Below are 72,089 nucleotides of genomic sequence, written 5' to 3'. Positions count from 1 at the left end.
CTTTTTCTTTTTTTCTTCTTTTTCTTTTGTTCTTTTTGGTGGGCTTCTTTGGCCTCTTTTATTTTTATAAAGTCCGAAGTCTCATCCCAACTTGTGGGAGAATCATAGTCTTCATCATCATTTCCTCACTATGACAATGCTCTAATGATGAAGATCATCACACTTTTATGGATTTACAACTCAAGAAATTACAACTCAAAGCTAGAACAAGATATGACTCTACGTGAATGCCTCCGGCGGTGTACCAGGATATGCAATAAATCAAGAGCGACATGTATGAAAATTATGAAGGTGGCTTTGCCACAAATACGATGTCAACTACATGATCGTGCAAAGAGCAATATGACAATGATGAAACTTGTCATAATAAACTGAACAATGGAAAGTTGCATGGCAATAATATCTCGGAATGGCTATGGAAATGCCATAGTAGGTAGGTGTCACGCCCAATATGCGACCCTATCCAAAAGGAACTCGAAGGTCCCACCAATGATAGACCCGCATATTGAAACGCTTTTGCAAGGTGGATATCATTACATCAACATTACATAATAGATGGGGATACATACATAAGTCATTCAATGCCACACGAATACAACATCATCTTACATAAGAACACCATCCGACTACGGATGAGACACAAACAGAAACTCAAACAACATCCACCCTGCTAGCCCAGGCTGCCGACCTGGAACCTATCCCCTGATCGAAGAAGAAGCAGAAGAAGAACTCAACGCAGTGCAAGCATCGCTCTCACGTCATTATCATCGCATAACCTGTACCTGCAACTATTGTTGTAGTAATCTGTGAGCCACGAGGACTCAGCAATCCCATTACCATGGGTATCAACACTAGCAAAGCTTAATGGGAAAGGAAGGGGTAAAGTGGTGAGGTTGCAGCAGCGACTAAGCATGATATGGTGGCTAACATACGCAAATAAGAGCGAGAAGAGAGCAAGCGGAACGGTCGTGAAGCTAGCAATGATCAAGAAGTGATCCTGAACTCGTACTTACGTCAAACATAACCCAAAAATCGTGTTCACTTCCCGGACTCCGCCGAAAAGAGACTATCACGGCTACACACGCGGTTGATGCGTTTTAATTCGGATCTGGTGTCAAGTTATCTACAACCGGACATTAACAAATTCCCATCTGCCTATAACCGCAGGCATGGATTTCGAAAGTTTATACCCTGTAGGGGAGTTCCAACTTAGCCCATGATAAGCTCTCGTGATTAACGAAGGATATACCTTCTCCTAGGAAGACCCGATCAGACTCGGAATCCCGATTTACAAGAAATTTTGACAATGGTAAAACAAGACCTGCAAAGCCGCCCGATGCGCCGACAATCCTGATAGGAGCTACACATATCTTGTTCTCAGGGCAACACCGGATAGGTCAGCCTACGAGTAAAACCAGCCCTCGAGTTGCCCCGAGGTGGCCCCGCAGTCTGCCCGGTTCAGACCAACACTTAGACAAGCACTGGCTGGGGGGGCTAAAATAAAGATGACCCTTGGGTTAATTACTCCCAAGGGAAATATAGGTGGTGGTGAGGCAAATGGTAAAACCAAGGTTGGGCCTTGCTGGAGGAGTTTTATTCAAAGCGAACTCTCAAGGGGGTCCCATAAATCACCCAACCGCGTAAGGAACGCAAAATCCGGGAACATAACACCGGTATGACGAAAACTAGGGCGGCAAGAGTGGAACAAAACACCAGGCATAAGGCCGAGCCTTCCACCCTTTACCAAATATATAGATGCATTAATTAAATAAGAGATATTGTGATATCCCAACAAAATCCTGTCCACCATGGGGCAATCTTCAACTTCACCTGCAACTAGCAACGCTATAAGAGGGCTGAGCAAAGCGGTAACATAGGCAAGCAACGGTTTGCTAGAAAGGGTGTCAAAGGTTAGAGGTTCATGGCAATTTGGGAGGCTTGAGGAGCAAAAGATAGGTAACGCAGCATAGCGATAGAACAAAACAACTAGCATAGCAATGATAGTAGTGAGATCCAGGGTAGCGGTCATCTTGCCTGAAATCCCGCTAGGAATAAGAACGAGTCCATGAAGAAGACGAACGGATGAAGCCGAACCAAGCGTAGACGAACGCGTCCTCACGATCGCAACGAAACAGGAACTATCGAGAAAAAGCACACAACATGGTAAACACAACACACATGAACAAGGCATGATGCACAACCAAGCATGATGCATGACAAGGCTACATGAAGCTACCCATGGCAAGAGATGATGCAAACAAGAACAACATATCAAAGCAAGTTTAAATGAGGCCGGGAACAACATATAAATATTTCGGTAAGTCCTCATATGCAAGTTTCGAAATTGGTCCAGATCTGAATAAACCTTATGATCAAGTTGTTAAACAGCAAGTTAAGATGCACCAGGAGGATCTACACGAGATTCTAGTCAAGTTACATATAAAGTTCATTTAACTCGGAGCTACGGCCTAGAAGATATGAGCAAAACAAATCAAACATGGCATTGATGCAAAATGCACCCAAACATCAAGCAAACACCTCAAAACAAGGATGCAACATGATAATATGAAACTACATGCAATTCTAAGCAAGTTTCATATAGAGCACACTCAAAACGGAGCAACGGTTCAACACACACACTATACAAGTCTAAAGGGCAAGCTGTCCAAAACAGCAACTAGGTATTGCAAGCATGAAAACAACATGCTACAGGACCTCAACAAGAAACAAAAGGCATGGGCATGATGTACAGGTAAAGCATAACGATACATGAACATTGGGCTATCTCCAGAAATCACTAGAACATGCTCAAACACACATGGCAAGATTGCATATAGTAACAGTTTCAGACTTTGCAGAAATAACATCAGGTTGCTATGTTTAGAGCTATCAAACAACATGTTACAGGATCTTATCATGGAAAACAAAGGCATGGCATGAATCTACTAATTGCATAGAACAAAAGTCCCTTACTGACCATGAGCCAAAAGGGATCAGAAGGTATGATGGCACCCATGTAAGCATGGCAAGTTATATGACAGATTCATACATGGGAGGAACAACGATAAGTAGGCATGTTGGTGAGCTTGTACCACTCACCAAAGAGCAATAAATGGCATGGCAAGGCAACCAACAGTAAGAAGGCATGTTTATAAAGCTAAGCATGGAAATAGCAAGTTCATAGGGTGCATGGATCACTAACAACAATCCTGGCAACAACTGAACTTAATGTTAACAGACTGACAGCAACATTATTTAGCAACTTTGGAGCAATATTACAACAAGCTACAGCAGGCTATAATTGCAACCAGGGGCATGGATGGATAGAGCATAACATGTAGAACAGAACACCCTTAGTGAACATCTCCAGATTATGCATAGAATGATTTGTAGCAGCAGGTTTACATAGCATCACGAAATAACAGATTCAGCCTAGCAAAACAGTAACAACAAGTACACTACTTAACAATCTCGATTCACTCACCACAAGTCATTGCATGACAAGATAAGCATAGCATCAGCAAGAAGACATGTTTATGAAACAAACCAAGGCAAGAACAAGTTCATAGCATGCAAGGATCAACTACAACAACAGTTGCAGGTGCAGGTTATGCGATGATCTTGACGCGAGAGCGATGTTTGCTTGTCTTGGAGTTCTTCTTCTGCTACTTCTATGATCAGGGGATAGGTTCCAGGTTGGCAGCCTGGGCTAGCAGGGTGGATGTCATTTGAGTTTTTTTTGTGTTTCATCCGTAATCGGATGGTGATCTTATGTATTGTGATGTTGTATTCGTGTGGCATTCTATGCCTCTTATATGTATCCCCATCTATTATGTAATGTTGATGTAATGATATCCACCTTGCAAAAGCGTTTCAATATGCGGGTCTATCCTTGGTGGGACCTTCGAGTTCCTTTTGGATAGGGTCACTTATTGGGCGTGGCAGTAGGTATGGTGGCTGTTTTGAGGAAGGTAAATAATGGGTTCAATACCGGCGAGAGTTGCACGGTAATAAGAAAAGCTGGCAAACTGGAAGGATGAGTGTGCGTATATCCATGGACTCACATTAGTCATAAAGAACTCATATACTTATTGCAAAAATCTACTTCGCCCTCGAACCAAAGTACTACTACGCATGCCCCAAGAGGGATAGATTGGTAGGAGAAAATTCCATCGCTCGTCCCCGACTGCCACTCATAAGGAAGACAATCAAAAGAGCACCTCGTACAACAAATTTGTCACACAACTTTTACCATACGTGCATGCTACGGGACTTGCCAACTTCAACAAAATTATTTCTCAATTTCATAATTATCAACTAGCATGACCCTAACATTACTACCTTTATATCTCAAAACAATTATCAAGCAACAAATTGATCATAGCATCCAATTCAATTTCTATGATAGTTTTTATTATACCCAACTTGGATGCTCATCATTCTAGGACCAAATTTGTAACCCAAGCAAATACCATGCTGTTCTAAAAGACTCACAAAATAATATAAGTGAAGCATGAGAGACTAGAAATTTCTCCAAAATTAAGACACCACCGTGCTCTAAAAGATATAAGTGAAGCACTAGAGCAAAAACTATAAAGCTCAAAAGATATAAGTGAAGCACATAGAGTATTCTAAAAATTCTAATCAAATAGGCTTCTCCTACAATGTGTGTACAGCAAGGATGATTGTGGTAAACTAAAAAGAAAAGACCAATATAATACACGACGCTCCAAGCAAAACAAATATCATGTGGCGAATAAAAATATAGCTCCAATTAAAGTAACCAATGAACAAAGACGAAAGAGGCGATGCCTTCCCGGGGCATCCCCAAGATTAGGCTTTTGTCTATCCTTGAATATCTTGGGGTGCCTTAGGAATCCCCAAGCTTAGGCTCTTGCCACTCCTTATTCCATAGACCATAAAAACTTTACCCAAAACTTGAAAACTTCACAACACAAAACTCAACAGGAAATCTTATAAGCCCCGTTAGTGAAAGAAAACAAAATCACTACATAAGATACTGTAATGAACTCATTCTTTATTTATTTTGGTGTTAAACCTACTGTATTACAACTTCTCTATGGTTTATAAACTATTTTACTAGCCATAGATGCATCAAAATAAGCAAACAACACACGAAAAACAGAATCTATCAAAAACAAAACAGTTTGTAGCAATCTGTAACTAACGCAAAGTTCTGGAACACTAAAAATTCTACCAAAATAGGACGTACTGGAAACATTTATCTTTTGATCATAAGCAAAAAGAATCAATGCAAAAGCACGTTTCTGTGATTTATTGAATTTTTTCTCATGAGCGCAAAGTTTCTGTTTTTCAGCAGAATCAAATCAACTATCATCATAGTTTATCCTATAGGTTCTACTTGGCACAAACACTAATTAAAAGCTAAAAACACATCTAAACAGAATGTAGAAACAAAATTTAACACTAAACAGGAACAAAAACAAAAAACACAAAGAAAATTGGGTTGCCTCCCAACTAGCGCTATCGTTTAACGCCCCTAGCTAGGCATAAAAGCGAAGATAGATCTAAGTAGTGCCATCTTTGGCACTTGATTCATAAGTAGCCCGCATGATGGATTCATAAGGTAATTTGACTTTCTTTCTTGGAAAGTGCTCCATACCTTTCTTTAATGGAAATTGGAATCTAATATTCCCTTCCTTCATATCAATAATCACGCCAATCGTTCTAAGGAATGGTCTACCAAGAATAATAGGGCAAGAAAGATTGCAATCTATATCAAGAACGATAAACTCAACGGGCAACAAATTTCTATTTGCAACAATAAGAACATCATTGATCCTTCCCATTGGCTTTTTAATGGTGGAATCTGCAAGGTTCAAATTTAACAAGCAATCATCAAGATCATGGAAACCTAGAATATCACATAAAGTTTTCGGAATCGTGGAAACACTAGCACTCAAATCACACAAAGCAAAACACTAATAATCTTTAATCTTAATTTTTATAGTAGGTTCCCACTCATCATTAAGTTTTCTAGGTATAGAAACTTCCAAATTAAGTTTTTCATCATAAGATTGCATCAAGGCATCAACAATATGTTTGGTAAAAGCTTTGTTTTGACTATAAGCATGTGGAGAATTAACAACGGATTGCAACAAGGAAATACAACCTTATAAAGAAAAATTATCATAATCAAATTCCTTGAAATCCAAGATACTGGGTTCAATGCTTTTTAAAGTTGTGACTTCTCCAATCTTACTTTTACCAAAATTAGCATCAAGATCTAAAAACTCCGAATTCTTGGGACGCCCTCTAGGCAAAGTTGATTCATCATCAGTCCCATCAAAATTCATATTGCAAAACATATATCTAATAGGAGACGCATCAATAACTTTAAGATCCTCATCATTATTTTCATAGAAACTAGAAGAACACGCTTTTATAAAGATATCTTTTTTAGCACGCAATCCAGCAGTTCTTTCCTTACACTCATCAATGGAAATTCTCATTGCTTTGAGAGACTCATTGATATCATGCTTAGGAGGAGAAGATCTAATTTTAAGAGAATCAACATCAAGCAAAATCTATCAACGTTCCTATCCAAATCATCAACTTTGAGCAATTTTTCTTCAAGCAAAGCATTAAAATTCTTTTGAGAAATCATAAATTCTTGCACACTATTCTCAAAATCAGAGGGCAACTTATTGAAATTACCATAAGAATTATTGTAGGAATTTCCATAATTATTAGAGGAATTACTAGGGAACAGTCTAGCATTAAAGTTTCCTCTATAAGCATTGTTTCCAAAATTATTCCTACCAACAAAATTTACATCCTTAGATTCATTATTATTCTCAATCAAGGAAGACAAAGGCATATCATTGGGATCAAAAGGAGTGTTTTTAGTATCAAACAATTTCATAAGTTCATCCATCTTTCCACTCAAAACATTGATTTCTTCTATAGCATGCACTTTTTTACTAGAAGATCTTTCGGTGTGCCATTGAGAATAATTAGCCATAATATTATCAAGAAGTTTTGTAGCATCTCCCAACGTGATTTCCATAACTGTGCCTCCCGCGGCCGAATCTAAGAGATTTCTAGAAGCAAACTTCAAACCGGCATAAAAATTTTGTATAATCATCCATAAATTCAAACCATGAGTAGGGAAATTGTGAAGCATCAATTTCATTCTTTCCCAAGATTGGGCAACATGCTCATGATCAAGTTGCTTAAAATTCATAATATCGTTCCTAAGAGTGATGATGATCTTAGCGTGAGGAAAATACTTAGAGATAAAAGCATCTTTGCACTTGTTCCAAGAATCAATACTATTTTTAGGCAAATATGAAAACCAAAATTTAGCATGATCTCTAAGTGAAAATGGAAATAACTTCAATTTGAGAATATTGTTATCCGTATCTTTCTTCTTTTGCATATCACACAAATCAAGAAAGTTGTTTAGATGAGTGGCGGCATCTTCACTAGGAAGGCCGGCGAATTGTTCTTTCATAACAAGATTCAGCAAAGCAGCATTGATTTCACAAGACTCAACATCATTAAGAGGAGCAGTTGGAGTACTAAGGAAATCATTATTATTGGTGTTCGAGAAATCACACAATTTGGTATTATCTTGTGCCATGGCAACAAGTAATCCAACACACAAGCAAACAGAAAACGGGCGAGCGAAAAAGAGAGGAGATTGGGAAAGAGAGGGCGAATAATACTGCAAGGGTGAAGTGGGGGAGAGGAAAACGAGAGGCAAATGGCAAATAATGTAAATGCGAGGGAGATTAGTTTGTGATTGGTACTTGGTATGTCTTGACTTGAGCGAAGACCTCCCCGGCAACGGCACCAGAAATCCTTCTTGCTACGTCTTGAGCTTGCGTTGGTTTTCCTCGAAGAGGAGAGGGTGATGCACCAATAGTAGCATAAGTATTTCCCTTAGTTTTTGAGAACCAAGGTATCAATCCAGTAGGAGGCTCCTCAACAAGTCCCACGCGCCTACACAAGCAAACTAAGAACTCGCAACCAACGCGATAAAGAGGTTGTCAAGCCCTTCACGGCCACTTGCAAAAGTGAGATCTGATAGAGATAGTATGATAAGATAAATATATTTTTGGTATTTTGTAATACAGATGAAGAAAATAAAGATGCAAATAAAAGTAGATTGAAAGCAAATATGATAAGAGATAGACCCGTGGGCCATAGGTTTCACTAGAGGCTTCTCTCAAGAGCATAAGTATTACGGTGGGTGAACAAATTACTGTCGAGCAATTGATAGAAAAGCGAATAATTATGATGTTATCTAGGCATGATCATGTATATAGGCATCACATCCATAACAAGTAGACCGACTCCTGCCTGCATCTACTACTATTACTCCACACATCGACCGCTATCCAGCATGCATCTAGAGTATTAAGTTCATAAGAATAGAGTAACGCATTAAGCAATATGACATGATGTAGAGGGATAAACTCAAGCAATATGATATAAACCCCATCTTGTTATCCTCGATGGAAACAATACAATACGTGTCTTGCAACCCTTTCTGTCACTGGGTAAGAACACCGCAAGATGGAACCCAAAGCTAAGCACTTCTCCCATGGCAAGAAAGATCAATCTAGTAGGCCAAACCAAACTGATAATTCGAAGAGACTTGCAAAGATAACTCAATCATACATAAAAGAATTCAGAGAAGATTCAATTATTATTCATAGATAAATCTGATCATAAACCCACAATTCATCAGATGTCGACAAACACACCACAAAAAGAGATTACATCGAATAGATCTCCACAAGAGAGGGGGAGAACATTGTATTGAGATCCAAAAAGAGAGAAGAAGCCATCTAGCTAATAACTATGGACCCATAGGTCTATGGTAAACTACTCACAACTCATCGGAGAGGCAAGGATGTTGATGTAGAAGCCCTCCGTGGTCGATTCTCCCTCCGGCAGAGTGCCGGCGAAGGCTCCAAGATGGGATCTCGTGGATACAGAAGGTTACGGTGGTGGAAATTGTGTTTCGTCCTGCCCCTGGATGTTTTCTGGGTACGTAGGCTTATATAGGAGGAAGAAGTATGTCGGTGGACGCCCGAGGGGCCCACAAGACAGGGGGCACACCCTACAGGGGGCCCTCCTATCTCGTGGGAGCCTCGGCTGCTTCTTGACTTGCACTCCAAGTCCTCTGGATCATGTTCGTTCCAAAAATCACGCTCACGAAGGTTTCATTCCATTTGGCCTCCGTTTGATAATCCTTTTCTTCGAAATACTGAAATAGGTAAAAAAACAGCAATACGGGTTGGGCCTCCGATTAGTAGGTTAGTCCCAAAAATGATATAAATGTGTAAAATAAAGCCCATAAACATCCAAAAGGGGTAATATAATAGCATGGAACAATCAAAAGTTATAGATACATTGGAGACGTATCAGAGACTCATGGTTACAACAGTCCATGTGTTGCCATGATTATTTTGTCCTAGTTACCAAAAATAGGCTATTGTGACCACTAGAAAAACACAGAAAAAGAACTGAAGTGACTACAAGCAAACAACTAAACAAGGCAATAAGGAAATAAATAAGCAAGCAATTAACGCTAGCCTATTACTGCTATTACACATATTACATCCACTGGGCATCAAAGTCCACCACCAGTGCAAATATAGGGAACAAAGCAGTATATTACTTACACTAGCCGTCAAAATTGGCCACCAATGCAAATAAATGTGGCAGCAAAACAAGAGCATAACTGAAACAACTTCAGAAGAGCTCAAGAAACGTTATCCTGGGTATCCACCATGCTGGCAATAAGCTTAGCAAGCTTATTAGCTTTGTCTTGTTTGGCGCTAAAATCCTACAACGCTTGCTGTTGCACCAGAAAGTATGCATCTGAATGCTCCACGGACTTCCGCAGTCCTTCCACTTCTTGTCGCAGCATAGCTGATCGATGTCTTTCAGCTTGTAGTTGAGACTCAAGAAACCGAACTGATTCAGATAGTGAGTTTGAATAGCTTGTGCAAGCGGTACTAGCCAGTAACTCAAACACTAAACCAAGACAGGACTTTGGGGTTGTCTCAATGTCTTCAAGACAGGCTCTAGGCGTTCGCAAATCGCATTGCGCATAACTATGCTTAATCTGTGCATAACTACGCATAAGCATGCGCTTTGGTCAGTAAAGTGCAAGGCGGTGGCAAAATGCACAATTAATGAGTAGCGCTTTTTTGAACTATGATAGCAATGGAATGTTAAATTAGAACAGTTGTTCTTCAGGTTTAGGCACTTGTTCTACATGAACAGAGTACAGTAAGACGCAAGAATATAGTACTTAAAAATAGAAAATGAGCTCATAGACCTTACCACATCTTGGTTCGGGACCAGTACAGAACAAGGCGTTCCCAGTCATCGTCCAGTAAATGTGTCTCAGGAGAACGTAAGTTAATTTGATGAGTTTCTTTGTCGGTGAAGTACGTTTTCTTCAGGTAATTACGATACTACCACCAAGCATTCTTGAAGATAGCAGAGGTATTAGCACAGGTTACCTCATCCTGAGTTTCCAAATCGGTCCTTCTCTATAGAGAAGAATGAGAAAAATTGTTGTATTATAACCATCATGGAGGTAGGATGTATGGGACAAAGCAAAGTAATTGCCATGAATAACATTACTTACACATAACTCCTGGACAAACACCTGCAACTGGCATTTTCCTTCATCTTCAGTATAATATTTCCAAGATGGGAAGATATGCACATACGATTTACCAACATCAAATGCGATAGATGCTAAACTACGACTAGTTGGTTGTGCTTCCTCCATAGGAATAGGCGTACTAACTGGTGGAGTTGGGGTTCGCCGTGGTAGTACTGGCCCTTTGGGCACTGGAGCTGCCTTACTAACTGCTCTTGTTTGGGAGCTCTGTGGTGGAGATGGTGTTGTGTCAACAGGAACTGGGTTACTATCTACTGGGGTTGTGGTTAGATTGGGTGAAGCTGGTTCGCTGTCCATCACAGTAGGGGTACAACCCGCGAGGGTTTGGGGTATGTGTGGTAGGGCTGGTTCTTGTGCATGTACAACTGGGGTGCTATCTCCACCAAGAGGTAGCACTGTTTTATTTGAAGACCGTGTTTTTAGTCCTCTAGATACTGGCATCACCTGCTCCAATTCAAATGGCTGATAAACAGGAAACATAGTTGCATGTACATACATTGTATGAGAGACAGATGCAATAGATAGTGTGGAAAAAAGAGGGCATGAAATAGTTGACATGTATATTGTTTAAATAAAACGGATAGCATGACATAATTTCACATATATGATGTCTATCTAAACTGGATAGCATATTATAACATAATTCAAAGATATGATGAATAACTAAACAGGATCGCATCACATAATTCGCCTATATGTTATCTAAGTAATCAAGATCACATCATTTAATTCACATATGTGATTTATATGCTAAATAGAGGGTATTTGATATGATGTCTGAAATAAGAATATGGTGTTGAAAATTGTGTATATGATGTCTAAACTATGCAATGCAAGACACCATATGCATGATATGAGCAGTATAACCATGCCAAGTTTGAGCATACACCTCGGTGGGGGAATAGGACTGGTTATCTGTCTCTGAATCCATCTCTGAGGAGCTATCGGGACCCAACAAGAGATCTGCTTCGACAGGTAGCACTGTCTGCTCTGTTGGCCTTGTTTTCACTCCAGATTTTTCCATCTCCCACCCAAATGGTTGATTCACAGGAAGAGTAGTTTAATGTACAAACATTGTCAACAAATGGAAATGTAATGAAGAGATGGGCAAGATGTCATTCAAATATATGATGCCTGGTTAAACAGGATGGCATTGCACATTTCACATATATTATGGCTGGCTAAAAGACATGAGACTGCATAACTCCCAAATATGATATAGAAACTAAACAGGTGGCATTACAGAACATGTCTAAACTAAGCAGATGACATATATGATGTCAAAAGTAGGCACTGGAAGGCAACATATGCATGATATGACTAACATCATCATGCCAAGGTAGAGCAAACACCTTGGGGGGTAAATAGGAGTGGTCAGCGGCGTCTGAATCCGCCTCAGAACAGATATCTTCCTCTGGATTACAATTTGGAGAGGGGTGGTGAGGGTTTGCCATTGAACCCACCATGGAGCAATGTCTGCATGACATTGTACTGCCCCACAAAACTCTTCTCTTTTTCTCTACATGTTCAGCATGACTGTGTACAATATCTGACATGCATACGAAAAAAATATGGTGAGATTATGTAAGGAGAACATGCAGAAATTTAGAGTGATGGTAATAACCAGTGGATGGATCCAACAATAAAGATAGCAGGCTGATGATTTCTTTAATTTAATAAAAAGACAGATGATGATTGCTTTACTATTTGTTTCCTACCCAAGATGAACAACATAGGCATACCCTAGGTGAACCAGATATTAGACAGAAATACTATTCATTGCTTCCTCGATGTGCCCCACAACTAATTTAGAACTCAAGTTTGAACATTAATTTGGACCTGACTTGGAGTCCAAGAGGTGAACAGGACGATAAAGTAGCAGGTAGTTTTAAGCAATGCATAACATAAGAAGAAACAAAAGAGTGCGACCTCTCTTGTGGACCCGTGTACTCCTCAGGTTCATTTGTTGAGTCGATGATGGTGATGTCGTTGCGGTGGGTGCCGGCAGCAGGGAAGGAGATCTGAGGCGGCGAAAGACGGTCATGAGTCGTGATGTCTGGTTTGGTGGATGCTTCTGTCGATGGAGCAGCTCAGGTGAGGTGGACGACATCGCGGCAGGAGCAGGACAAACCACACAAAGTTCCCTTCGACACCTACCTGCAACTGAAGTAATTCTGTAAGGGCTCATTTGACTTGCATAATTCTTAAAATGCATGGATAGGAAAAACACCAGAATAGGATAGGTATGCACATGGTAAATAGAGCATTTGTAAACACATAATTTCTGTTGACTTGGGTGTTTGGTTTATAGGAACTGGAAGAGCAGAGGAATGCAAAGAAACATGGCCAAAATAAAGTGAAACCATATGAAAGCGTGTACAGTTAGAATGTTATTCTGCCACTAATGCACTTGGTCTTGTTTTCATGCATCGGATTTTGAAAAGTAGGTCCAGGTGGATGTTTTGCTTCATTCCTTTCAATAAAATGTGTGAATAATTTAAAAGTAGAGTGCCATTGGAAAATTCTCTATTGCTATGTTTTTTCGTTGAACCAAAATAGGCTTAATGGATTGATATGAATGTATAGTAATAAGTGATGAAACAAGTGTACAACCTCTTAACTGTAGCCATGTCCACCTCAGCATCATTGAGTTGGTCGCTGAAGCAGTTGAGGCAGAGGTGGCTGTCGGAGGTGTGGAGGAAGATCTGAGGAATCTGTAGACGGCGTCCACGACACTGCTCTATTGTGATGGATCGTTTTGTCATTTGAGTAGCCCCGGTGAGCCGTAAGACATCAAGGCTGAAGCAGCACAAGACAGACATCATCAATCTCAAGTGGCATTCTAATAGCATCTCCAATAGATGATGTAAAATAGATGTACAATTTACATCACCAAAAACCACCTGATTACAACAGATGAGGTAAAAACTGTTGACTCCAAACTTAACTATCGAAACTGAAATTTACTATGGAATCTGAATGTTACTGTCAAAACTGAACGCAATGGTAGCAGAGAGGCACTTGACATGTAGTTTAGGGAGGGCCTACAGTTCATCTTCAACCTGCACCCCCCTGAGCTGCCAGCTACCACTGGCCGAACCGCTGGCCCCAGTGCTGCCTCGCCGCCCCGAAAAAACTCCCCACCGCTGGTCCGCCGCCGCCCCAGCCAGCCCTCTAGGATGGCATGGACGCCGCCGCCAAAGGGGCCTCGCACTGGGGGAGAGCCGCCGTGGAGATGTCGCCCATGGAGCCGGCTTCAAGGTAGCCGCTCCATGGGGGTGCGGGATGGAGCATCGTTGGCGCCGGGAGGTCGAGTTAAGGAGAAGGTGCGATGCGATGAGTGTACAACCTCTTTGGTGGTGCCGAGTAGGTCTCAGCTTTGTTTGAGGAGTCAATGAGGATGCTGTGGTTCCGGTGAAGTAGGTTAAGGCGGCGCTGTGGGCATGGAGCATCCGCGATAGATGAGGCGATTGTCGGAGCAGCTCCTTGGAGGTGGATGATGGGGCGGCTGAACCGGCGGGATGACGGATCCTCATCCGGGGAGGTGGACGAGGGACGTCGAGCTGTTGCGGCGAACGACGTCGTCGCGGAAGAGGCTCCGGCTAAGGAGCGGTGAGGTGGCGAACGGAGGAGGGTGGAGTTTTGCGGCTGGAGCGAAGAGGTTATGGCGGCCTGAGATTTCAAATGGCAAAAAGGGGGAGATGGGAGGGGGTGAACCATGACTTAGGGACGCGCTTGTCCAAAATGTAGGGTGTGTTACAAAAGTACCCCCCACCGATTTGAACTAGCGGCCCTTTCGTCTCAGGGTTAGAAGGGTGATTTCGCGTGTCGGGATTTGGCAGCTGGAGGGAGTTTTCACGTGCCTTGTAATTTCGGGATAGCAAGGCACATGTTGTGAAGGCGCCAGTTTTGGGAGCATGATATCTGAATTTTCGGGATATAACAAGATGCGGGTTGAATTTTAGGGACAAGCGTAACGTGTAGTAATATTGTACTTGTACGTACCAAATCAATTCACACTTCCCCCAACCAAAAAGAAAACAAACAAAAATAAAACTATTCACACCAGACAAAGAGAGAGTCTTGCCCCGTTTTACTATACAAATGCTATTCAAAGCTACTCCCTCCTTCCATCTATATAGGGCCTAATGCATTTTCCGATGCTAACTTTGACCAAATACTAGAGCAATAATAGATGACATGCAACTTACACAAAGCACACCGTTAAATTCGTCTGTGAAAGGTTCTTTCAATGATATAATTTTCACATTGTGCATGTCATGTACTATTAATCTTGTCAATAGTCAAAGGCGGTCTTAAAAAACTCATTACGCCCTATATCGATGGAAGAAGGGAGTATGAATCCATGTTATGTCCAATTAAATTTTTTCTCTTGCTGTATAATGCATGTAACCTACTCATACCAACATTTTAGTGCATTCCAAATGTCTATACTACCGCTGCAATTCGAACTGAATTTGAATTCGTTTCTCTATTTCAATAAGAATCTACCATCACGATTGTTGCCACCTTCAACCATCATTCGTGTATTTCCTTAATAACACACCACATGATTACTATAGAGATAGATATGAACTATGTGTACTACATGAACTCGAATTCTATTTTTTGAATACACTTGATGTTGATTCCAAATAATAGTACATTTGATGAAATAACTATATATTCATAATCTAAACCATGTTCCATACGTACACCGTGTTTATCACACAAAGTATAGTGCCCCGCCCCCTACATTATGACATGTATTTAGACCTGAGCTGCAAAAGCCACACAATAGCCCAAATTATAATCAATGTTCTGTGTATTATACGTAGTACTAGCAAGATGCCCATGTGTTCCACAGAACATCAAGATGATCAAGGGGAGGCCTAATTTGCAAATATGGAGAGGGGTGTGGGTATCTTTTTTCAAAATTGCCATAGTATCCTTCCTATCCGTCAGATATAAATCGGACGACCTATATTGCAGGATGGCAGGCACACCATCATCAACAACTCCGTTTTTTATAAAAGTAGAGATAACATATATTATATGTAGTATAACATGTTCATAACCACACCATGTGTATCACGTTATATATATTCACACATGCGTCGGTTTAAAACACTATGATAAATTCTTCAAATATCTGAAATCACTTTTTATAATGAAGTATGATCTCTATTCCTCTTTTACACCCACACAATCCTCTTATCTTTCTAGCTAGCGCTAACTTATCTCGTGCATGCACACGCCCGCATCCCTCTCACCCTCCCTCATCATTCTCTAGCTCCATCACGCAAATTCGTCTTTTCACTTTAGGTCGTTCACACATGGTGTGTGTAGGCCCCCCAGCTCCTTCTTTACGGCACACATCGATCGATATGCCTCTCCAGCCAGGTGTGCCTAGCACAAACACAAGCTTCCCATATTCTCTTATCACCGTCCATGCCTCACTCCCACAACTCTTTTCATCGATCTCGTACTCGCACACTCCTTCCCCCTTGATATAGTATGCCTCTTGCACCACCTCCTAGATGAGTCCCTCTCTCTCTCTATCCTTCTCCCTGTGCCTCATTTGCTTCTAACACACACATGCATGTATACCGATCGATCTCCCAACATATACCTAGGTCGACTTTCACTATCCCCCCCCATCGATAGATGTACCTCACAAGTTATGTATCTCCTTTCTCTGACAAAGGACGATTGATCTTCCTATGTAGTTACGTCTGCTTACCACAACCATATCGTCCCCCCTCATCATTCGTGCATGCCTCCTGACCCGTCTCTCACAAGCACGTGCACAGACAGGCATCCATCCCCTCTTTTATTGATATTGCAGGCGTGCCCTCCATTTGTCTAGCAAGCCTACCCCACCATTTGTTAGAAGCAACTCCACTACCATCCCTCCAACACTGTAGCTCTGTATCTCTCCTAACCTTATTCCTCTCCTACACTTATGCATGGATGCTAATCGATCTCCCTTAATACATGAGGTAGATCGATCTCCCTTAATACATGAGGAGGCCTCTCTCCTCCTCCACAGATTGTACCTCTATAGTTAATTACAACTCCCCCAACCCCCACCCCCACCACCAAACACTGATAGTTGAGCGCTGTAGGTAGGTATCCATGCCACAAAGACAAACTGCACATGTTCCCTCTCATGTTCCAGTAGGCCAGCCAGCCAGCCAGCCGAAAGTAGAGAACCATATTGTATGATCTGGGGCAACTCTCTGTTATAGCAGCGATTTCTTATTCATTCAGGGCGCCCGTTCATGTGTTTTTAAAGAAAGGATACCTTGTGATTCCAGATTTCAATAGAGATTCGATTCCTCACATCTAAGGGAAGACAGACACAAATGCAGATACACATTATCCGGGGGTGTCACCATTTGCATCGTATCAGTATCATAAGAAAAGATTGAGTGTTGTGAGTGATTTTACTACATCTTTAACGTGGGCACACACAAATTCGATGGCACTCTTAATCGATTGCACGCGCACACACACACACATCATCCCTCTCTTCGATTCCATGGACACCTCAAGCTGATGATACCTCCACTCTCTTCTCGTGGATCACCCCCTCTATATATATGATATATGCGGGACTATATTTCACACACATTGCATATGTTACATTTTTCGATTGACCCCCCCCCAAAAACTCTCACGAACCCACACACTATATCTCTCTATGTTTGTACCTCTCTCACACAAGCCCACGTAGGTGGTGTATGTATACAAGAATAGAATAGGTGCACCGTGCACGTACTCACGCATCGTGCCCAGCCACACCCGCGCGGGTACACGGTGGAACTCATTTCTATACGAAATGGTAATCCACGTGCTAATTTGAACGCGTGTAGTGGTTGTTTACCTATGGAGGTCATGTACCACGCGTGCACGAAACAAAGTTCGACTTGCTGCGTTATTTTTAAACAACGGTATATCGCTCAATGGCACGTACACAGAATATAAAACGATTTTAATGGAGAAAAAGGTAGTCCGCTCCACTATATACAATGGAGCCTGCCTGCCTGGTTTGTGTCTCTTCAGAGTATCTCACACAAGGCTGCGGTGGCCTCTCTCTCTCTCTCACTGTTGGTCACTGATCCGGCCGCATCCCGTCAGCCAAAAGGGAGGAAGTGCATCATTTCTCCGTTCGACGGCGCCGAGGCAGCACGTACCGATCTTTGGTACACGTCGTTCTCTCTAACCAAGCTCCGACGCGGTAGGGCCTGCGCCACCTGCTCGCTGGCACACTATGGGCAGATTCCGCCCGCCGCCGCTCACCTAGTTACATCTCGACGACCTCTAGGTATCCCCTCCGGCCTTGCTCCACTGCTCTTCTTCCCACATCGCTGCATGTGGATCTTCCATAGTTCTTTGCCCAAAACATAGCTTATCTGGCGTACTTTCCATATTGCAATCTCGTCCTCACACCGTTTTAGAAAAACACAACCGAGTTGTTATCTTCCCTTAGGACAAGGAATATGCTTTTTTTTGTCGCCGCATGTGTCATCAATTGTTATTGGCCAGTAATTGTTTCCTTTCTACCTCTTTTTTGCAAACAGGGCTATCCATTTCACCTCGTTGCTATTGTGACCTTTTGGTGAACTTCACAAATCACTTTTTTCTTAAGAGTGTTTTGTGCAGTTGTTCTAAAATGTCACACGGGCAACATCTCTACATTTCAGTGCGACTGCACAAAGGGAGATTGGTTTATCTCTATCCTCCCCATCCAACTCCGAGCCTAATCTTCTCCAACTAGTTAGTCTTAAGAGAGACTGCAAATATGACTGGCTTCTTTTTGTGTGTTTATTATTTCATCAGTAGTCCTCTATTATCGTAATCACACTTAATATCTTTGAAACAGGGACACTCAGCTCTATTTTAGTGGAACTGCACAAAATGATCGGAATGTTGCATGCTCAAGATAGCTACTTTTTTCCCAACATGCCTTGTTGATTTAGACAAAGCTGGGGGGACGTTGCTGCCAATGAAAGCATGGATCAATTTTAATTTAACACCTTCTCACAACTTTTTCTTCAGTTGTGATGTAAATATTAGCTCTGATCTGCTAATAATTGAGATGCATTAGCAAGGAAGTTAGTTTTTTATTGTTTCTGAAAGAGCATCGATGGCAAGACACACGAAACAAAAGCTGAAAGCTCACACCATTGTACAATTTCATGTCACTGGAAAATTATTTGTATAGTACATCAATTATGTAAACAAATGCTGGAAGCTTGATAGCATTGCCAGAAGCCTCTTCAGCATCCGGGTCCATGTGTCATGCATAAAATTAAGCTTCTTCGTTCCTAAATATTTGTCTTTTTAGAAATTTCAAATAGGCATATTTTTGAGTGTGTAAATTCACTCATTTTGCTTCATATGTGTACTCCCTCCGTTCCTAAATATTTGTCTTTCTAGAGATTTCAACAAGTGACTACATATAGAGCAAAATGAGTGAATCTACACTCTAAAATATGTCTATATATATATGTATGTAGTAGTCCATTTGAATCTCTAAAAAGACAAATATTTGAGTAGTCACTCACTGAAATCTCAAGAAAGGCAAATACTCTGGAGTATATTTAAGAACCGAGGGGGTAGTGCACAACCGCATGGGAGACTCAGACCGGTCGTTGCGCCGCATTAATTGTGAGTAATGAGCAGTCAAATCATAAGCCCCACCTTTCCCATTGTAAGTTGCTCGGAAGAAGCAACCATAAATATGCTCTTCTTTGAATCCGCTCATACTACTCCATCCATCACTGTTTATAGAGCGCGCTTCAAAAAAATAAAAAATCTCTGGGACCAAGGCGACTAGCGATCGGCCTGAAAAGTAGCATGGTAGTTATAGCACGACGTCTATTACTAGAGGAAATAATGCGTATACATATGCATGCAGTGCTTCCACCCCGGGTACACACATGCATGCACTTACTCCACTCCGTAGTAGTACATCGAGAGAAAATTGTGGACATGATTGCGGTTACCACGCCCTCATTAATTGAGCATTAAAGCGAACGCGTCTAAAGTCTCTCTGGTGGTGGAAATGCATTGAGAGAAATGCATCATAATGAAGCGCGCCCTGTAAACTGTGATGGAGGGAGGAGTAGTATGAAGGTGCAAAACCAAGTGCGCATATGGCCAGTCGGTCAACGCACCTCCTCTTGGCATATCACTGACATGTGGGAACGAAGTGTGGGCAAACCGATCTCAATTGACGGCAAAATGGCCAACCCGTCGTTCCTTGAGAGAGACGAGGAGCGAGAACACACAGACGGGCTCGCACGGAGGCAAAGATATATTCGAGCTTGGTTGATCGATATCATCATTACAGGTTGGGCTGCCGTTTTCTGCCCTTCTCCGGAATAAACGTGTACTTTATCAGAGCTTAAAAAAAATAGTATAGACGCTCCACCATGCGGTTAGTAGTAGTACTAGTCATACTACTAAACCTTGCGCTTGGCTCTTCGCCTCTTCGTGAAGTCGAGCAATAATGGTACTCCACATGTTGGGTACTACAGTGTATGCCTCTGACAATATGACACCAAATGGACTGATGCATGTCCACCGCCTAGGCGAGGGTAGGTAGTCAAAAGGCGTAAGAAAGCTTCACCTTGCCCTGCAAGCTTTTCCTAGTTCTGCGAGTTGACGGGACACACCAAAAAGTAGTGCTAGTCCATACTCCTTCCTTTCCGGTTAATATGGCTTAATCTTTTTTGCGGGTAATTGAGAGGGCTTTATTCATATATAAGCATTCTTAGGATGATCAGCCAAGACACTGGTCACTAGGAAGCGAGATACCCGGCAAAAAAAGAACTAGGAAGCGAGGTGTTTCATCAAGCCAGCTCTCGGCCACATTCAAAGTGTAGCAAGCACGGTTCGCACAAAGATGCACCGCAAGGTTTGCTGACCTGTTTACATGCTGAATAACAAAAAAATAGGAAATATTACCAAGCGCTCCTATTTGTAACAGGATATGAGCCAGAATTAAGCGAGAGTTGTGGCGAGTGTTCCATGCAATCAACTTCCATTATCACATGCGAGAACCCTCGAGGAGAACCAAATGTGTTGAAGGTTGCTTTATCACATTTTAAAAATATAATAAGAGTTCAGACGCTCCCCTATCTGGTTGGCTATAGACTATAGTAGTAGTACTAGTACTAGTAAACTTTGCACTTGGCTGCTCGCCTCTTCGAGAAGTCAAACAATAATAGTACTAGTATAGTGTATGCTTCTGGCAATCTGACACCGAATTAACTGTTGCACGTCCACCTCCTGAGCGAGGGAGAGCTTGCATTAGTCAAAAGTTTCTCCTTGTCCTGCGAGCCACCACGCACAAGCTTCTCCCATCTTGCAAGCTTCTCCTCGTTCGGCAAGTTGACAGGACACAACAAAGTAATGCTAGTCCATACTGCCTCCTCTCCGATTAATATGGCTTAATTTCAAACAAGATAAATACACGGTCTGTCACTGTTTATTTGTAAAAATACGGTCAGTGGACTTCATAATATGCTCATTGCACTCAATATATACATTTTCCGGTGTTTATACGGTCACTAGCTCACCCTGGCAAAGTATGTGTGTGCATGCACGTGTAGGTCGAGCACTTGAGTGTGACCGTGTGTGCTCCTTCGTGTGGTCGGACATGCATGCATTAAGGGCGTCACACGTGTTTTTGCGTCCATGTGTATGTGTGACTGTTGCCTACACGTAGGGGGAGTACGTGTAGGGGCCACTAAGGAGCAGTCAAATCACATAGTAAGTTAGTCGGAAGAAGCAACCATCATTTCAATCTTCAATGACACGTATGCAACATAAAATGTTTGATATGGAGAGAAAAAGAAAACCACTATATATACACTAGCAGGAGCCTAATATACAAGCTTGCTTGCTTGGGTTGCTCTCTTCACAAGCATAGAACGACGGTGGCCACACCGCTGGTCACATATCCGGCCTGATCCCGCAGCTGGGTGAAGGGAACAATGCTCTGCGTAGACACGGTCGACATTGGCAAGGGAGAAAACCCACAGTCGGTGCGTCCCAATTGGGTGTCACCACGGTATGGGCCGATGCCGCGTCCCAACCTCCCTTCTAGCTACAGCCCGACGTCCCAGGTAGTACATCTTCCTTTTGGAGCCGTCTTGCTCCACTGCCGCAGCTCCCCACGTAGCCCCATCTCCATCTCGATCTTTCTCTACTTCTACTAGCTTCTACGTACTTGTGATGAGTTTAATTATGTCTCATGAACTAGTGCCAGTACTATTATTCTAATAACACTTCTTCAATATCTTTGCCATCAGGGATATTAGTGGAACTACACAAAAGCATCGTATGATCCGAGGGTGCCAGCCGTCTTTCCTTCGACAGGTTCTACCTAGCCAAGAAATTAAATCTTGTTTAGGGTTTAGGGTTTAAGTCGTAGTGAAGTAAATATTGGCTATGATATGTGAATCATTGAGATGCATCAGCATGCGTGTTAGTTTTCCTTTGTATTTGATGGAATGTTGTAACGGGGTAACCTTGGAGTAGGAATGAAAATGGAGTGGAAAGTTTCCGTTTTTCCAGAGAAAAAATAAAAACGGAGAGAAACCAACGTTTCGTTTCGTTGGATCGCGCCATCGAGCAAAACAAACGTTTAAATCACGTCTGTCACGTTCGTGTCTCACCCTCCTCCACGGCTCGACCCCACACGGTCGCTTGGCATGCCACTCAACACAAACCGAGTATACAATAACTTTCCCGCCTGCTTGTCGATGGATCGCGCCATGGAGTACTAGCACTACTGGAAGAGATTGACGAGTTGGGGGAGGACAGCTTGCTGTAGCACGGACTCCCAAGAACTTTTTACATGCATCATGTGGCCGGCTATTGCGACCTTTGAACGTGGAGCAGTCTCGTGCACCAGGAAGCGGCCCGGGCTACGCTCTCTTAGCCGGTGCGCTGCTTCAATGTCGGCGCAAGTGAGAGGTCGCGTCCGTCTGGCCGGGCATGAATGCGGCACTGACCGTTTCACGCGGGAAGCACGCGCGGGTCCGGACGCCCGCAAACAAGAGATGTTGTACGCTAATATTGTTGTGTATATAATTAGCAATGTAAATAATGTGCCAGTTGGACAAATATGATTGGAGATGGAGGTGGAAATGGAATTTTACGTAAACACGGATATGCATGTCTATGTCTATGTGTGTGTGCGCGACGACTCTCACGACCTGGAAGCAAGGGCGTGTTTTTGATCGAGTTATCTTCCTTGGTATGTTAAAAAATTGTCCGCGAGTTTTCGTTTCTTTTTTCCGGGAATGCGCGTATTCTATTTGAAACCACTGCTATGGAGAGATTTTTTTACTCCATCATAGCCTCTTGTTTGAGAGAGTTTCTCGTGTCTCGCTCTCTCACCCTCTCCATATCAAAACAAGATGACAGTGTCCACTCTATCTCTCTCCTCACCGGTGGTCACAGATCTGGCTGAATCCCGTCCGCTGCGGGAGGTGAGGAGGTGCAGCGTTGATGTTGTCACCGTCGACGATGGAGGAAGCCGATGTGCACCGTCCTCTCGGAGCTGGTGCTGGCGCGGACGAAGGTCCTCTGCGCCCTTGTTCATTGCCGTCGTGTGGGCAGATCCCGCCCGCCCACCTAAGCGACATCTCGCCCACATGAGGTATAACTTCTTGTACTGGTCCAGCTCGCGAGGTCGCTGCATGCGGGTTTTCTTCTATGCTCCCCAGCTCCCCATGTATAGTAGCTAGGGTTCGTCGGCTGGTCCAACATCACCTACTATTATAGAGGAAATGCAACTCGAAAAGTTGTCATGATTTATGCCTCAGTGGAGGAATACATGTTGTTTTGACAAAAAGTACATGGTGGTTGTGCGGTCATTGTCCATATGCTCCTATTGCTGCTGCCAATCTAATACTATCACTGGTTAAATGAAGAAATGCTTTTTTTCTCGGGTATCCTGGTTTAGTTGGTGTACTTTTCATTAATTCTTATTGATAGGTGAGATGTCGTTGTTAATCTTATAAAACAAAGTAACAACACTATATCCCTTTTTTATATTTTTGGAAATAGCGATGCGTATCTCCATACCCGGGCATGTCTTCCTCAATTTTAGTGGAACTACACAAAATTGGATGGCCATTGTTGTTCTGCCTCACCGTCCTCTACCACGTGGTTCTTCCTTCCTCGAGCTTGATTACCGAGAAGAAACAGACCATAGTGAGGATTTGTCGAACTTCATAGGTGCCTCACCCAAACTTGATGCCAAATGGATGATGCATCACCATAATGACATATTGATGCTCATGGTTGCCCCTCATGGTTGCGTCGGCTGGTGAAGCAGATCGATTTTCAATGAAAAACAAGCTGTCTTCCATTAGTGCTCTTTGCATGTTACCCACAAAGATGATATCCTTCGTCAGTTCACCTTGGTTGCGTTAGAGACGCAGCCGTCTTTCACGTTGGTGCAATTTTATCAGACAATTGGCTATGAACCAAATGTTTCCTCGAAGAAGGATCGACGTTGGTACTAAGAGCATAAGTTTTGGATTGATTTATAAGCCTTATCACAACTTTGTCTCCAGCTCCCCTGTAATTTTATTTGTCCAACTATTAACTTTGATTAAAAAATGGTGTGGACTAAAAACCCGGATGGACATAGTAGCCCTCCATTTTTATTTACTCTGCATATTAGATTTGACTGAAGTCAAACTTTGTAAAGTTTGACCATAATTATTAGAGAAGGCAAACTGACATACTCTCAAACCTTTCCGATAATTCAAATTAAAATTCTTTATTTGTACACACTCTCACACGTTTCTGATAATTTGGCGCATGTGTGGTTATTCACTTAAGGGAGGGTAGTGTACCACACATGAAGGACACGAAGTGCAACCAGGATGCGCGGATCGTTAGTTCATCGAAAGTACTCCGTAGTAGTTTTCTTCACTGGTACGTTAAATAAAGAGTTTTATTCGTACTTACACAATTTAAAACGATTGTTATGAAGAGAATAAGAAAACCACTCCACTATATATTAGTCGTATACACGAGTACTATATGGATGCAGCTTCATTGACTTTTGTGCACCTGCCTTTGGGTTTATGATAGGTGGGCCCAAAATGTGGCTGGCCCACTTGTCATACAGCCAAAAGCAGGTGCAGTTAAGGCACCGGAGCTCAGTCCGTACTACAATATATATATAAGGTGGAGCCTTAGCGCTTGTTCGCTAGGGTTTGCACTCTCCACACTCTCGCCACACTACATATATATATACACGCTGGAGGCTCAGTGTTCATTTACTAGGGTTTGCTATATTCACAGTCTCTCACCCTCTTCACCAGATCTAAACAAGACTGCGTTGGCCTCTTGTCTCTCTCTCCCCCCTCATAGCTGGTGAAGGAGGCATCTGGATCCCTTCACACTGGGAAGGGGAGGAGGTGCAACATTCACTCTATCGCCTTCAGCGAGGGAGACAATCCACTGCCGGTTGCGCTGTTCTCTTTCACCCAGCGCCTGTGCGGGAGGGCCACCGACCCCTTCTTCCTCGCGGCCATACATAGTGTGGGCAGATCCGGCCTCCCGCCGCACGCCTTATCACATCTCAATGACCCTAAGGTATAAGTTTCTTTGAAACCTTCATTGCTCTAGGTGCATGTGGATCTTTTTCGATCTATAGTTGAATCTAGGTCTTTGTTCAAAGAGGAAAGAAGGGTGCGGTGGGCTGGAGCATGAATCTAGTACGTGGTTCAATGAGGAAAGGAGGGAGGGAAAGTAGTATAGACTGGCTATCCAGCTGCTTTGTTGGTCAAAAAGGAAAAAATGGGGTAACCAAAACTGGGGGGTAGTTTGTGCAGGACTAGATTTGGTGCCCTCACATAGGAAAAAGGTTGAAGAGAACAAATATGGGACCAACGCATATATGCTGCTTGGCTACATACTCTGCATCACCCATTTATACGTGTGGACGCACATGGTGCTGGCATGGCCCATGTCCCATGTCCCATACAACTATTTTGCTGTTGTTAATCTAAGAATGCCGCTAGAAAATTGAAGCAATGCCACTGTTAAAAGTAAATTACATTTTTTAACGAATGTTGTTCTAAGAGAATGTCTCTATTAATATGAATCAATGCAACCATTTTAGAAATGCTACTATCCTACTTTGTTTCCATCAAGATAAGTTAGATGCTTCATTTTGTCGCCGTTTGTTTCATCCTCCTTTATCAGCAAGTAATTGTTTCCTTTTTTGCCTCTGTTAAAACAGGGGTATCTCTTCAACTTGTTGCTATTGTGACATTTTTCTTCTCTATGCGAAACACTCATGTTTGAAGAGTGTTTTGTGCAGTTCAACTTGAATGACACCGGTCACCTTGCTTAATTTTGGTGGAACTGCACAAAAGGAGATCAAGATTTGTTTCCAGTCTTGGTGGGGAGTTGTTTAAAATCTTGGTCTCATCCACATGATGGTGCAGTGTGCTTTGAGGTGTTGCGCTACTTGTTTTGGTACTGTTTAGGATAAATGTTGAATTGAAGCTATTGAATTGTTGTCTTTTACCATTAAGTGAGCAAAAATTGTTGGTAGATTCGTATATTATGTTGGTCTTCTCATGAAAGGTCAGTACATGCCTACATCCACATGATTGTGCATTGTGCTTTGAGATGTTGTGCTACTTGTATTGGTACTGTTTTTACTAAATGTTGAAATGAAGCTATTGTATTGATGTCTTTTCCCATTAAGTAGTTAACAAAAATGGGACTAACCCAGACATGATGCTTATTGCTTTGTTACAACAAACACTGCATCACCCCCTTTATACGTAGATGGAAGCACATATTATTGTTGCGCCCACTCTCCCTTGGGACTGTTTATGCTTTTCGTTAATCTAATGCTACTAGTAAAATTAAGCAATGCCACTCTCAGAATTAACTACTGAATGTTATTTCAAAACTGCAACACTTGTTAGGGATTGGCGGGATTACTCTTTTTGTGGCCGCATGTTTCATCCTCTTTTATTAGCCAGCAATTGATTCCTTTTTTGCCTCTATTTAAACAGGGATATCTATTCAACTTGTTGCTATTGCGACATTTTGCTTCGCTATGCGAAACACTTATGTTTTAAGAGTGTTTTCTGCAGTTCAACCTGAATGTCACACTGGCAACTTTGCTTAATTTTGGTGGAACTGCACAAAAGGAGATCGGATTTTCATATATGTGTTGGGATTTCATTCAAATCCTCCTCCCGAGTTGTTTCAAATCTATGTCAAGAAAGGTCAGCACCGACTTTCATCTACATGATGGTGCAGTGTGCTTTGAGATGTTGTGCTACTTGTACTGGTACTGTTTTGGATAAATGTTGAATTGGAGCTATTGAACTGTTGTCTTTTACCATTAAGTGAGCAAAAATTGTTCCAACCCAGACATGATGCTTGTTTCTTTGTTACAACAAAACTCTGCATCACCCCCTTTATAAGTAGATGGAAGCACATGCTGTTGTTGCGCCCACTCTCCCCTGGAACTATTTATGCTTTTTGTTAATCTAATGCCGCTGGTAAAATTAAGCAATGCCACTCTAAGAATTAATTAACTACTGAATCTTAGTTCAAAACTGCAACACTTGTTAGGGATTGGCGGGATTACCATTTTTGTGGCCGCATGTTTCATCCTCCTTTATAAGCCAATAATTGATTCCTTCTTTGCCTCTGTTAAAACGAATCAGTCGCATTGTTTTAGGAATGGTACTATCCTGCTTTGTAGTTCTTTCTACATGTTTAACCAAGGTATTGTTAAGATAATGTCTCTATTAAAATGAATTAGTCACATTGTTTTAGGAATGGTACTTTTCTGCTTTGTTGTTCTTTATACATGTTGAAACAAGGAATTGTTAAGATAATGTTGCAGTCAATATGAATGAATTACACTGATGGAGAATTGCTAATCTCCTGCTTTGTTTCCCATTAAGATAAGGTAGATCAGTAGATGCTTTTCTTCTGTGAGTACAAGTCATCAACCATTATTTCTCAGCAATTGTTTCCCTTATACCTATTGTTGCTTACAGGGATATCAAAATTAAAGCTCGGTTTTATTCCAACTTTGATTTTAGTTGAACTGCACAAAAGGAGCCAATGTGTCCAAGGCAAACTACTGCCTTACTGGGTCCAGTTGGTCGTTCCACTTTGCAGAAAGAAGCAGTCACCGTTTGCGCTAAATTACAGAGGGAATGACCGAGAAGCTTTACAAAGTGTTAGTAGATGCTGGTGACATGACTAGTCTGTAGAGAGCATAGGCAACACTACAACACATGGAGTGCACTGGGCAAAAAGTGCCCAAACAAGTACAAGAAGCCACGACAGGACTCCACGATCATAGGCATTACATATTTTGAATGGGTAAAGCTTGTCAAAGTTTAATCATTGATGTTAGCAAGAAGATGTTAGTTTAATATATTGGAATTGGAAAACCTTGTCAAAATTTGCTCATTGATGTTAGCTAGAAGACATGCATTTGATATTTTTGAGTAGACGCCCTTTGCTGTGAGCAGCATTGATCATTTTTTTTCCTATTCCTGTGTTAAGTTTAGAAGTAAATAGTTACTGTGCAAAGATATTCCTGTGCTAAGAGTTTGTTCTGAATACTGTCTATGTAATGCCAGGCCTTGTTTGATTGCAAAGTTGTGCTTGGAATGTTGTGGCATGCGGCATCACGAGAATAATGCTTAGTATTGTTTTGCATGTCGATCTAATGCCAGTGGTTTGCTTGTTAAGAAGAGCATCCTCTTCTGTTGTTTCCATGCTTAAGAAGTTCATCATCTTATAATTCATTCATAGACTATACGACAAGTCGGGTAGGTTTGACGTGAAACCATATGATCTTCCGACAAACTCATCATCTTAGGCCGCGATTGGATCGCCGTTTTCCAACCAAAACCGCTTGTAAAACTAACACTTATAAATAAAAGCAGATGGTCTCGGGCGAAGCGCTTGGTTGGTCGATTTCGACTAGTAAAATATACACTGGTCTCTCAAATTACACGCATAACCCGCCGGTTTTACTTACAGACCTCGGGCCCCGGGTTACATTACGCCTGTATTTTATGCGTTGTTTCCCATGATGAGTAAATTACACTTGTATGTTAATACAGGTGTGAAATAAAAACCAGAGCTCCCAAGCGCGGCCTTACCATTTCATGCCGTCTCAGTCTCTCGAAGGTGCTCATAGGTGTCCGATGATCCTGGCTTCCTGAATGAGCAGCGGGTGCCGTATCAGACCATCTGTAGGGCCCGCGAGTCCCTCTCCATCGTCCTTCAAGTTGTTGCGCTCGTCGTGGCGTCGAGCTTTGTTAACATGGTCAACGAACATGGGGATTCAGGAGATGACTTTATTTTAACTGGATGACAGTAGGGACCCACAAGGGCCATAGCCGTACGTATGCAAGTGCCTCCTTATTATGTACAACTATATTTTTTGGCTTCCTCCTGGTTTCCTGGCATCACAGTCCCACACCATTGTCAACCTATGTAGTCAATATAAATGAGAGAATTGCACAAGGTGCGGCCAACAGCTGGGACCAAGCAGCTCGAGCAGTATTTGTGTTTTTGAGGCGTGAGCACTGCAGAGATTTTCTTGGCGATGTTTTCGTTGTTGTTCAGAGGAGAGCAGGGTATTAACTGGGCGGGCTATGGCCCGTCTAGCCCAGCCCAGATATCCAGCCCAGATATTAATTTTTTTCTAGATGAAAATGGCTAGCCCAGCTATATATTTTTGAGAAATACCCATCTAAGGCCAACTTGTTATTCTCCGCCCCACTGGGCTGCAAATCTTTCGTAGGAGGGATGCATTAGGCTTAACAGGAAAATGGGCTTTAAAAATGATAAATGGGATGTAATTATAAAAACTGGGCAGTAACTATAAAAAATGCACCAAACACGAAATTAGTTTCTAAAATATTATTTATGGATTTTGAAAATCTTAATTTTTAATTGTTGCACGCGTAATGTTTCTCGTTGGACTTTTACGTAATACAAATTTATATTTAATCTCACTACAAATTTCGGGATAAAAATATTTCGGGTCCCATCAAAATGTGGGAGATTTTATTGAATTCTGTCTTGAACGGTTGGTTGAAATTATTAATCGTTGCCTAGCTAGAAAATGGGCATTACTTTTAAAAAACTGTAAATGGGCTGTAGTAAATTATACTAGAATTCAAAAATGGGATGTAGATTCTTACAAATCGGAAATGGGCTATAAGTTCTCTGCCACACACCTGTGGGCCTACTAAGTTGACGAGTATTCCTCTCCACGTGGGCATCCACTGCCGCGTCTTCCCCGGCTCCGTGTCGTCCCCTTCCTAGGCCTCACCGTCGTCCACCACTATGGTGCTCTCGGTGCGGTGTGGTCAATGTAGTCAACGACCGACTTCCATCAGAAGGGTATTGTACGTGGAGAGGCTGACAGCTGGGTCCACGGCAACCGCAAGGAAGTGCCTCCTTATTACGCGCAAAATAATTATTCCTCCACCTGATAGCAGGGACCCACCAGACAGGCCACCGTATTTCATGAAAAAAATGTTTCCCCCCTGACTGCTGGGACCCACCGGATGGGCCACCGTATTTCGTGAAAAAACGTTCCCCCCTCCGTCAGCTCGGACCCACCGGAAGTGCCTCCTTATTACGCACGAAAAAATGAATACTCCTCCTGCTAGCTGGGACCCTCCTTGGTGGGAGGCTGACTTGTGGGCCTACTAAGTTGACAGAGACGGGGGGTTTTGTCAACTTAGTCAATATGAATGATTCAAGCTCCAGTGACCGTACGATGTCCATCCAACGACCATAGTGCTTCTTCAACCTCTGGTCTTCTTGATCCAGCCGCCCAAAGTAGCGCCGGTCTTGCCGCATGCTCCTGCCTCCCGTGGTCGGCTGTGCTGCCACGGAGGCCTCACCGCCCCCTACTATTCCCACCACTAGCCAGGCCCTGCGGCGACGGCAGCCTCACACCGTAGCCAAACCAATGAACCCTCATACTCCTCTCGGCGCGGGCTTCCACTTCCGCATCTTCCCCGGCTCTGCGTCATCCCCTTCCTAGGCCTTGTCGTCGTCCACCGCCCTGGTTCTCTCGGCGCGGCGTGGTCAACGTGGTCAAGGAACGACTTCCATCGTAAGAGTACTGTACGTGGAGAGGCTGACAGCTGGGTCCACGGGGGCCACAAGGAAGTGCCTCCTTATTATGTGCAAAATAATTATTCCTCCACCTAACTGCCTGGACCCACCAGTCGAGACACCATATTTCGCGAAAAAATGTTTTCCCCCTGACTGTTGGGACCTACCAACTACATCTTCGCACGGAAGGAAGTGTGTCCATATTACAGGAAAAAAAATGATTCGCCCCCTGACTGCTGGGACCCGCCAGCTACATCTTCGCATGCCACGAAGTGCGTCTAGGAAAAAAAATGATTCGCCCCTGCTACGTCTTGAGCTTGCATTGGTTTTCCTTGAAGCGGATAGGGTGATGCAACAATAGTAGCATAAGTATTTCCGTCAGTTTTTGAGAACCAAGGTATCAATCCAGTAGGAGGCTCCTCAAAAGTCCCACGCACCTACACAAACAAACAAAGAACTCGCAACCAACGCAATAAAGGGGTTGTCAATCCCTTCATGGCCACTTGCGAAAGTGAGATCTAATAGAGATAGTATGATAAGATAAATATATTTTTGGTATTTTATATTATAGACGCAAAAAGTAAAGATGCAAATAAAAGTAGATTGAAAGAAATATGATAAAAGATAGACCCGGGGGCCATAGGTTTCACTAGAGGCTTCTCTCAACATAGCATAAATATTACGGTCGGTGAACAAATTACTGTCGAGCAATTGATAGAAAAGCGAATAATTATGAGATTATCTAGGCATGATCATGTATATAGGCATCACGTCTGCAACAAGTAGACCGACTCTTCCCTGCATCTACTACTATTACTCCACACATCGACCGACTCCTGCCTGCATCTAGAGTATTAAGTTCATAAAGAACAGAGTAACGCATTAAGCAAGATGACATGATGTAGAGGGATAGTCTCATGCAATATGATATAAACCCCATCTTTTTATCCTCAAGGGAAACAATACAATACGCGCCTTGCAACCCTTTCTGTCACTGGGTAAGGACACCGCAAGAAGTAACCCAAAGCTAAGCACTTCTACCATGGCAAGAAAGATCAATCTAGTAGGCCAAACCAAACTGATAATTCGAAGAGACTTGCAAAGATAACTCAATCATACATAAAAGAATTCAGAGGAGATTCAAATATTTCTCATAGATAAACTTGATCATAAACACACAATTCATTAGATCTTGACAAACACATCGCAAAAAGAGTTTACATCGAATAGGTCTCCACAAGAGAGGGGGAGAACATTGTATTGAGATCCAAAAAGAGACAAGAAGCCATCTAGCTAATAATTATGGACCCAAAGGTCTGTGGTAAACTACTCACAACTCATCGGAGGGGCTATGGTGTTGATGTATAAGCCCTCCATGTTCGATTCCCCCTCCGGCGAAGCGCCGGCGAAGGCTCCAAGATGGGATCTCATGGATACAGAAGGTTACGATGGTGGAAATTGTGTTTCGGTGGCTCCATGGATGTTTTCGGGGTACGTAGGCTTATATAGGAGGAAGAAGTACGTCGGTGGCCGCTCGAGGGGCCCAGGAGATAGGGGCGCACCCAGGAGGGGTGGGCGCGCCCTCCTATCTCATGGCCGCCTCGTTTGTTGCTTGACTTGCACTCCAAGTTCTCCGGATCACGTTCGTTCCAAAAATCACACTCCCGAAGGTTTCATTGCATTTGGACTCCGTTTGATATTCCTTTTCTTCGAAACACTGAAATAGGAAAAAAAACAATACCGGCTGGGCCTCCGGTTAGTAGGTTAGTCCCAAAAATGATATAAATGTGTAAAATAAAGCCCATAAACATCCAAAAGGGGTAATATAATATCATGGAACAATTAAAAATTATACATATGTTAGAGACCTATGAAGAATCCCCAAGCTTAATTACTGCTCGTCCTCGAGTAGGTAAATGATAAAAATAGAATTTTTGATGTGGAATGCTACCTAGCATAATTTTCTTTATTGTGGCATGAATGTTCAGATCCAAATGATTCAAGATAAAAGCTTATAAAACATAAAAATAATAATGCTTCAAAGCATACTAACAAATAATCATGTCCTATCAAAATAGCATAGCCAAAGAAAGCTTATCCCTACAAAATCATATAGTTAGACCATGCTTCATTTTCATTACACTAAATACTCCCATCAGGCACAACCCTTTCGGTGTTCTGGGAACGGGGGTACCCAGACTTGCCTGCCTGCGGCCTGCGGCGTGGCTCAAGGAGTGGCCCAGTATGGCCCATTTTCACCAACACATGCTCAAGACCCTCGCGAGGGGCCAAGCCTCGCGGGGAAGGATGACAGGAGGCTTCCTCAGGCACGGCCTCGTCAGGCCGGCTCGCAAGGAGGCGGAGAGATCAAGGCGGTGTACCTCATGAGGTGCCCGTGACGCAAGCCATGACGACCAAGGCCAGGTGGGCGCCAGCCTGCGCAGATTCCTTGTTTCCCCTTTGGTGCAAAGGGGGCAAGCGCAGGCAAGGGTATCAAGCAAAGGCAACCATTTCGGTGCAACGAGACCAAGACCAGCAGGACGGTAGAGCGGAGGTCATCGTGGAGCCCAAGCCAGCGTCATCATCAGGGTCTTTAGCAGGCGAGGACCAACTTTAGTCAGGATAAGTGTACTAGATGTTCCCCTTCAAAATGGCCAATTGTTGGCGCCCTTCCCGCTTAATATTTGGGAAGAGGCCCTTTGCCTATAAATAGGACTAGCCACCCCCAGGGTAGAGACACCTGATCCATCAGCATCCGATCTGGAGACCAACCAGAGAGAAGAACCGTGGACAACACCACCACCATAGGAACAGACCCTCGTGAGGCTGTTCTTCCCTTGTATTGTTCATCAGCCCCAGAGGCAATCCACCACACCACACACTGGAGTACGGTATTACACCACAATGGTGGCCTGAACCAGTATAAATCTTGTGTCCTTTGTGTTGTTCTTCGTGTAGTTTAGATCCTAGCGAGGCGGTGAGACATGAGTAGGCTGGGGGTGTGATCTCCTCGTGCACCCCAGTGTTCGAACCTAAAGGGTCTGCCGGAACCCGAAATCCGACATTTGGTGCGCCAGGTAGGGGTGCACCGGAATCCGCCTTGCGTCGCCTCGTGTTCCGCCGCCCGTCGCACCATCATCAACATGTCTGGCGACCCAACGGGCAACCCCGATCCCTGGGCGGCATGGCCCGCCCCCTCAGAGCCGCCAGCCCAGGGCGACCTCAACCCTGCGCCCCAGGCAGCCCGTGGTCCGCAGGGTGCTGCGGGCCGTGGGCGACGTGGTCAAGTGGCACCAGCTCTCATGCCGCGGCAGGTACCGTCGGCAGCCAGGGCTTCGAGCCACGTCGCGGCTGCGACGCCATACTCATGGCGAGAGCAGGCGAACTCAAGGGTTGTGCTCACGATGGCGCGAGAGCTGCTGCAATGCAGGTTGCAAGAGGGCGGCCGCGACGTGCTACTGGAGCAGGTGGCAGAACTTCTGGGCTCCGCCGCCTCAGGGGCTCACCCCTTCTGCACCCAGCTGCCCCCTCAGGCCCAAGGCGGATCGCACAGAGGCCCCACGCGTGCCCGCACAGCCCCGAGCGGGTTCCAGGGCCACTCCAACACCACCCTGGCCATCAGTGCCTGGTCACCGACGGTGCTGCCTCAGCCCCCGGCTAGCGAAGGAGGGTCACCACAGCCCACGGTCCCAACGCGCCGTCGCGCCACCACCCCTAGGTGGGCGCCTCAAGCAGGGCTGCGTGGCACACGGGGCACTACAGTGAAGCGTTCGGGGTGGCGGCCCCGGAGGAGTACGTGCCCCACATGATGGATCAAGGGCACGCGCAGGAGGAAGATCACGCCTTGTTCCTCGGCCCAAGCTGGGGGGAAGAGACACCCGAAGCTGAGCTCTTTTAGGAGCCCCGGGAAAGCCCAGTCGACCGCGCTGGAGGCAGCGATTATCAGGTACCGCTAATTCCTCAGGAGCAAGCATACTCTAACCGTGGTTCGCAGGAGGTACAGGTCGTCGCGGCAGATTGCTGCCCCAATCCAGCAGCTTCCTACCCCTCAGGAGGAGGGAGCCGGGGGCTGCAGGAGAGGGGCCGGGATCCGGCATCACCACCGCGGCGTTCAGAGCAAGGCGTCCTCAGGAGGTAGGCCCTCTGTCGGGGAGGTGCCTCAGGGCCTACCCCCAGCAGAGGACACGTGGTCGTCGGGGGAACCGCTGGCAACCGCTCTACCCCATCAGCGGTGTCCTCGGTCTCCGGCCATCGTCGATGGCACTAGAGTGTGGCGCAAGGCGGGGCCCTCATCTGGCGATATGAAGCAAGGCCAGTGCCTGTGAAGAAGGCCCAGTGCCTGTGAAGCTCGCCACCCTGTGACACTCTCACATAATAATGAGTGGGGCTGTACACGCCCCAGAGTCGCTGGAGAGCCGCCCTCGGGCCTCGGGGGCTCCCGCCCACGCCCAGTGGGAGCACTTAGCTCCGCGCTAGTGAGAAGACGTCGAAGACTAGACTAGGTGTCGGACGAGGCTTTTTCTGCTTTCCTTGCTCTTCCCCTTGGTTGTTGCTTTTCCATGTTCGGATTTAAGTTGGATTTGAGCTTGAGACTTGCGTGTGTTCGGGGAAGGGGTGTTTAGTCTCGTTCGAGCAATCTCGCGCGTTCTAGTCACCGCTTTGCGTCCGTCCGGCCTCAGCCACGTCCCCTCGTGAGCCCCTCGTGAGCCGGGTTAGGCCCAGCATGCGTGCACCCCAGGCTATCGTCGCCGCGCCCTCTCAGGAGGTTCTCCTTGCAGGTTCGACAGGCTTGTTCAGGAGACATTCATGACACCACGGCCCCCCGAAGGCTAGGGGCCCGTACGGGTCAAAGGTAATAGGCTAGTCGACTCGCCACGACACCGGTCGACTGGCGCAGGCACGCGGGTGATATCATGTCTACGAATACGCTAACTGCAAGTTTTTACATGAGGGGCTCCCCCTCCCAAAATGCTCTTACAAACCTCTGGGCCAAGCCCGAACTCTCTCTGCGCAGGATAAAAGCAAGAACAGCACACAGTCAATCGGATAAATCCCCCAATGCGTCCTCAGGGACACCTCCGGAGTCGCCACTGGCATTAGTGGCCTCGCCATCACCTTCTGCGCCGCTGCAGACAGCACCTGGGCCGTTCACCACTCCGCCCTCATCAGCGACCACGACGTCGTCATCAGAGGTGAAAGCCCTGACAAGGACGTCCATGTTGTCTTCCACCCAACACGCCAGATCGCCCCGGATCTCCAGGGGTACCGGTGCTATGGCGGCGTCAAAGTCAAAATGGTGATCCATGTTCTGGAGATGACTGAAGACGCGAGAAAAAGAACACCCAAGTAGGGCACGACTCCTCTCCTCCACCAACCTGTCAGCTCTGCCCGCCCGAGCCTCCAGCTGCGTCACCACGTCGGTGAAGAACTGAAGGTTACCAACATAGTTGACCACACGAGGTTCCCCAACGGCTGCCTCGCAGATGATACCCAAGGTCATGTTGGCTCTTTCCCGGAGCTCTCGGAGCATGGGGTTGTGCACGTGCTCCAAGGTCTGCCGCTGGCGTATCTCGTCTTCGTTCCGCCGCGCAACAGCCTCGGCCACGTCCACCCTTTGGTAGAGAAGAAGCACCTCGGCGTGGGAGGAAGCCAGTTCTGCCTGTGCCGCGCCAAGAGCGGCTCAGGCAGCGTCCCTGCGCCGCGTCACTTCATCCAGCTTGGCCTTCAGGGCGGCGGCCCTCCCCTCTGCCTCAACCTTGATCAACTTCAGCCTCTCCTCAAACTCGCGCTCAAGGTTCAAGCGGGCCGCCGCCACCCGGCGATCAACCTCTTTTGTGGCTCGGGCTTCCCTCTCAGCAACGTCATCCTCCACCCGCATCACCATGCGCTCCCTTGTCTCCAACCACTCGAGGTCCAGGGTGCGTTCGGTGGCCTCCATCATTAGCGCCTCCTCGCGTCTCTTGAGCTCCGCCCGGTCAGCTGAAGCCCCCTCCATCGATGCAAGGTCCGCCTCACGCAACTCCACCTGCTCCTCCAGGGTGCTACTCCAGGCCCGGAGCCCCCCACGCCCGCTCATCTGCGACCTTGCGCCGACGGTCAGCCTCCTGACCCCCCGAGACGGCCTGGGAGCAGGCCTCCCGAGAGGCTGCCACCAACACCTAGGCCTTCTCATTGTCGAGGTCACGCTGGTGGCATGCAAGAGAAACGGCCACCTGCAGCTTGCGCCTTTCCTCAGCTAGGCGCAGGCCCTCGGCCTCAAGACTTGCATCCTCATCGGCGAGCTCTACACCAAGCTGGCTCACCGCGTCCGCCGCCCTCCGGAGGAATCCTTGGCGGAGGGTGCGGCGCTCCCGAGCGCGCTCGAGCACGTCTTCTGCATCGCCTTCCTCCTCGGGCGTGCGGGGAGGGCCACGGACCAGCACGCCCCCTCCGGAAAGGGGGGCTGGGGGCTGGCGCCCTTGCGATGACCGGATGCGCCTCGCCAGAAGCCTGGTCCGGAACCAGTTCTCCCTCCACGGAAGACCGTAGGGCTGGCCTCCGCCCGACGCCGTCCACAACCAGTCCAAGAACCCAGGGCTGGAAGGCTATGCCCTGGGAGGGCCCGCGAAGGATGGTCGCAGGATACGCAGAATCGGGACGCATCACAGGATGGCCCGCCTCTCCGACCGGCCTCACCACAAGGGCAATGCTGGAGCCCGGGGCGCTTGGGGAAGGTGGAGAGGGCGGGTCTAGGAGGGATGGCTCCTCATCCATCTCCACAAACTCGGCAGGAAGGGCCCTGCAGGGCGATAATCAGTTGAAGCAGCGGGAAAGTAAGGGACAGAGAAAGGGAAAGGCTTACTCATCGGTGGCAAAGTACTTCCTGCGCTTCAATAGGCGGCAAGGGTAATCATCACCCAAGGCCTCCCTCCTCTTTCGGAGAGCCTCGAAGTCCACTCGGAAGTGGCCCAGGAGCTCGGTGCAAGGGTCAACCCGTGGCGAGGAAGAAGCGCGGATAAGATCAACGTCGGGGGCATCGCCCTAGCGCCCGCTGCTAGGCGCCACACCATGGAGGGTGGCTGGGGCATCAGAGGCCTCTGCCATTGGGACTGCGGGCTGCGACTCAGCCCCCTCTATCACCGCGGGATGGACCTCAGGAGCTACCGCCTCAGGAGCCCCACTTGGCGGCGGTGTCCCGATAGTGGCCGCCTCAGCCCCCGGCAGCCTCTGCCTCCCTGCTCCACCACTCGAGGAGGGACCGTCGTGGGCAACCGGAAGGGCGACCGCCACGACTGGGTTCTCGCAAGGCCCCCTGAGGCCTGCGGGGCGCAGCCCCCATTCGTCGAAGCTGGGCATCTGCTTCGCGAAGTCACCCCTGCTCGAGCAGAGGTACAACAAGGCGCCACCATGCTGGATGCTGCCGGGAGAAGGGTCGCCAGTTAGGATCATGAGAACCTTCCTCAGCACTTCAGGCGTCAGATCTTCCTCTTGGAGCCTCATGCGGTCTTCACGCCCCCCGAAAGACCACATCCGGCGGGAATGGCGCTGGAGAGGGGCAATGCAGCGTAGAAGGAACTCCTTCACCACCTTGGGCGCCGTCACACCAAGCGCCCTCAAGTACGCGAAGCAACGCCAGACGAAGACGAGCCGGGGGCTCATGAGTGTCTCCTGGCCCCAGCCCGAATTGGGAACGGCAGGCAAGGTGGGCTCCGAGAGCAGGGGGTTGAGTACTCCTACATCCACGTACAGCCACCGCTCTCGGAACCCAGTCGTAGGAGGAGGGAGTCTGAAGTCAATTCCCGAGGCCTCTGTCTCTCGCGCGGCAAAGAAGCTCACGCACCCCGAGCGTTGGGAGGGGTCACTGAGGCACAAATAGAAGAAATGGCGCAGCAAAGCAACTTAAGGAGGGATGCCCATCATCGCCTCACAAACAAAAGCGAAAACGGCAAGAAGAGCAATTGATTCAGGACCTAAATGCATCATGTTGATCTGGTAGTGGGAAAGAACGACATTGAAGAAATCGGAAAAGGCAGGAACCAATCCCGCCCATAGGGCATCAGCGAAGTACTGAACTTCGGTGGCTATCCTATCAATGGAGAAGTGAGACGCGCGGGCCAGACCGTCGTCCTCCCACACTCGTCGAAGATGGGGGCAATGGCGGAACTGACCTTGTCCAAGCCTTCCAGGTTGAGTATGATCGACTTATCAACAGCGGGAGCCGTCGACGGCGACGGGCCGAACGAAGGCACCAACTTTTTCCCCTTCCCCTTCTTCGCCGGGGCAATGGGGACGGGAAGGGGGAGGATTCGAGATTGGATTGGAGGCGGAGGTTGGAACTTGAGAGAAGGAAGAGCAGGAGGCGCGCGAGTAGCGAGAAGAGGGGAGATTGTGTGCACCTACGGGTCCGCCTAGCTGGGCGCAAAATAAGGAGGCGTGGGGGAAGAGGGACGCTCACGTGAAATCAACCGCCACGCGGTGCCCAAGGCCCTAGGCTCTTGGGGCCTGCGACGCTTCACACTTGCCTCTTCGCTTCTCTGCTAAGCCAAGTCCGAGCGCACCTTGGGCCCGGGGGCTACTGTCAGCGTTCTGTGAACGGGGGTACCCAGACTTGCCTGCCTGCGGCCTGCGGCGTGGCTCAAGGAGTGGCCCAGTACGACCCATTTTCACCAACACATGCTCAAGACCCTCGCGAGGGGCCAAGCCTCGCGGGGAAGGACGGCAGGAGGCTTCCTCAGGCACGGCCTCGTCAGGCTGGCTCACGAGGAGGCTAAGAGATCAAGGCGGGGTACCTCACGAGGTGCCTGTGATGCAAGCCATGACGACCAAGGCCAGGCGGGCGCCGGCCTGCGTAGAGTCCTTGTTTCCCCTTTGGTGCAAAGGGGGCAAGCGCAGGCAAGGGTATCAAGCAAAGGCAACCATTTCGGTGCAACGAGACCAAAACCAGCAGGACGGCAGAGCGGAGGTCATCGTGGAGCCCAAGCCGGCGTCATCGTCAGGGTCTTTGGCAGGCGAGGACCAACTTTAGTCAGGATAAGTGTACTAGATGTTCCCCTTCAAAATGGCCAATTGTTGGCGCACTTCCCGCTCAATATTTGGGAAGAGGCCCAGGGCCTTCGCCTATAAATAGGACTAGCCACCCCCAGGGTAGAGACACCTGATCCATCGGCATCCGATCTGGAGACCAACCAGAGAGAAGAACCGTGGACACCACCACCACCATAGGAACAGACCCTCGCGAGGTTGTTCTTACCTTGTATTGTTCATCATCCCCAGAGGCAATCCACCACACCACACACTGGAGTAGGGTATTACACCACAATGGTGGCCTGAACCAGTATAAATCTTGTGTCCTTTGGGTTGTTCTTCGTGTAGTTTAGATCCTAGCGAGGCGGTGAGACATGAGTAGGCTGGGGGTGTGATCTCCGCGTGCACCCCAGTGTTCGAACCTCAAGGGTCTGCCGGAACCCGAAATCCGACAAAACCCCGAGGACGAGCCGAGCAATTGTTTCATACTTTTTAATGCGCTTCAGCTTTTTTCAACTCTTACGCAATACATGAGCGTAAGCCATGGACATAGCACTAAGGTGGTAAAAGATGGTGGTTGTGAGGACAAAAAGAGGGAGAAGATAGTCTCACATCAACTAGGCGTATCAACGGGCTATGGAGATGCCCATCAATAGATATCAATGTGAGTGAGTAGGGATTGCCATGGAACGGATGCACTAGAGCTATAAATATATGAAAGCTCAACAAAAAGAACTAAGTGGGTGTGCATCCAACTCGCTTGATCATGAAGACCTAGGGCATTTTGAGGAAGCCCATCATTGGAATATTCAAGCCAAGTTCTATAATGAAAAATTCCCACTTAGTAAATGAAAGTGACAACATAGGAGACTCTCTATCATGAAGATCATGGTGCTACTTTGAAGCACAAGTGTGGAAAAAGAGATAGTAGCATTGTCCCTTCTCTCTTTTTCTCTCATTTTTTTTATTTTTTTCTTTTTCTTTTTTTTCTTTGGCCTCTTTTTTTTCTTTTCTTTTTTTTCTTTTTGTAAAGTCCCAAGTCTCATCCCGACTTGTGGGGGAATCATGGTCTTCATCATCCTTTCCTCACCGAGACAATGCTCTAAGAATGAAGATCCTCACACTTTTATGGATTTACAACTCAAGAATTACAACTCAAAGCTAGAACAAAATATGACTCTATATGAATGCCTCCGGCGGTGTACCGGGATATGCAATGAATCAAGAGCGACATGTATGAAAATTATGAAGGTGGCCTTGCCACAAATACGATGTCAACCACATGATCATGAAAGAGCAATATGACAATGATGAAACGTGTCATAATAAACGGAACGGTGGAAAGTTGCATGGCAATATATCTCAGAATGGCTATGGAAATGCCATAATAGGTAGGTATGGTGGCTGTTTCGAGGAAGGTAAATAGTGGGTTCATGATACCGGCGAAAGTTGTGCGGCATAATAGAGGCTAGCAAAGTGGAAGGATGAGTATGCGTATATCCATGGACTCACATTAGTCATAAAGAACTCATATACTTATTGGAAAAGTCTACTTAGCCCTCGAAGCCAAGTACTACTACGCATGCCCCTAGAGGTATAGATTGGTAGGAAAAGACCATCGCTCGTCCCCAACTGCCACTCATAAGGAAGACAATCAAAAGAGCACCTCATGCAACAAATTTGTCACACAACTTTTACCATACGTGCATGCTACGGGACTTGCCAACTTCAACAAAAGTATTTCTCAATTTCACAATTATCCACTAGCATGAACCTAATATTACTACCTTTATATCTCAAAACAATTATCAAGCAACAAATTGATCATAGCATCCAATTCACTTCCTATGATAGTTTTTATTATACCCAACGTGGATGTTCATCATTCTAGGACCAAATTTGTAACCATAGCAACTACCATGCTGTTGTAAAATACTCTCAAAATAATATAAGTGAAGCATGAGAGACTAGCAATTTCTTCAAAATTAATCGACCGCCATGCTCTAAAAGATATAAGTGAAGCACTAGAGCAAAAACTATCAAGCTCAAAAGATATAAGTGAAGCACATAGAGTATTCTAGCAAATTATAATCAAGTGGGCTTCTCCCAAAAGGTGTGTACAGCAAGGATGATTGTGGTAAACTAAAAAGCAAAGACTAATACTCCCTCTGTTCCTTGATATAAGGTGTATAGATTTTTGAGAAAAAATCCGAAATATAAGGTGTATTGCATTGCACCACTCATTTGGATAAATGTTTTAGGGATTTAATTACATTTCCTTATATCAGGCAAGCTCCTATATTTTCTCATGTCAACAAGTCTGGTGAAATCTCGCCCAAAACATGTGAAAATTTCCCTCCACATGCGTTTTTTAATTTCCGTGCCAAAAACTATACACCCTATATTTAGGTAAGGAGGGAGTATAATACACGACGCTCCAAGCAAAACACATATCATGTGGCGAATAAAAATATAGCTCCAAGTAAAGTTACCAAAGGATGAAGAGGAAAGAGGGTATGCCTTCCCGAGGCATCCCCAAGCTTAGGCTTTTGGCTATTCTTAAATATCTTGGGGTGCTTTGGGAATCCCCAAGCTTAGTCTCTTGCCACTCCTTATTCCATAGTCCATAAAAGCTTTACCCAAAACTTGAAAACTTCACAACACAAAACTCAACAGGAAATCTTATAAGCTCCGTTAGTGAAAGAAAAACAAAACCACCACATAAGGTACTGTAATGAACTCATTCTTTTTTTATTTTGGTGTTAAACCTACTGTATTCCAACTTCTCTATGGTTCATACCCTAACATACTAGTCATAGATGCATCAAAATAAGCAAACACACGAAAAACAGAATCTGTCAAAAACAGAACAGTCTGTATCAATCTGTAACTAACACAAAGTTCTGCAACTCTAAAACTCCTACCAAAATAGGACGTACTAGAAATATTTTCTATTGATCAGCAGGAAAAAGAATCAACGCAAAATCACGTTTCTGTGATTTATTTAATTTTTTCTCGTGGGCCCAAAGTTTCTGTTTTTCAGCAGAATCAAATCAACTATCATCATAGGTTATCCTATAGGTTCTACTTGGCACAAACATTAATTAAAAGATAAAAACACATCTAAACAGAAAGTAGATGCAAAATTTATTGTATAACAGGAAGGAAAAATATTCGATTGTCTCCCAACAAGCGCTTTTCTTTAAAGCCTTTTTAGCTAGGCATTGAGATTTCAATGATGCTCACATGAAAGACAAGAATTGAAGCATAAAGAGAGCATCATGTAGCATGTGAAAAACACATATAAGTCTAACACACTTCCTATGCATAGGCATCTTGTAAGCAAACAAATTATCAAGGCAAGCAGAAACTAGCATATGCAAGGAAGAACAAAGAGATGATAGCAATCTCAACATGAAGAGAGGTAATTTAGTAACATGAAAATTTCTACAACCATATTTTCCTCTCTCATAATAATTACATGTAGGATCATAAGAAAATTCAACAAAATAGCTATCACATAAAGTATTTTCAACACTATCCACATGCATGCGAAGTTGACACTCTTCCAAAATAGTGGGATTAACATTAACTAAAGTCATGACCTCTCCAAACCCACTTTTATCAAAAATTCCATAAGATTGAACATTTTCCAAATATGTGGGATCTAAAGTTGACACTTTTCCAAACCCACTTTCAATAATATTGCAAACACTATTATCAATCTCATATTCATCATGGGGCTTAAATAAATTTTCAAGATCATAAGAAGAATCACTCCAATCATGATCATTGCAACAAGTAGTAGACATAGCAAAACTAGCATCCCTAAGCTTAGGGTTTTGCATATTATTAGCACAATTGACATCAAGAGAATTTATAGTAAAATCATTGCAATCATGCTTTTTATTCAAACAGTTATCGTGAATCTCTTCATAAATTTCTTCATCATAATTTTCAGATTCACAAATTTCAAGCAAAGCTTTATAAAGATAATCTAGTGCACAAAACTCACTAGCAATTGGTTCATCATATTTGGATCTCTTAAAAATATTAGCAAGAGGATGAGGATCCATAGATCTTAGGTTCTGTTTAGCAATAAATAAGCATCTATTCCAACCAAACGATCAAACAAAAGGGCAAGCAAAAGAGAGAAGAGATTGGGAAAGAGAGGGCAAATAAAACGGCAAGGGTGAAGTGGGGAGAGGAAAACGAGAGGCAAATGGCAAATAATGTAAATGCGAGGGATATGGGTTTGTGATGGGTACTTGGTATGTCGTGACTTGAGTGAAGACCTCCCCGGCAACGGCGCCAGAAATCCTTCTTGCTACGTCTTGAGCTTGCGTTGGTTTTCCTTGAAGAGGAAAGGGTGATGCAGCAATAGTAGCGTAAGTATTTCCCTCAGTTTTTGAGAACCAAGGTATCAATCCAGTAGGAGGCTCCTCAAAATTCCCACGCACTTACACAAACAAACAAAGAACTCGCAACCAACGCAATAAAGGGGTTGTCAATCCCTTCACGGCCACTTGCGAAAGTGAGATCTGATAGAGATAGTATGATAATATAAATATATTTTTGGTATTTTATATTATAGATGCAAAAAGTAAAGATGAAAATAAAAGTAGATTGAAAGCAAATATGATAAAAGATAGACCCGGGGGCCATAGGTTTCACTAGAGGCTTCTCTCAAGATAGCATAAATATTACGGTGGGTGAACAAATTACTGTCGAGCAATTGATAGAAAAGCGAATAATTATGAGATTATCTAGGCATGATCATGTATATAGGCATTACGTCCGCAACAAGTAGACTCCTGCATGCATCTACTACTATTACTCCACACATCGATCGACTCCTGCATGCATCCAGATTATTAAGTTCATAAAGAACAGAGTAACGCATTAAGCAAGATGACATGATGTAGAGGGATAAACTCATGCAATATGATATAAACCCCATCTTTTTATCCTCGATGGAAACAATACAATACGTGCCTTACAGCCCTTTCTGTCACTGGGTAAGGACACCGCAAGATTGAACCCAAAGCTAAGCACTTCTCTCATGGCAAGAAAGATCAATCTAGTAGGCCAAACCAAACTGATAATTCGAAGAGACTTGCAAAGATAACTCAATCATACATAAAAGAATTCAGAGGAGATTCAAATATTTCTCATAGATAAACTTGATCATAAACCCACACTTCATCGGATCTCGATAAATACACCACAAAAAGAGTTTACATCGAATAGATCTCCACAAGAGAGGGGGAGAACATTGTATTGAGATCCAAAAAGAGAGAAGAAGCCATCTAGCTAATAACTATGGACCCGAAGGTCTGTGGTAAACTACTCACAACTCATCGGAGGGGCTATGGTGTTGATGTAGAAGCCCTCCATGGTAGATTCCCCCTCTAGCGAAGCGTCGGCGAAGGCTCCAAGATGGGATCTCGCGGATACAGAAGGTTACGGTGGTGGAAATTGTGTTTCGGTGGCTCCCTGGATGTTTTCAGGGCATGTAGGCTTATATAGGAGGAAGAAGTACGTCGGTGGCCGCTCGAGGGGCCCAGGAGACAGGGGCGCGCCCAGGAGGGGTGGGCGTGCCCTCCTATCTCCTGGCCGCCTAGTTTGGTGCTTGACTTGCACTCCAAGTTCTCCGGATCACGTTCGTTCCAAAATCACGCTCCCGAAGGTTTCATTCCGTTTGGACTCCGTTTGATATTCCTTTTCTTCGAAATACTGAAATAGGCAAAAAAAGCAATACGGGCTGGGCCTCCGGTTAGTAGGTTAGTCCCAAAAATGATATAAATGTGTAAAATAAAGCCAATAAACATCCAAAAGGGGTAATATAATAGCATGGAACAATCAAAAATTATAGATACGTTGGAGACGTATCAGCCCCCCTGACTGCTGGGACCCAGCAGCTACATCGTCGCACGCAAGCAAGTGCGCCGGGGCAAGAAAATGATTTGCCCCCCTGACTGCTGGGACCCACCAGCTACATCTTCACACGCAAGGAAGTGCATCTAGGCAAAAAAACAAAACGATTCGCCCCCCTGTCTGTTGGGACCCACCAGCTACATCTTCGCACGCAAGGAAGTGCCTGACAATCGGGACTCACCTGGTCGAAGGTTACGTAACGTTGTCATTCTGGTCGCGAACGTGTACGTACATACTGGTCGATGTAGAGGCGTGCACGTGTCGTAGTAGAGGTGCGCACGTAACATGTACACGTACGTACAGTGGCTAGTGTGCAAGAAAGAAAATACGGCCACGTACGTACATACGGGTGGGGCCTCGAACGCCTACTCGCGCATACGTACGGCCAGGGCTCGTGTACATTGCTAGGTCAGAACGGAGAAATAGCATCGTCATCGTGTTCATGGGAAGCCAACTGGCTGGGTCAGAACGGAATGCGTCTCGTGTTCATCGGGAGGGCTTGGACGGAACAGGCGATGGGAACAAGGCCTGGCGTACCGCAGAACGCAAGAAACGACCTTGTGTTAGACCGGCCACGTTCGAAACGGGATCCTGTTCATCGGGAGGGGTCTGGCATACCGCAAAATGGAGGAAACAGACTTGTGTTGGACCTCCTACGGTCAAAACGGGGTCATGTTGATCGGGAGGGATGTGGTGTACCGTAAAACAGAGGAAATGGACTTGTGTTGGAGCGCTACGGTCGAAACGGGGGTCCTGTTCATCAGGAGGGGTGTGGCGTACCACAAAACGGGACTCCACGGGATACTGTTCATCTCCACCATCAACCTCCTCCAGCCTCCACGGGCTACTGTTCATCCACTGTCGACCTCCTCAAGCCTCCACCTGCGATTGTTCATCCACGGGCTCCTGTTCATCTAGCCTCCACCGCGTGCTACTCAACCGGCTACTGTTCAACCACCCCTCCACGGGCTATAGTTCAACCACCCCTCCACGGGCTACTGTTCATCCACCCCTCCACCGTCTACTGTTCATATAGCCCTCCACAGGGTCGTCCTGTTCATCCAGCCCTCCACGGGGTCCTGTTCATCCAGCCCCAAACGGCTCGATCGATCGGGGTCCTGTTCATCCAGAGGCAACACCACGGGGCCGTGTTCATGCACCCCCACTGCTCACAGTTCAACCAGAGGCAGCATCGATCGGCTTCAGTTACCAGCAGTTGCGAAGGAATCGCTCGATCGGGTTCAGTTAACAGCCATCGAACGATCGCTTGGGTTTAGTAACACGTAGCCTGCAGTGCAATCGCTCGGGTTCAGTTAGATCCCAACGCCTCGCTCGTGTTCAGTTAGAGCCAACGCCTCACACACACGCCCGTACGTGTACGAGAGAAACGCTCATCGCTCGGCCCCCGACCTCCCACCGTAACTGGGAACTCGCCGAAATTTTCCTCGCCCTCGCTTCTACCATGGTTTTTTTCGTCATGGACGGCCCAAAGAATGTCATACAGTTGCTTCTCCGGCCCGCCCAGGAATAAAAGCCCATTTTCTGTCATGATTTTTTGTCATAGAAGTAGGAGCCCACCACATCTATGATGATACCGGGTTTTCTCACAATTATCGTCATAGAAGTGTCATAAGTATGACAGAAAAAAATTTCGTTTGGCCCAAAATGTCACGGATGTGTCTTTTTTTTGTAGTGCGTGCCATGAAGCACTCCTCCAAGTGGTTCCCGAGTGCCTCCCTTGTGATGTTGGCGAAGTCTGAGGCCCTCCAAAAGAGAGCCCCCGAGCCCTGCCCAAGGAGGGCGCCAGGCGCGCCTTCCTATGTAATGGAAGGAGGCGCCCCAAGCACGGGCGCTGATCCTGGCGCGGCACCTCCTGAGGCCCCAACCTCCTGAGGCCCTGAGTGGAGCGGTTGCTTCTTCTTATTTGGGATGGCCTCAGGAGGGTTCTTGCCCTTGTTGTCTGGGTCCTCGATTGTTTCGTCTTGGAAGGCACGCTCAAGGGAGCACACCGCATCTCTCTCTTCGCAAGGGATCGTGATGATTCCGCCGCTTCCTGGCATCTTGAGGACGTTGTAGCCGTGGTGGGTCACTACCATGAACTTGGACAGGGCTGGATACCTAAGGATGGCATTGTATGGCAGGTGGATGTGGGCGACGTCGAAGTCGATGAGCTCGGTGCGGTAGTTTTCGCGATGTCCAAAGGTGAAAGGGAGGCGGACCTGCCCTATCGGGGTGGTGGAACCGTCGTAACTCCTGAGAAGGGCTTGGTAGGCTGGAGCTGGTCATATGGCACTTGAAGGTTGTCGAACATCTCAACGGAGAGGACGTTAAGCCCGGCTCCGCCATCGATAAGGGTCTTGGTGACTTGCACGCTGCTGATGACTGGTGAACAGAGCATCGGGAGGACGCCAGCAGTAGCCATGCACTTGATTTGATCTACCGACCTGAAGGTGATGGCGCACTTGGACCACCTGAGCGGGCGTGTGGCCTCGAGTCTGGGAAGGGCTGCATTCACCTCGCGAGCAAACTGCTTGAAGATACGGTGAGAGGCTGGAGCCTGAGCTCCGCCCAAGATGCAAGCGATAGCACGTGGCTCCTGGAAACCCCTGCCCCCTAGTCCTGATGATGGTCGTCATTCCATCTTCGCAGCGGCGGTGGAGGTGGAAGGCCTGAGTTACCCCGGGGGTGATCCTCGCGAGGTTGATCCCTCCAGGCACCCTCGCGAGGCTAGTCCCTCCTGGCGCCGTCACGAGGCTGGTCCTGCCAGCGATCCTCATGAGGTCGGTCACGCCAGTCCTAGCGAGGGCCACGGTCATCCCATCGTCCTCTGCCATGTCCTCCTCCTTGGTCATAGCCCCGGTCGTTGCACTCCGGGCATCGACCGAAGCGTCCTTCTCGAACGGCCCGAAGGTCCTGGCAATCATTGGTGTTGTGGGTGTGGAGGTTTTGGTAGGCGCAGAAGGGTCGACTGCCCTTGGACGACTCCGGCTGGTCCTTGCCATGCTTCGTGTCTGGTTCCGCAGCGAGCACAACCACTCCCTTGCGCTTCACGTCCTTGGCCTTGGTATTCTTTTCTTCCTGGTCGGCAGTTGGGAGCTTGAGGAGGGAGAGGCGTCCCTCCTCAGCTCTTGCGCACTTGGTCGCCAGGTTGAATAGCTCCAGGGATGTGCACAACTCCTCGTGGATGGCGAACTCCTCTGTCATCTTGACATCACGAACGCCATCAGAGAACACTGAGATGATGGCCTCGTCCGTCACCTTGGGGATCATGAGGCGGACCCTATTGAAGCGCTGGATGTATTTCTGCAGGGTCTCCCCAGGCTGCTGCCTCATGCGGCACAGGTCACCCGTGACCGGGGGGCGGTCGTGAGTGCCCTGGAAGTTAGTGATGAAGCGACTGCGCATCTCGTCCCAGGAGGAGATCGAAACGGGAGGCAGGTTCAGGAGCCACAAGCGAGCACCGTCCTTGAGTACCATGGGAAACCAATTCGCCATGACTTTCTCATCGCCTTTGGCCACCTTGATGCTCAGCTCGTAGAGCTGTAAGAACTCCGTGGGGTCGGGAGTGCCGTCGTAGCTAGGAGGCAGGTCCGGCTTGAACTTGCCCGACCAGGCGACGCTATGCAGCTCGGGGGTGAAGGCGCGGCAGTCTATTATGGTCACCAGGGCCCCTTGCTGACGCGGAGCTTACTCTTGATGGTGCCTGCGCACCACTGCCATAGGCAGCACGCGGTTTTGTCACGCTGGTGCAGGGAGCACGGGGGCGCCTTCTCGAGGCCGAGGGATTTCTTGACAGCTTCCTTCTTCACGCGCGGGTATCGGACGCGGTGGGTCACGTCCACGGGCCACGCGCCTTGGTGCTAGGGCGCCGTCTTGGGGTAGAGGTGGTGGAGGTGCTCCATGAGCCACGCCGCCCATACTTGGTGGAGGGCAAGGCAACGAGAGGGACGGCACGGGAAATCCACCTGCGGCGTTGACAATCTCGGTGATGTGAGCGAGCCACTCCTCTTAGAGGTCGTCAACGGGGCGGTAACATAGGAGCTCGTGCACCGTAAGTAGCGCGGCCTACGTGTCCGCGGGGGCGCGACGCGCGTGGGATAACGAACTGGCTACGGTTAGCGACGGAGTGGCGGTCGGCCGTCCCGCCGCACCGAGGGATGCAGTGAGGATGCTTGCTGCTCGTTGCCCGGCGGTCCGGTGGCGGTGTTGGCGGCAGGCGACGGAGAATCACGGGAAGGTCCGCCGATAGGAGCTGTCTGGGCGAAGCGCGTGGCAAGAGCGGCCGGGCGGGCGTCGGACATGGATGCGACGAAGCGGTGGGACGCGGATCAGTGGAAGGAAGACTTCGGCACACCCCTTCCTGGCGTGCCAAATGTCAGATTTCGGGTTCCGGAAAGACCCTTGAGGTTCAAACACTGGGGTGTGCATGAAGATTTCCCCCTACAGAATCTCGCTCTCAGCCTCGCCGTGATCTCTAAGCTTAGCTCGATGAACTCACAACACAAGAGACACAAGATTTATACTGGTTTGGGCCACCGTTGTGGTGTAATACCCTACCCCAGTGTGGTGGTGGTGGATTGCCTCTTGGGCTGTTGATGAACAGTACAAGGGGAAGAAGAGCCTCCTAAAGGAGGGGTTTTCTTGTGCTTGGTGGGTGGTTCTGCTCAAGGTTCCCTCCCGCTCTACTGTGGTGGCAAGCCCTATTTATAGAGGCCCTGGTCCTCTTACCAAATATTGAGCGGGAAGGGAGCCAACAATAGCCAATTTGAAGGGGGGTAGCTAGCACAAGCTATCCTGACTAAAGGTGGTCTTCGCCTGCCAAAGGCTCTTATGGTGACGCCGTCTTGGGCTCCACGATGACCTCCATCCTGCCGTCCTGCTGGTCTTGGTCTTGTTGCACCGATATGGAAACCTTTGCCTGATGCCTCTGTACTCCACGCCTGCACTTTCCCCCTTAGCACCAAAGGGGAAAGGAGGACACTGTGCGCGCTGGCACCCACCTGGCGCCTGCCTGGCCTTGGTCGTCATGGCTTGCGTCACGGGAACCTCGCGAGGTACCCCCTGCCTTGATCTATCCGCCCCCCTTGCGAGCCTGCCTTGTGAGGGCGCTCCTGAGGAGGCCTTGTGTCATCCGCCTCGCGAGGCTTGGCCCCTCGCGAAGGTCTTGAGTGCCGGTCGACGAAGACGGGCCGTACTGGGCCGCTGGTGGAGCCACTCCGTCGGCCACAGGCAGGCAAGTCTAGGGACCCCCGTTCGCAGAATGCCGACAGGCGAGGAAGTTTCTTGGGACAAAAATCTTGAAGGGGTCCTGGTGGCGGAGGTTTGAGCGGTCAGCCAAAGGGGGCTAAATAGGCAAGGCAATCATCGGGAGGTCCTCCAAATTAGTCCCGCCAATTATTTGGGGATGTGCATAAGCTTGCGCCATCTCCCTGCTCGCACGAGCTCCATGCTAGCTTTCCCTTGCCTACACAAGAAGAGCATGGCTGAGGTTAATCAATCGATTCTACTATTTCTCCAAGGCATGGCTGATCAGTGCTTTGAGATACGTGTCGGGACAAGATTTTTTTTGATCGGGAATGAAGCATGAAAATCAAAAAAAATCCTACAAACACCCAAGATATAATCTAGGAGGTGTATAGCAACGAGAGGGGAGTGGTGTCTACATACTCTTGTAGACCGAAAGCGTTAACAATCTAGAGATCGTGGTTGGTGTAGTCGTACTCACGTCGTGATCAAATCCGATCCAAGTACCGCACGTGCAGCACCTCCGAGTTTAGCACACGTACGGTTCGACGGAATCCTCTCCTTCTTGATCCAGCAAGTGAGGGAGAGGAGTTAGATGAGATATATACCAACACAACGGCTTGGTGGTGGTGGTGGCAGCGGAACTCTGGCAGGGCTTCACCAAGCGTGTATCGGTAAAACTTGGGAGGAGTTGGGAGAGGTAACGTGCCAGGGTCGAAGGGGGTGCTTCCCCCAATGCATCCCCACCTTATATAGGTGTGGAGGGCCTGGTGGCTTGCCCTCCAAGGCCCTAGGGTCGTTGGTCAAAGGGGGAGAAAGGAAATCCCTCCTTTCCTTCCCCACAGATTGCTATCCCCTTTCTTAGGGATCCTGATATTATCCCTTGGGGATATGATACTATTCCATTTAAGGTAGGATCTTGATACTCCTAGACCAGAGTTGTGGGGACTTCCAACACTACCCATGTTCATGTGGGTCACCCAAAGCAGGTGGGCCCCACTCTAGAACATTCTAGAACCTTCGTGGTATAATACCGAAAAAAAGTCAAACTTTTTCCGGAACCCCAATAACAACTTTCCATATATGAATCTTTAGCTCCGGACCATTCCAGAGCTCCTCGTGATGTCCCGAATCCCATTCGGAAATCTGAACAACCTTCGTACTTTCCACTATTAATATCTCAACACTACCCTAGCGCTACCGAACGTTAAGTGTGTGACCCTACGGGTTCGAGAATCATGCACACATGACCGAGACTTCTCTCTAGTCAATAACCAATAGCGGGACCTGGATGCCCATATTGATTCCTACATATTCAATCTTTATTGGTTGAACCACGATGTCAGGTATTCAGTCAATCCCGTATGCAATTCCCTTTGTCCAGCGATATGTTACTTGCCCGAGATTCGATCGTCGGTGTCTCCATACCTAGTTCAATCTCGATATCGGAGAGTCTCTTTACTCATTCCATAATACAAGATCCCGTGACTAAAATCATTAGTCACATGGAGATTCTTATGATGTTGTATTACTGAGAGGGCCCAGAGATATCTCTCCGTCACACGGAGCGACAAATCCCAGTGTCACATCCCTGGTCCTGATATGCACTAGGCTAGACCCTCATGTGTGCATCATGTTTAAATTCAAATGAAATTTGAATTGGGGAATTTTCAAAGCCTCAGAAACCTTCTAAAAATGATCAACATTAAAATCTTCTCAAAGAAGTCCAAGAAAATGTTCCTCTTAGTCTCTGAAAATATTGCAAAGAGGTAAAACTCAAAACAATATTTTTGGTATCTCAGAGTTAATTATTTTGGGCCATTTGAATTAATCCAATAACTATTTGCTTTGGATTTATATTTAATATATATTAAATATGACTCCAAATAATTCTGGAAGTTTGTGAGTGGCTTTGTATATATTTTAGCAAGCCACATAAAAACCTACAGAATTTATTAAAATGATTTAGTGTCTAAAACTAAATCAAAACAAACTACAGAAAATAGAAAACAGAATTAAATAGAAATAAAAGCAAACAGGAGAGAAATCTTACCCGGCGCTCACCTCTCGGCCCAGCACGGCCCAGCCCATCTCCACTCCCCCCCTGTCGCCTTCCTCCTCTGCCAGGAGGACGGGCACGCGCCCGGCGCGGGCGGCCACGCGCCCCGGCCACCTCCTGCTTCCCGGCCACCTCCTGTTTCCCCGGCCCTCCTAGACGATGCCACGGAGACGCCCCCGACCCCTCGACCCTCTCTCACTCTCCCGTGTCTCTCCCTCCGTCCCTATCCTCCTCTGCTCCCTCTCTCTCGCCCGGACCGAACGGAGCCGCCGCCGCCGACGAGCTCCCTCACGGCCACCGCCACCCCCTCTCCTCTCCGACGCACTCCCGAGCTCCGCCGGTCCTCCCTCGTCCTCCTCGTCGTCTCCCGCGACCAGAAGAGCCCCTGGATGCCGCTAGCCTCGCCGTTCCCCTCCTCGGCCACCGAGGATCGCCGTCGTCAAATTCGTTGCCGTTCGGCCTTCCCCGAGCCCGCCGTCCACCTCTACGGGATCCACGTGAGCTCCTCCGTCGTTTCCCCCTCTCCCCTGACTCGTTTTCTTCCTCTATCACCGACAACCGTCGGAGCCGAGAGCGCTTCGCCGCCGGCCATGTCGCCGCCGTAGCCACGGTTGCCTAGAGCGGCAACCGAGCACGCAGCCGTACTCAGTGCACCCCCAGGAGGCCATAGCACCCATCCGCACCCTCTGCTGTGCTTCCTAACGCCGACTCCGAGCTCACCCGAACTCCGGCCGCTGCCTTGGAGCTCGCCGTCGTCAGCTCCGGCCTCCCCACGACCCAGCAACCGCACCGTTCGACGCGCGGGAGCAAGGACTCTCCAACGAGCCCAAGCACGGCCTCACCCGTGCCCTGTAGCGTGTTTCCGACGGCCGCCACCGTCCCGGGCCTCGCCGGCGTCGAGACGCCGGTGGGGTTGACCCACTTGACCACGGCGGAACCCCCCCTGGGTCGATGACAGGTGGGGCCAGCCCCTGTTAATTAGTTTAGTGTTAGATTATTAACACTAATTAAGTTAGTTAATTATTTAAGCCACTGACATGTGGGTCCAGCCCTGCTGACATTTTCGTTAGTATTAGTTTAACCCTAATCAACCCAGTTAACTAACCTGTGTCACTGACGTGTGGACCCCACACGTCAGGTTTGACCCGAGCCAGCCCAGTTGACCTGCTGACGTCATAGTGACGTGGTGCTGACGCCATAATTCATTTCTGGATTTATTATTATTCAGAAAATTCCAGAAAATGCCTAAAACTTCTAAAATTCATAGAAATTCAACCGTAACTCCAAATTAAATAAATTATATATGAAAAATAATCAGAAAAATTCAAGGAATCCATCTGTACCATTTTCATGCATGTTAGAACAACTTATAGCTGTTGTATAGCACAAATCAATTAAATGGCATTTGAATAATCACATATGGAGTTTGAATTTGAATCTTGTATTCAAACCAACCCCATTTAACTTGTTGCTAGATGCATTAGCCCAAAACACATTCATTTTGCCATGTCATGATCATGCATCATATTGTGCATTGCATTGATTGTGTTCCCTTCTGTGTTGCCGGTATTTGTCCCCTCTCGATAGACGTGATACCGATGATGTGATCGTTGACACTGATGAAGACTCAATGCTATCTTCAGAAGTGCCAGGCAAGCAAAACCCCCTTGTTCATTCCGATAAAATCCCACTCTCTCGCTCCTGCTCTCTTTTAATGCATTAGGACAACACCGGTTCATCTGTTACTTGCTGTGGTAGCTGAACCCCTTTATCCTTTGCATGACCTGTCATTGCCACAGTAAATAGATGAAACCCACTAGCATGAGTAGGAGTTGTTTGAGCCCCGTTGTGCCTACTCATTCATGCTTGTTTGTCATGCCTGCTACTGCTTAGAGTTGAGTCAGGTCTGATTCATCGGGGTTGAATCAGAGGTGTGTGAACATGTCCTACTGTGTGTGAGCTAAGTGTGTGAATACGATTTGGTAAAGGTAGCGGTGAGAGGCCATGTAGGAGTACATGGTGGGTTGTCTCATTGCAGCCGTCCTCAGGAACTGAGTTCTGTGTTTGTGATCCATGATTCAGCTACTACCACGCATTGGGCCTGAAACTAATGGACCCTCTCGGCTTCTTGATCACCCTTGTCCTCTGTCCAGGAGTTGCAAGTAGTTTCTGGTGTTTGTAGTATGCTGGAGGCCGTGGGCAGCGCTGACCGGAGGGGTGGGCTGTGATGCGGTAGGCACGTGGCACGGTGTACCGGGCGCCCGTTTGGTGTCTCGGGAACCCTGTTCACATCGTTTGGGGCTGTGAGCGAAACTCCGGCGGGATCTCCTCATGGATGGAACCCGAATAGGAGATAAACCTGGACTAGAGACTCAAGCGTTTAGGCAGGCCGTGGCCAACACCCACGTTGGGCTTCCGCTTGAAGGTTGTCGAGTACATGTCGTGTAAATGGCGGTAAGTGGTGAGAGCGTGTGTGAAGAAGTACACCCCTGCAGGGTTAATATGATCTATTCGAATAGCCGTGTCCGCGGAAAAGGACTTCTGGGTTGCTTATATCAGTTCATAGACAAGTGAAAGTGGATACTTTAAAATGCGCAAGATAAGCGTGAGTGCTATGGATGGCGTTCTCGTAGGGAGACGGGAGCGGATCCATAGTAGTGTATTGACATGGTGAATATGTGGACTCGTGTGCGCCACCTGAAGAGTTACTTGCAAACATAGTTTAGGTTAGCCACTGAGTCAAAGCTGGCTTGCTGAAGTTAAACCCCACCATCCCCTTTGTTGATGATGATGCATATGTAGTTAGTTCTGATGTAAGTCTTGCTGGGTACATTTGTACTCACGTTTGCCTAATTTATGTTTTTGCAGAGAGACTTCAGTCTCGCTAGTAGTTCCACGTGGACTTCGACGTTTAGCTTGTTACCTCAGCTACGATCTTGTGCCCCGGCAGGATCTGGTAGATAGTCAGGCTTCTCAGCCTTTTTCAGTTATAGATGTCTGTACCCAGACATGATAGCTTCCGCTTGTGCTTTGATTTGTATGCTCTGAATGTTGGGTCATGAGACCCCTGTTTGTAATATCTCGCTCCTCGGAGCCTATTGAATAAATACTTGAGTTATAGAGTCATGTTGTGATGCCATGTTGTAGTTGCACATATCGAGCATATTGTGTGTATGTTATTGAAATGCTTGGTATGTGTGGGATCTGGCTATCTAGTTGTTTATCCTTAGTAGCCTCTCTTACCGGGAAATGTCTCCTAGTGCTTCCACTGAGCCATGGTAGCTTGCTACTACTCCGGAACACTTAGGCAGGCCGGCATGTGTCCTTCTTCGTTCCTGTGTCTGTCCCTTCGGGGAAATGTCACGTGATGAATACCGGAGTCCTGTTAGCCCGCTACAGCCCGGTTCACCGGAATCCTGCTAGCCCAGTGCTACAGCCTGGATTCACTTGCTGATGACCGACACGTTCGATGTTGGGTCATGGATGCCTGTCCCTGTAAGTTTGTGCCACTTTGGGTTTACGACTAGCCATGTCAGCCCGGGCTCCTTATCATATGGATGCTAGCGACACTATCATATACGTGTGCCAAAAGACGCAAACGGTCTCGGGCAAAGGTAAGGCGACACCCGTGGGAATACCGTGCATGAGGCCGCAAAGTGATATGAGGTGTTACATGCTAGATCGATGTGGCATTGAGTCGGGGTCCTGACACCCAGTCTCGATCCACACAATCCAACAGACACCTTCGGAGATACCTGTAGAGCACCTTTATGATCACCTAGTTATGAAGTGATGTTTGATAGCACACAAGGCATTCCTACTTGACATGAAGAAACCTATGGCAAATAACTAAATGATCTGATGCTTAGATTATGGTTGGTTATGTCCATCACATCATTCTCCTAATGATGTGATCCTGTTATCAAATGATAAATCATGTCCATGGTTAGGAAACCTTAACCATCTTTTATAACGAGCTAGTCTAGTAGAGGCTTACTAGGGACATGGTGTTGTCTATGTACTCACACATGTATTTAAGTTTCCGGTCAATACAATTCTAGCATGAATAATAAACATTTATCATGAATGGGAAATATGATAATAAACATTTTATTATTGCCTCTAGGGCATATTTCCAATAGTCTCCCACTTGCACTAGAGTCAATAATCTAGTTCACATAGCCATATGATTAACACCCAATGAGTTCTGGAGTTTGATCATGTTTTGCTTGTGAGAGAGGTTTTAGTCAATGGGTCTGCAACATTTAGATCCATATGTACTTTGCAAATCTCTATGTCATACTGTAGATGCTTCTACCACGCTCCACTTGGAGCTATTCCAGATGACTGCTCCACTATACATATCCTATTTCCGACTTGGAGTCATACAGATCAGAGTCAAAAGCTTGGATCATCATAACCCTTTACGATGAACTCTTTATCACCTCCATAATCGAGAAACATTTCCTTGGTACTCTTTTAGGTACCTAAGGACAATCTTGACCATTGTCCAATGATCCACTCCTGGATCACTGTCACGCCCAATATGCGACCCTATCCAAAAGGAACTCGAAGGTCCCACCAAGGATAGACCCGCATATTGAAATGCTTTTGCAAGGTGGATATCATTACATCAACATTACATAATAGATGGGACTACATACAAAAGGCAAAGAATGCCACATGAATACAACATCATATCATACATGAGAACAACATCCGACTACGGATGAACCACAAACAGAAGCTCAAACGACATCCACCCTGCTAGCCCAGGCTGCCGACCAGGAACCTATCCCCTCATCGAAGAAGAAGCAGAAGAAGAACTCCAAAACAAGCAACATCGCTCTAGCGTCAAGATCATCGCAAAACCTGTACCTGCAACTGTTGTTGTAGTAATCTGTGAGCCACGAGGACTCAGCAATCCCATTACCATGGGTATCAAGACTAGCAAACCGTAAAGGGTAAGGAAGGGGTAAAGAGGTGAGGTTGCAGCAGTGACTAAGCATGATATGGTGGCTAACATACGCAAATAAGAGCGAGAAGAGAGCAAATGGAACGGTCGTGAAGCTAGCAATGATCAAGAAGTGATCCTGAACTCCTACTTACGTCAAACATAACCCAAAACCGTGTTCACTTCCCGGACTCCGCCGAAAAGAGACCATCACGGTTGCACACGCGGTTGATGCGTTTTAATTCGGATCTGGTGTCAAGTTATCTACAACCGGACATTAACAAATTCCCATCTGCCACATAACCGCGGGCACGGCTCTCGAAAGTTTATACCCTGCAGGGGTGTCCCAATTTAGCCCACGATAAGCTCTCGCGATCAATGAAGGATATTCCTTCTCCCAGGAAGACCCGATCAGACTCGGAATCCCGGTTTACAAGACATTTCGACAATGGTAAAACAAGACCAGCAAAGCCGCTCGGATGTGCCGACAAATTATGATAGGCCAGATTATCCAAACTTCCGGTAGGCCAGCCCAGAGTTGCCCCTGGTGACCACCGGCGGCTGACAGGTTGGACCAACACTCACGACGAGCACTGGCCCGGGGGGGGGGGGGGAAATTAAGATGACCCTCGGGCTCCGGAAACCCAAGGGAAAAAGGGCTAGGTGAGGCAAATGGTAAAACCAAGGTTGGGCCTTGCTGGAGGAGTTTTATTCAAAGTAAACTGTCAAGGGGGTCCCATAAATCACCCAACCGCGTAAGAAACGCAAAATCCAGGAACATAACACCGATATAACAGAAACTAGGGCGGCAAGAATGGAACCAAACACCAGGCATAAGGCCAATTCTTCCATCCTTTACCAAGTATATAGATGCATTAATTAAAATAAGAGATATTGTGATATCCCAACATAATCCTGTCCACCATGGAGAAATCTTCAACTTCACCTGCAACTAGCAACGGTATAAGAGGGGCTGAGCAAAAGCGGTAAGATAGCCAAGCAATGGTTCGCTAGGAAGGGTGAAAAGGTTAGAGGCTGACATGGCAAATTGGGGAGGCTTGAAGAACAAGTGATAGGTAGCGCAACATAGCGATAGAACGAAGCAACTAGCATAGCAATGATAGTAGTGAGATCCAGGGTAGCGATCATCTTGCCTGAAATCCCGCTAGCAAGAAGAAGAGTCCATGAAGAAGACGAACGGATGAAGCCGAACCAAGCATAGACGAACGAATCCTCACGATCCCAACGAAACAGGAACTATCGAGAAGAAGCACACAACATGGTAAACACACCACACATAGACAAAACATGATGGACAACATGCATGATACATGATAAGGCTACATGAAGCTACTCATGGCAAGAGATGATGCATACAAGAGCAACACATCAAGGCAAGTTTAAATGAGGCCGGGAACAACATAGAACTAATCCGGTAAGTCCTCATATGCAAATTTCGAAATTGGTCCAGATCTGAACAAACATTAAGTTGAAGTTGTTAAACAGCAGGTTAAAGAGCACCAAGAGGATCTACACGGAAATCTAGTCAAGTTACATATAAAGTTCAATTAGTTCGGAGCTACGGCCTAGAAGATATGAGCAAAACAAGTTAAACATGGCATTGAAGCAAAATGCAACCAAACATCAAGCAAACACACCAAAACAAGGATGCAACATGATAATATGAAGCTACATGCAAAATCAAGCAAGCTTCATATATAGCACACTCAAAACGGAGCAACGGTTCAACACATACACATCATACAAAGTTAAAGGACAAGCTGTCCAAAACAGCAACTAGGCATATAACAAGCATCAAAACAATATGCTGCAGTACCACAATATGAAAACGAAAGGCATGGACATGATGTACAGGGAAAGCATAACAAAACATGAATACTAAGCTATCTCCAGAAATCACTAGAACATGCTCCAAAACACATGGCAAGATTGCAAATAATAACAGTTTTCAGACTTTGCAGAAATAACATCAGGTTGCAATGTTTAGAGCTATCAAACAACATGTTACAGGAACTTATCATGGCAAACAAAGGCATTTCATGATACTACTAATTGCATAGAACAGAAGTCCTTTACTGACCATGAGCCAAAAAGGATCAGAAGATATTATGGCACACATGTAAACATGGCAAAAGATATGGCAGATTCAAACATGGCAGGAACAACAATAAGTAGGCATATTGGTTAGCTTGTACCACTCACCATAGAGCAATAAATGGCATGACAAGGCAACCAACAGTAAGAATACATGTTTATGAAGCTAAGCATGGCAAGAGCAAGTTCATAGGGTGCATGGATCACTAGCAGAACACATGGCAAAACTGAACTAAATGTTAACAGGCTGACAGCAACATTACTTAGCAAGTTTGGAGCAAGATAATAACAAGCTACACCAGGCTATAAATGCAACCAGGGGCATGGATGGATAGAGCATCACATTTATAACAAAACATCCTTAGTGAACATCTCCATATTATGCATAGAATGACTTGTAGCAGCAGGTTTACATAGCTTCATGAAATAACATATTCAGCCTAGCAAAACAGTAATAGCAAGTACCCTACTTAACAAGATCGATGAACTCACTACAAGACTCACAAACATAAAAGACAAGAACCCTTGTAAAGATGGCATGATGTAGCACAAAACACATGTAGACATCAACCTCATAGGATGCACACACAAAATGCAACGAAAAAGACAAATCATCAAGTTATAACAGTTTCAGCAGATTTAACATCATATAGCACTCTTGCAACGATGATAATGGCACCAAGATGGACTCAAACAATCATGGCATAATGTAATGAAATGAAGAGCATCTCATGGCGAACATTTTGACATATTACACGCACAAAACGGAGCAGTATGCAACAAGTTATGGCATGTCAAAGTTGGCACGAGAGTGCAAAATATTTCGGGACTTGGAAGAATTTGGATCTCGCGGGAAAGTCAACGCGGATGACGACGTGCGGGACGGGGGATCCGGGACACAATGGGGCCGTTTGGATCGGATCCCGGTGGATCTCGTCCCACCTGGACGGATCAGACCGGATCCGACTCCGGCAAGGGCGGGCGGCTCCGGCCAGGTCGGTTGGTGGCGGAGCTCGCGGCCGGCGGGGCGCGAAAGGGGCGGGGCTGGCGAAGGGCGGCGGGGCGGCGCCGGCGGGGTGCCCGCAAGGCGCGGAGGGAGAGGCGCGGAGGAGGCGGCCCGGCGGCGCGGGAGGCCGGCGAGCGGGCGGCGAACGGTGGTGGTCGGGGCGACCAGCGGCGGGGCAAGGCGCGAAGGCCGGCGCGGTCGGCGGCGAGGTGGCGCGTCGGCGGCGGCGGAGGCGCAGGGCGCAGACGGCGCGCGGGGGCGAGGCAGCCCGGGTGCGGCCGGATGGGCCGGGAGGGCCCTCCCCGGGCCGAGCGGGCCGACGGCGGCGGGGACGCGCGGGGGCGGCGCTGGAGCTGACGTGGCGCCGCCGGAGAGGCTGGGAGCGGCGGCGGGGTTTCGTCCGGTCCGGGATGGACACGGCCGGCGGGCGAGAGGGGAAAAACTAGGGTTAGGGGTAGGATTCATCCGCGAAAATAGAAGGGGGGGCATATTTATAGGTAGAAGGAGCTAGGAGTGTCCAAATGTGGTGTGGTTTTCGCCCACACGATCGTGATCGAACGACCGAGAGAATAGAGGGGGTTAGGATGGGTTTTGGGCCGGTTTGGAAGGGTGTTGGGCTGCAAGACAAATGGGGCTTTTACGGTTACCCGGTTAACCGTTGGAGTATCAAACGACCTCCAAATGGCACGAAACTTGACAGGCGGTCTACCGGTGCTATACCAAGGCCTCTTGACAAACCTTGGGCCATTCCGAGAAATTTCAACACCCGCTCACAACAGGAGACCAAAGGGGGACGCCGGAGGGCATAGGAGTGCCGGATTGCAAAACGGACAACGGGGAAAATGCTCAGATGCATGAGACGAACACGTATGCAAAATGAGATGCACATGATGACATGACAAAATGCAACACGCAAGCAAATGACATGGCAACGATGGTGAATAACTGGTAGACACGTGGTGCATCAAATCCGGGGCGTTACAACACTCCTCCACTAACAAGAGATCTCGTCCCGAGATCTTAGGAACGAGTCGGAAGGGAAAAAGGATGACGTGAAACAAGAACTCAAAAGAAGAAGCAAAGAATCGAGAGCACTCGAGAAGAAAAGAGGAACGACGAGAATCGAAAGCTCACGAAATCAGATCGACTATGAAACCACTCCGGTTAGAACGAGATAAGAAACGAATAAGACTGAAAGGATTTAGGCAGCACTCCGGCTGAAAATGGAAGGAATAGAACAAGAACTTCACAAGATGGGATGACACTTGACAAGATGAACAATGCAATGCCTCCGGAAGAATTGAAATAATTGAATGAAAAGAACTTAGAAGGATGGATTGAATGGAGTTGTTGAGAAAATCCACAACGAAAAGAATAAGCTTGTTGTGGTCTTATAGGTAACATCTCAAGATCATAAGGTGATAACCGGCCACAAATGGAAATGATTGGATAGCTTAGAAGAACGAAGAAATGCAAAACTCCACTTCAAAAGAATATAGAGAATTATTGCACTTTGATTTGTGAGAAGGAAAGATACTTGAACTCCACCAACCCGAATCTTGATGAACTCTTGAAGCATGAATTAAACCATGAAGAACCACCATGAAGAACTCCGGTGACAAAAGATGATTAGATAGGAATGAAGGATGGAAATAATAAGCGAAGGAAGGGATTACTCACTGGGATGAAATAAGAATAAGAATTACGTTATGCTTATCCTCACCAAATTTAAGATGACAACTGGATTTGGCATGCAACTTATTCTTGTTGAAAAGGATTGAGTAGTGACATATCGCAAACTTGAGAAGGTATTCATGAACCACTGGTAGGATTGGAAAGAACGAATGGATTAATATGATAATCAAATAAAAAGAATCTGAAAGAACCACCGTTAGAATTCGAAAATGACTGACGAAAGAGAATGAATCACCGGGAAGAATTAGAAGAACAAATATGCTAGAGGGAATTTAGATGCAAAAGAAAAAATAGATCAAGAGCTGAGTAAAGAACACTTGAACGAAGCACCAGGATAATTGGATAACAGTAGCTGAAATGATGGCCTCCGATGAAAAGAAACGGGAAAACAACTTCTGACATACTCCGGATGGTGAGAAAAAGGAATATCTGACAAATAGAATAATATGAGAGGATAATATGAAGCTAGAACCACGAAACTCCGAGAGAACGGACCAGATTTAAGAGGAACTCTTCTTCGGTCTTCCAATGACGACGGGAAACACCACCAAAATTACTGAGATACTCTGGTAGAATGAAAAGCAGAGAGGTTGAGCCAACAATGAAATGATTTGAAATCGATCTTGAAAAAGCATTTTACTGATGAAATTCATTCTTACGTCAAAATCTAAAAAGAACTTAAGAATAACTCCGGGAAAATTAGAAGAGTCAGGTAAGATCCTGGGAAAAGATCTGTGGGTTAGGGCCCACTAAAGAGAAAAACACCGTTGAAAAGGATTGTTGAACAGGTAGATTATGCACCGGAATAAATGAAATATTTGAATGAGGTGACACTTGATCCAAGGAAAAAATGTGACCAACACCAAAAAACTTGAATTGAATACACCGGAAAAGAAAAGAGATGAAGAATGCCAAACAAAAGAGAATTCACCGGTTGAAATGATTGAGGGAAGACTAAAGAGGCTCCGTACGAATGAAAATTGAGGCTCGAAACAGACTCAGGCTCCGGGTAGAAGAGGGTGGGAGGGCGGGAAAACAAAGGCAACTTTGAAGGGGAAACCGACAAATATCTTGAAGAGAAAAAACATCGGTTGAAATCATTGAGGAAAGAAAGCAAAAACTTCGCACGAGTAGGATGGATACTCGATTACGGACTCTGGCTCCAAGATGAAAAAGGGGGGCGGGTGGGAAAAGAAAACAACTGAGGATTGAACTCAATGATGAAGAGGCTCGAGTCAACTTGACGAGAAATGCACCGGATGAAAAGAGCTGAGGAACAACAATCGGAAAACCAATTGCGTGATCCTAAAGAAAGTTTGAAAGGGAAGAGGAGTAATTCAAAACACCTACATCAAGATTCCTTACCAGAGCGATGAAGGTGCAGAGGAGTAAAAAGAATTCCTACTCTCCGATATAAATAGACTTTGAAAACAGTTTTCTTCTAGACTCGACAACGGCCAAAATACACGATCAATCAAGGGGGCTCCTAGGGTCGGTCGAGGCTCTGATACAAACTTGTCACGCCCAATATGCGACCCTATCCAAAACGAACTCAAAGGTCCCACCAAGGATAGACCCGCATATTGAAACACTTTTGCAAGGTGGATATCATTACATCAACATTACATAATAGATGTGGATACATACAAAAGGCAAACAATGCCACATGATTACAACATCATATCATACATGAGAACAACATCCGACTACGGATGAACCATAAAACAGAAGCTCAAACAACATCCACCCTGCTAGCCCAGGCTGCCGCCCTGGAACCTATCCCCTGATCGAAGAAGAAGCAGAAGAAGAACTTCAAAACAAGCAACATCGCTCTCGCGTCAAGATCATCGCAAAACCTGTACCTGCAACTGTTGTTGTAGTAATCTGTGAGCCACAAGGACTCAGCAATCCCATTACCATGGGTATCAAGACTAGCAGAACTTAAACGGTAAGGAAGGGGTAAAGTGGTGAGGTTGCAGCAGCGACTAAGCATGATATGGTGGCTAACATACGCAAATAAGAGCGAGAAGAGAGCAAATGGAACGGTCGTGAAGCTAGCAATGATCAAGAAGTGATCCTGAACTCCTACTTACGTCAAACATAACCCAAAACCGTGTTCACTTCCCAGACTCCGCCGAAAAGAGACCATCATGGCTACACATGCAGTTGATGCATTTTAATTCGGATCTGGTGTCAAGTTATCTATAACCGGACATTAAAAAATTCCCATCTGCCACATAACCACGGGCACGGCTCTCAAAAGTTTATACCCTGCAGGGGTGTCCCAACTTAGCCCATGATAAGCTCTCGCGATCAACAAAGGATATTCGTGCTCCTAGGAAGACCCGATCAGACTCCGAATCCCGGTTTACAAGACATTTCGACAATGGTAAAACAAGACCAGCAAAGCCGCCCGGATGTGCCGACAAATCCTGATAGGAGCTGCTCATATCTTGTTCTCAGGGCACACCGGATTGTCCAAACTTCCGGTAGGCCAGCCCAGAGTTGCCCGTGGTGACCACCAACGGCTGACAGGTTGGACCAACACTCACGATGAGCAATGGCCCGGGGGGGGTAAAAATAAGATGACCCTTGGGCTCCGGAAACTCAAGGGAAAAAGAGCTAGGTGAGGCAAATGGTAAAACCAAGGTTGCGCCTTGCTGCAGGAGTTTTATTCAAAGCAAACTGTCAAGGAGGTCCCATAAATCACCCAACCGCGTAAGGAACGCAAAATCCGGGAACATAACACCGGTATGACGGAAAAAAGGGCGGCAAGAGTGGAACAAAACACCAGGCATAAGGCCGAGTCTTCCACCCTTTACCAAGTATATAGATGCATTAATTAAAATAAGAGATATTGTGATATCCCAAAATAATCCTGTCCACCATGGAGAAATCTTCAACTTCACCTGCAACTAGCAACGCTATAAGAGGGGCTGAGCAAAAGCAGTAACAGGTTAGAGGCTGACATGGCAAATTGGGGAGGCTTGAAGAACAGGTGATAGGTAGCGCAGCATAGCGATAGAACGAAGCAAACAACATAGCAATGATAGTGGTGAGATCCAGGGTAGCAGTCATCTTGCCTGAAATCCCGCTAGCAAGAAGAAGAGTCCATGAAGAAGACGAACGGATGAAGCCGAACCAAGCATAGACGAACGAATCCTCACGATCCCAACGAAACAGGAACTATCGAGAAGAAGCACACAACATGGTAAACACACCACACATAGACAAAACATGATGGACAACATGCATGATACATGATAAGGCTACATGAAGCTACTCATGGCAAGAGATGATGCATACAAGAGCAACACATCAAGGCAAGTTTAAATGAGGCCGGGAACAACATAGAACTAATCCGGTAAGTCCTCATATGCAAATTTCGAAATTGGTCCAGATCTGAACAAACATTAAGTTGAAGTTGTTAAACAGCAGGTTAAAGAGCACCAAGAGGATCTACACGAAAATCTAGTCAAGTTACATATAAAGTTCAATTAGTTCGGAGCTACGGCCTAGAAGATATGAGCAAAACAAGTTAAACATGGCATTGAAGCAAAATGCAACCAAACATCAAGCAAACACACCAAAACAAGGATGCAACATGATAATATGAAGCTACATGCAAAATCAAGCAAGTTTCATATAAAGCACACTCAAAACGGAGCAACGGTTCAACACATACACATCATACAAGGTTAAAGGACAAGTTGTCCAAAACAACAACTAGGCATATAACAAGCATCAAAATAATATGCTACAGTACCACAATATGAAAACAAAAGGCATGGACATGATTTACAGGTAAAGCATAACAAAACATGAACACTGAGCTATCTCCAGAAATAACTAGAACATGCTCCAAAACACATGGCAAGATTGCAAATAATAACAGTTTCAGACTTTGCAGAAATAACATCAGGTTGCAATGTTTAGAGCTAAAAAACAACATGTTACAGGAACTTATCATGGCAAACAAAGGCATGGCATGATACTACTAATTGCATAGAACAAAAGTACTTTACTGATGATGAGCCAAAAAGGATCAGAAGATATGATGGCACCCATGTAAACTTGGTAAAAGATATGACAAATTCAAACATGGCAGGAACAACAATAAGTAGGCATGTTGGTGAGCTTGTACCACTCACCACAGAGCAATACATGGCATGACAAGGCAACCAACAGTAAGAGGACATGTTTATGAAGCTAAGCATGGCAAGATAAACTTCATAGTGTGCATGGATGACTAGCAAAACACATGGCAAAACTGAACTAAATGTTAACAGGCGGACAGCAACATTATTTACCAACTTTGGAGCAAGATAATAACAAGCTATAACATGCTATAAATGCAACCAGGGGCATGGATGGATAGAGCATGACATTTATAACAAAATATCCTCAGTGAACATATCCAGATTATGCATAGAATGACTTGTAGCAGCAGGTTTACATAGCTTCACGAAATAACATATTCAGCCTAGCAAAACAGTAACAGCAAGTACCCTACTTAACAAGATTGATGCACTCACTACAAGACTCACAAAAGTAAACGACAAGCACCCTTGTAAAGATGGCATGATGTAGCACAAAACACATGTAGACATCAACCTCATAGGATGCACACACAAAATGCAACGAAAAAGACAAATCATCAAGTTATAATAGTTTCAGCAGATTTAACATCATATATCACTCTTGCAACGATGATAATGGCATCAAGATGGACTCAAACAATCATGGCACAATGGAATAAAATGAAGAGAATCTCATGACAAACATTTTGCCATATTACACGCACAAAACGGAGCAGTATGCAACAAGTTATGGCATGTCAAGATGACAACAGAATGCAAAATATTTCGGGACTTAGAAGAATTTGGACCTCGCGGGAAGGTCAACGCGGACGAGGACGTGCGGGACGAGGGGATCCGGGATGCAGCGGGGCCGTTTGGATCGGATCCCTGTGGATCTCGTCCCACCTGGATGAATCTGACCGGATCCGACTCCGGCGAGGGCGGGCGGCTCCGGTGAGGTCGGTGCGCGGAGGAGCTCGCGGCCGGCGTGGCGCGAAGGCGGCAGGGCCGGCGAAGGGCGGCGGGGCGGCACCGGCGGGGTGCCCGGAAGGCACGGAGGAGGCGGCCCGGTGGCGCGGGAGGCCGGCGAGCGGGCGGCGAACGGTGGTGGTCGGGGCGACCGGCGGCGGGCAGGGCACGGAGGCCGGTGTGGTCGACGGCGAGGTGGCACGCAGGCGGCGGCGGAGGCACGGGGCGCAGTCGGCGCGCGGGGGCAAGGCAGCCCGGGTGCGGCCGGATGGGCCGGGAGGGCCCGCCCCGGGCCGATCGGGCCGGCGGCGGGGGGGACTCGCGGGGGCGGCGCTGGGGCTGACGTGGCACCACGGGAGAGGCTGGGAGCGGCGGCGGGGTTTCGTCCGGTCCGGGACGGACACGTCCGGCGGGCAAGAGGGGAAAAACTAGGATTAGGGGTAGGATTCATCCGCGAAAATAGAAGGGGGGCATATTTATAGGTAGAAGGAGCTAGGAGTGTCCAAATGGGGTGTGGTTTTCGCCCACACGATCATGATCGAACGACCGAGAGAATAGAGGGGGTTAGGATGGGTTTTGGGCCGGTTTTGAAGGGTGCCCTGCTGCAAGACAAATGGGGCTTTTACGGTTACCCGGTTAACCATTGGAGTATCAGACGACCTCCAAATGGCACGAAACTTGACAGGCGGTCTACCGGTGCTATACCAAGGCCGCTTGGCAAACCTCGAGCCATTCCGAGAAAGTTCAACACCCGCTCACAACAGGAGACAAAAGGGGGACGCCGTAGGGCATAGGAGTGCCGGATTGCAAAACGGACAACGGGGAAAATGTTCGGATGCATGAGACGAACACGTATGCAAAATGAGATGCACATGATGACATGACAAAATGCAACACGCAAGAAAATGACATGGCAACGACGGCGAATAACTGGCAGACACCTCGCGCATGGAATCCGGGGCATTACAATCACTCTTGTACCCCCTTGCCAGACTTATGGCAAGGCACACATCAGGTCTGGTACACAGCATGGCATACATTATAGAGCCTATGGCTAGGGCATAGGGGACGACCTTCATCCTTTATCTTTATTCTGTTGTGGTCGAGCTTTTCGAGTCTGCATATACTTATCAGAAACTCCTTTCAAACAACCCTTTACGCTTTCCAGAAATTCTACATCATTTCCAATAAAAAATATGTCATCTGCATATACTTATCAGAAATGCTATAGAGCTCCCACTCACTTTCATGTAAATACAAGCTTCTCCATAAGTTTGTATAAAACCATAAGCTTTGATCACCTCATCAAAGTGTATATTCCAACTCTGAGATACTTGCACCAGTCCATAGATGTATCACTGGAGCTTGCATACTTTGTTAGCATCCGTAGGATCGACAAAACCTTCCGGTTGCATCATATACAACTCTTCCTTAAGGAAACCATTAAGGGACACTGTTTTGACGTCCATCTGCCAGATTTCATAATAGTAGTACGCGGCAATTGCTAACATAAGTCTAACACACTTAAGCATCGCTACGGGTGAGAAAGTGTCATCATAGTCAACTCCTTGAACCTGTTGAAAACCCTTTGCAACAAGTCGAGCTTTATAGACGGTGACATTACCATCAACGTCTGTCTTCTTCTTAAAGATCCTTTTGTTCTCAATGGCCAGCCGGTCATCGGCCAGGTCCACCAAAGTCCATACTTTGTTCTCATACATGGATCCTATCTCGGATTTCATGGCCTCAAGCCATTTATTGGAATCCGGGCTCATCATTGCTTCTTCATAGTTCGTAGGTTCGCCGTTATCTAACAACATGACTTCTAGGACGGAATTACTGTACCACTATGGTGTGGAACGTGTCCTGGTTGACCTACAAAGTTCGGTAGTCACTTGATCTGAAGTTACATGATCATCATCATTAGCTTCCTCTTCGGTTGGTGTAGGCATCACGGGAACTGCTTTCTATGATGTGCTACCTTCTAATTCGAGAGAAGCTACGATTACCTCATCAAGTTCTACTTACCTCCCACTCACTTCTTTCGAGAGAAACTCCTTCTCTAGAAAGGACCCATTCTTCGCAACAAAGATCTTGCCTTCGGATCTATGGCAGAAGGTATACCCAATGGTTACTTTAGGGTATCCTATGAAGACGCACTTCTCCGCTTTCGGTTCGAGCTTATCAAGCTGAAGCCTTTTGACATAAGTGCCGCATCCCCAAACTTGAAGAAATGAAAGTTTGGGTTTCTTGCCAAACCATAATTCATAAGGTTTAGTCTCAACAGACTTAGACGGTGCCCCATTTAAAGTGAATGCAGCTGTCTCTAATGCATAACCCCAAAATGATAGTGGAAATTGGGTAAGATATATCACAGAATGTACCATATCCCATAGACTACAATTATGTCATTCAGATTCACCATTACATTGTGGTGTTCCAGGTGGCGTGAGTTGTGAAATAATTCCACATCATCTTAAATGATTGCCAAACTCATAACTCAAATATTCACCTCCATGATCAGATCATAGAAACTTTATTTTCTTGTTACGACGATTCTCCACTTCATTCTAAAATTCCTTGAACTTTTCTAATGTTTCAGACTTGTGTTTCATCAAGTAAATAGACCCATATCTACTCAAATCATATGTGAAGGTAAGAAAATAATGTTATCCACCGCGCGCCTCAACACTCGTCGGACCACATACATCTGTATGTATTATTTCCAATAAGTCACTGGCCTGCTCCATTGTTTCGGAGAACAGAGTTTTAGCCATCTTGCCCATAAGGCATGGTTCACATGTCTCAAGTGATTTATAATCATGAGATTCCAAAATTCCATTAGCATGGAGTTTCTTCATGCGCTTTACACCAATATGGCTTAAGCGGAAGTGCCACAAATATGTGGTACTATCATCATTAACTTTGCATCTTTTGGCATCAATATTGTGCATCGCTTCGATCGAGATTCAACAAGAATATACCATTCACAAGGGGTGGACGACCATAAAAGATATTACTCATATAAACAGAATATCAATTATTCTCTGACTTAAATGAATAACCATCTTGCAATAAACAATATCCAGATATAATGTTTTATGCTTAACACAGGTAGCAAATAACCATTATTTAGGCTTAATACTATTCCCGGAGGTATTATGAGTGTGTCGATGGTTATCATATCAACCTTGGAGACACATCCAACTTTCATCGTCAGCTAGCCCTGAGCTAGTCTCCGTTACTCCACAGCTCTTGCTTTGAGTTACTAATATTAGCAACTGGATCGGAATCAAATACCCAAACACTACTACGAGCACTAGTGAGGTACACATCAATAACATGTGTATCACATATACCTTTATTCACGTTGCCAGCCTTCTTATATGCCAAGTACTTGGGGCAGTTCCGCTTCCAGTGACCATTCCCCTTGCAGTAGAAGCACTCAGTCTCAAGTTTGGGTTCAGCCTTGGGTTTCTTCATGGGAGCGGCAATTGTCTTGCCATTCTTATTGAAGTTCCCTTTCTTTCCCATGCCCTTCTTGAAACTGGTGGTCTTATCGACCATCAACACTTGATGCTCTTTCTTGATTTCTACCTCCATGGCCTTCAGTATCACGAATAGCTCCGGGATCATTTTCTCCATCCCTTGCATATTATAGTTCATCACAACATCCTTATGGCTTGGTGGCAGTGACTGGAAAACTTTGTCAATCACTACTTCATCTGAAACATTAACTCCCACTTGATTCAAGCGATTGTAGCACCCAGACACTCTGTGCACATACTCACTAACTAACTTGTTCTCCTCCATCTTGCCGACAAAGAACTTGTGAGAGGTCTTATACCTCCCAACACGGGCATGAGCCTAAAGTACTAATTTCAGCTATCGGAACATCCCAAATGCTCTATGGCATTCAAAACGTCTTTGGGGCCCTGATATCTAAGTCGTAAAGCATGGCGCACTGAACTATCGAGTAGTCATCAGAACGTGCCTGCCAGCATTCACAACATCCACAAACGACACTAGAGGGGTTGGCACACGAGCGGTGCATCAAGGACATAAGCCTTCCATGCAGTAGTGAGGACAATCCTTAGAATATGGACCTAGTCCGCATAATTTCTTACAATATCTTTCAACTTAGTCTTTCTCTA

This window comes from Triticum aestivum, chromosome 7B, assembly GCF_018294505.1.
Source record: "Triticum aestivum cultivar Chinese Spring chromosome 7B, IWGSC CS RefSeq v2.1, whole genome shotgun sequence".
Classification (NCBI taxonomy): Eukaryota; Viridiplantae; Streptophyta; class Magnoliopsida; order Poales; family Poaceae; genus Triticum; species Triticum aestivum.
The sequence above is the reverse complement of the archived record's forward strand: the minus strand, read 5'-3'. Positions refer to the sequence as shown.